A 71,277-nucleotide genomic window follows, 5' to 3' on the forward strand; every position below is an offset into this window, starting at 1 on the left:
CTGACCAAAATAGTAAGTTCCAGGACAGCCAGGGCTATAGAGAGAGACCCTGTCTCAAAAACAAAACAAAACAAAAACCAAACAAGCCAATTAGGGGCTGCCCTGATTGACCCGTCTGTTTCCAGTCAGCCCGTGTTAATCAGACCTTGTGCCTCAGTTCCCTCACAGGTGATCTTGCTTTCTACTAGCCGAAATATATAAAGCCAGCAATGCAGATAGGGCTTGCGTCTGTGCTCACCCAGGGTACTTCACGACAGCTGCCCCCTTCCAGAACTGCAGGAGGTAGACCTAGCTGCATTTTGTGGCAGAGAGCAGCCTCCAGCTGGCCATTCTTTTAAAGAGAGTACTCAGCTGAAGGGCCTGGTCTTGGGCAAGGTCCTACCTCCCTCCCATGCCCTCAGCTTCCAGCAATTAGTTGGTGGTGAACTTAAGGACCCTGGTCTCTCAGACTCAAACACCTGACAGTGTTGAAGCCTGCTTTGCTTCTCTTTGCCTGTCAGGGTTTCTCTTCCATCCCCCCCTTTTCAGGTTTGGGGCTTCAGATTTCCCTGGTAAGTTTCCTGAGGGTTTCAGGCTACTTCCTTTGAAACCCCAACGGTGGCTCTGGAACAAACCACACAAGACTACAGTAAGATGGTAAGATGGGACTCTGGGCTTGCACGACTGACTGCCTATGGCTCCAGAAGCCCTCACTTTTTGTGGGGGAAGTGTTGGTAGCCCGGGTTTAAGGTGGCAGTGAGTTCATCAGATCTTTCTGTTGCCGAATCAGGTTTAATTTTGTTTGCTTTGTTTTTGAGACAGGGTCTCCGCTGTAGAACTCAGAATGGCTTCCTGCCCCAGCCCCTAGAGTGCTAGGATTGATTACAGGCATGGACCAGTATGCCCAGTGAAGCCAGCCCGCTGGTGGAATAGAACTCATGAGCGGGTTTTACACATCAGGAGTTTGAGAAATAGCGGGGAGGAAGTTACTAGGAGGATAGAGGAATTGTGTGGCTGTTGCTAAAGGTACAGAAAGGCTTTGGAAAAGGGCAAGAAGCCGCGTAGCGTAATTAACTGACGATTTGAAATGAAAGTGGGGCTGGAGATGGAGCAGAGGTTAAGAACATCTGTTGCTCTTACAGAGAACCCAGGGTCAAATTCCTGGGGCCTACATACATGTCAGCTTTCAACCATCGGTAACTTCAGTTCCAGGGGCTCTGATACCCTCTTCTGACCCGAAAAGGTGCTTCATGCAAATGGGGCACAGACTTACATGCAGTCAAAACACCCACACACATAAAATTCTTAAAAATTAGGGGTGAAGGGCGAGGGTGGGTGAGAGAGAGCATAGACATGTTTGCAGGGGCCTGACGACCTGAATTTGATCTCAGGATTGCACACAGTCATAGGAGAGGGTAAATTTCCTGAGTGGTCTTCCCTCTGAATGCTTAGATAGCCTACTACGCCCAAGACAGGATCCTGACTCGTGTGGTATAGACTTCTGGGTTGACGTAGCCTGAAGCCTCAAACCTTCAGAGTTCTTGAGTTCAGAGTAGTTGGAAGTGGACCCCTTTCCCCTATCAGAGGCTACACCCCTTCCCCAGACACCCAAGGACATACACACCAGCTCTGCGTCTGTGTACATTTAGTTCCAAGCTGTCAGGGTGTCTAGGTCTGGAAGGCAAGGAGACAAACTATATCTCAAGGGAGCTGAACCAGCACTGGGAGCCTGACACCACCTGAGCGAGTTTATCCATTGGGGACTGCTATTCCAGGCCATGCAATTTCACACTCTGGTCAGGCCCTAGGAGATGCTGCCAGATGGTTCCTGGGATTGAATTATTGCCTTCGATGGAGGAGGGGGCTGGAGGCTCCGAGGGGGCTATGTGTCCTCGACAGACGCCATGAAGACGCATGCAGCCACCAAACCACTAACGAGTATGCTCGTGAGAGGCACTCTCATGGCTAACAGGCTCCTCACTGGATGTCCTTCATAGACCAGGCTGACGGTGGGAGCTGCTGCAGTCCAAGAAGTGGCTGCTGCTGAGACTACACGTGGCCTGAGCCAACCCACCAACGTATATTGTCACTATAATCAGCACCATAGCAGGAGAGGTGGAGTTACGGGGATGTTATAAGAGCCCAGAGACATTGTGGTTATGGCGGGATGCCGTGTAAGCCTGATGACCTGATTTTGATTCCAGAAGCCCAGGCAGGGCAGAGAGAGAGAACAGACTGTATAGAGTTCCCCTCTGACCTTCACGTGTGTACCACGCCCTCCCCCACCCCACTAATTACAAAATATATCTATTTTTTTAAATTGGTGAGATGATGGACTGCAGAATTGGCTCAGAGGTTAAGAGCACTGACTGCCCTTCCAGAGGTCCCGAGTTCAATTCCCAGCAACCACATGGTGGCTCACAACCATCTGTAATGGGATCCGATGCCCTCTTCTGGTGTGTCTGAAGACAGTGACAGTGTACTCATATACATTAAATAATATTAAACAATAATAAAGTAAAAAATAAATGAGAGAGATTATCAGCAGGCAAAGTTCCTTTAAGAAATGTGAACTTGGGTCAGGCTTTTTTGTTTTGTTTGTTTGAAGTAAGGTTTCTCTATGTAGCCCTGGCTGCCCTGGAACTCACTCTGTAGACCAGGCTGGCCTTAAACTCAAAGACCTGCCTGTTTCTGCCTGCTGAATGCTAAGATTAAAGGTGTGCACCACCAAACCCAGACATTTTTGTTTCTTTTTATTAATGGTCCATTTTCAGTAGGAAGTACCCTTAGAGTTCATCAGAGTCATAGACAAACGGGAGGCACTGGGCGCCTCTCTTCCCTGGCTGGCAGCTGATGCCTGCTTGTCTCAGTTGGAAAGTTACAGGTAGTCTGATGAATGAGCCTAGAACTGAACACGAGGTAGTTACAAGCCTCAAATTATTCACTAGATAAAACTGCATCCTAAACCAATAAGACAGGGACTTGAGGAAGAAGTCCTAACCTATGGGAAGAGAGGACAAGAATTTCTAGAAATCGGGGGATTTTAAAAGCCACTGTCTGGCTCCAAATCAGCAGGCAGGCATCCCACACACAGGGTGGTATTAAAGTAAAATAAGAAAAGGCCAATGATTAGAGAATGATTTAGAGAGTTGCTTACAGCACTGGCTGAACTGCCTGTGGCCAAGCATGACTTCACTTGCTGCCTGGAACACAGTGCCTAGGGAAGGAGCTGAAACCTTAGCCACCTGACCAACCTCACTTGCTAGCTTGCCCCGCCATACAGTCTGAAAAGATAAAGTGGACTGGACCGGACACCAAGGCCTTTCAGGAGCTGTCCTGGCTTTGGTCTACCAGTGACACCTGTCTACCACATTTACTGATGCCAGAGGGCTTATTCCAGAAAGACCCCAACAACAGTATAGGAAAACCAGGTTCGTTTCCCCAGTCACCAGGCTGTGTTACAGAGCAGAGGATCTTAACTTCTCACAGGACATGATGCTGCAGGATATTCGATCACACTGAGTGCCTTTAATCCCACCAGCACTTGGGAGGTAGAAACAGGTGGATCTCTGTGAGTTCAAGGCCAGCCAGGGCTGCACAGTCAGACCCTGACTCTTAAAACCAAGCAATAACAAAAGTGCACTTGGGAAATACATGCAGAGCTATGGTGACTTCAAGGTCAGTCTCAATGACACAGGAAGACCTTGTTTCAACAGAACTCTGTGGCACCTCCCATTTGTCCCTGGTGGCCTTCACTTTAGCCAGTCCTGGACACTCCCTCTTGTAATGGCAAGGACAGTGGACTGTCCTCCCTCCATTGCAATCTCCTGCCTATAAACCCCACTCCCAACTAGTGTCCTGGAGAGCAGCGGGCTTGATTACAGGTGGGGGCCCTGCAGAGACAGTGAGGCGCAGCAGCTGGGGCTCATTAGCAAGCAAGCACTCCAGGCTCCCAGGCCTGGCCCTGGCCTACAGACTCAGGGACATTGGGGACGGGGCTAAGCATTACATCTCAAGTCCTTTCTGTTATTATCTTTTTTTTTTTTTTGGTTTTTCGAGACAGGGTTTCTCAGTGTAGTCCTGGCTGTCCTGGAACTCACTCTGTAGACCAGGCTGGCCTCGAACTCAGAAATCCGCCTGCCTCTGCCTCCCAAGTGCTGGGATTAAAGGCGCTGTTATTATTTTTTAAATTGTATGTGTGCATGCGCAAGGGAGTGCAGGAGCTCTCAGAGTCCAGAAGAAGGAATCAAAGCCCTTGGAGCTGCAGTTACACATGCTTGTGAGCCACCCGACATGCGTGCTGAGAACCAGACTCCTCTGGGAGAGCAGCAAACATTCTTACAGTCATCACTCCAGCCCTGACTTAGTCTTTTAGGTGCGTCTCATACATGCTTAGGGTTGAAAACCGCTGACCTTTATAAAAACGGGGTTTCTATTTTCCTCAGTGAGTTTTTGTTTAATTGTATCAGTTTTTGGAAGAGTGTTACACTTTCCTGTTGTACTTGGGATTTGCTGCCTCTGAGTCTGCTTTCTTCTTGTTGAACTCTGCAGGATTGTTAAAATGTCTTCTGAGTGACCCCTCAACCTGCCAGTCTTCTGACATCACCATCTTGAAGTGTACTTTAGATGACTCTGCTTTCCCAGCCACCGGCTGTGTGGAATATTCTCATCCACTTATTTGACATTCATCTTTTTTTTGCTTGTTTTTGTTTTTGTTTGTTTTTTTTTGCGACAGGGTTTCTCTGTATAGCCCTGGCTGTCCCAGAACTCACTCTGTAGACCAGGCTGGCCTCGAACTCAGAAATCTGCCTGCCTCTGCCTCCCAAGTGCTGGGATTAAAGGCGTGCGCCACCACTGCCCAGCTGACATTCATCTTTATATTTAAAAAGACTTGTGTTGTGCAGATAGTTTAGTATTTGAAAACAAACAAACAAAGAAACAAACAAACCCCAGGGCTGGAGAGATGGCTAAGTGGTTAAGAGCACTAACTGCTCTTCCAGAGGTCCTGAGTTCAATTCCCAGCAACCACATGGTGGCTCACAACCATCTGTAATGGGATCTGATGCCCTCTTCTGGTGTGTCTGAAGACAGTGATGGTGTACTCACATAAATAAATCTTAAAGAAAAAATTGATGATTTAATACGGTTCAATTAGATGTATGTATCTCATTTATAGGATACATACATCCTATTTTTGAGGCAAGTTTTTAAAACTTGACCAGTACAGTGAACTAACATGAGTTTATCTGGATTACCTGTATACTGAAGGAGGCTACTGGGGGTGCGGTGTAAAGGGAAGACAGGTCTGTCTAAAAGGTAGGTGCAGGCAGCCGTGCAGTAACATGGCCCAGGTAAGCTGCTGAGTAATTGGATAGCCGAGTTCTTCCCTAAGAGGCAAACAGGTACTGAGAGTTTGCATGGATGGGAACCCAAAGGAAAGCATGTAAAGATGTCTGGGATGGGTCAGGACCACAGCTTCCTCTATGGCCCTCAGGCCCTGGACCATCTTATGAGATCTACCCAACTATTGTGTTGTATGAAACAGCCCAGCAGGCAAGACTTTGGTACTTCAGGCTTTAAAGAATAATGGGGCCTTCAAAGAAAATTTTAGGGTCCTTCAGGGCAGTGTGACTGGTGATTTCAGTCAGTATCCAGAAACGGAGGTATTCCAGTCTTTGGGCAAGAACTTACTGAGTAAAGTAGGGGGTCTACCAGAGAGGTGACAGGAAGGGCCTTTGAGGACCTAGGGCGCTGTGGGCCATTTCAGGACAGAGCCGGTATTGGAATGTCATGAGAGACTCTGGAGTTTCAGAGAGCCTCAACTCTTTAAGTTGTCTTTGGAAGAGGCAGCAAGGTAGGACCAGAAATAAATGGAAGAAAAGATGTTTATCATAGAGATCACATAGGCTAAGAGGAGTGTAAAGGGGGGTTCTTGGATCTTTCCATCAATACCAGTGAGGTAGTCTGGGGACTGGGCCAGACTGGAATGGTGGAAAAGTCATTATCAATAAAGGGTGTAATTCTGGCCCCTGTCATATCTGGAGTCACTTGAGGTTCATCCACAGAAACGGAGGACGGGGGCCTGTATGACCTCAAGGCCCTGTCTGTCTTCAGATGTTGGACCTCTTTCCTCATCCAGCTCTTTACAGATGAAGAAAATGGGTTTGCTGAGTGACTGAGTGTGATGTCCTTGGGTGGGGCTGGCCTGTTCTCACAATGTACTTTCAATGTACCTCTACTTTGTAGACTGGACATGGCCCCAGGGGAGGATTGTAGCCCAGTGGTTTTGGACACTCCTGGTTGGCAAGGCTGACTTAGTCCTTTTGGATAGGACTGGGTGACTGTTAGAGCACTGGGATTTCTGGGGAAGCGCTGGCACAGGCAATTGCTGCAGCCACCTATAAACGGGACTGGCCAGTCATCTTTCCTCTTGCGGTTGGAACCTTGTTGATTTGCTAGGTCTCCTCTTGGATATTAAAGACTTTGAATGCTGTGTCTAACAATCGAGGAGAGCCTTGGGTCCTGAGTCTATATACTTTGTCTAACATTTGGAGACGGAGCTTCCTTGGTTTATAAAAGGTATAGCTGGGACAGCTTGTTCCTGGTCTCTGGACACAGATTCATGCACTTGTGCATGGTTTTAACTAGCTAGATTTAAGGAGTATAGGCTTCTTGGAAACCCTGTTCTTTGTGGTTTTCTCCTCTAACAAGTAGGTCATCATATGGTCTCAACAGGTCCTTTCCCCTACTGTTTATGCCAGTAGTCTGACAGGACCAGTGGGACTCCATAGTAGACACAGCAATAGAGGCTGGCCTGACTGTTCATGAAGAGAACACTATCGAGCAGACGTGTGCATGCGTGTGCGTCTTGTATGGTTAGGTCAAAAGCCACAGTGAAGCGAAGGTCCTCTGGTTAGATGGTCGTAGTTTAGACTATATATTTGGGACAGGTCAGATACAGGGAAGAGGATGTGTACCCAGATGGTGTCCAAGTCCTCATTAGCTACTTGTAAGGGGAAGGGTGTTTTCAGAGAAAGGGTGTGGCTTCTTAATGCTCTCTGGGTTCTCTGGGTGAAGTTCTGGAGCGAGTGGGTGAGGGAGACTCCATATCAAGATGATGCTTTGATAAATACAATGACCAAAAGTACCTTGAGGAGGTTTATCTGGCTTCTACTGCCTGTTCACAACCCACCATTGAGGGAAGTCAGAGCAGGAGCTTACGCAGGACCTGGAGGTAGGAAAAGCAGCAGAAACTACAAGCCTAGTGGCTTGTTCTCCCTTTGGCTTGCTGCCTCTTTCTACATCTCCGACTCTAGGGACCTAGGGATGGTGCCACCCACAGTGGACTGACACTCTTCCTGAGATTAGAAATTAAGAAAATACCCCACAGACATGGCCACAGGACAATCTGAGCTGGACAGTCCTTCAGCTGAGGTTCCCTCTTCCCAGGTGACTCTAGGTTTGTGTCAAGTTGGCAGCTAAGCTCTGACACCATGACACCAGGTAAGGAAGAAGAGCTGGAGAGGAAGTCATTCAAGGAAGGGGAGGGAGCAGGTGGAGGATGGCAGCAGAGAAACCAGATTGAACAGGGGCTTGAGTGTGCAGTTATCAGGATGTCAGCTGGGGCTGAGTTGGGGAGACGGGAGTGTGAGAGAATCTAGTTAGGCATATGACATCCTTCTCACAGCAGTCTGGAAGGCCTCAGCCACTTCCTGTAACATGGCCATGAAGGCTTGGGCTAAGAGGTCGGAGTCCTTTCCTCAGTATGACAAGCCTCATCATAGAGTCAGTGATACAGTGGTGTGCCATGAGGTGGCAGCATTCTTGACCCGAGTTTTAAATTTTCCTTAACTTTGTTATAAGGGAAAATAAGTGCCCCCCCCTTTCCCTTTTTAGAATCTAGGGGTCAAACTGAGGCCAACTCTTTTCATTTATATGAGCACACTGTCGCTGTCTTCAGTCACACCAGAAGAGGGCATCAGATCCCGGTACAGACAGTTGTAAGCCACCGTGTGGTTGCTGGGAATTGAACTCAGGACCTCTGGAAGAGCAAATAGTGCTCTAAACTGCTCCTTGAGGCCAATTGTTGAGAAGACATTCCAGGAATGAGTCAGATTAAACAGTAGAGGTCATGAGACTCTGAGGTGGGCCCTACCAGACTGCAACATTCAGTTGGGAGGCAGTGCACCTCCTGTTTCACCACAAACCTTGACTGAGGCATGCTCTAAGCTGGAGTGTTCTGGAAATGGACGCCATCTTCATTTGTGGAGATGAAGCTGGCTCACTCCAGAGCCAAACCATTTAGTTTGGTCATGCTGACCTAACTCAAGGGACCCACTTACAAAGGGAAACTAGTCTTGAACTGGCCCTGAGGGAGGGTGGGGCTGGACATCCTGGAAAAAAACAAAGGCCTCTTCTTTCCTTCTTTAAGATTGGGTTTTTGTGTAGCTCTAGCTGTCCTGGAACTTGCTCTGTAGATCAGGCTGATCTTGGGGACCTCCGAGATGTGCCTGCCTCTGTCTCTGCCTCCCGGAAGTGCTGGGATTAAAGGGGTGCGCCACCACCTCCTGTCTTTGCTATTTTGTTTCCCCACATCCCACCCTCACTCCACTCCCAGTTGAGGACAGAACCCAGGCCTACCACTGAGCTAAATCCCCAACTTGTGGCAGTCTTTTTCTGTAGGACTCTTAGAACAGGAAGACCAGCTAGGAAAGAGTATGCGCAGACAGCTCTAGCCACTGGCGCTGCATCTGAAGGACGGTTGAAAAGGTGGGGTTGGGGAAAAGGAGAGGGGAGGAGGGGAGAGAATCTTCGAAGTGCATGCAGCTTTGCCTCAGGGGCTGCTTTGGCTAGCTACACACCTTGTTGAGATGAGAGGCTTTTAGAAGAGTCATTGTCCTCAACCTTACAGAACACACAGGCTGTTCTGGTCTTTATGTGTCACCTACGTGTAAACAGGAAGTAAGGCTTTCCACAAGGCTCCAAATGAATACCTCAGATTGTACCTTGGTAGACAATAGTCTAGACTCACAGCATAAAGGACTGCCAGTGCCAATGGATTATAATATCTCTTAAGAGACTGGTACTTTTCTGGGCAGTGGTGGTGCACGCCTTTAATCCCAGCACTTGGGAGGCAGAGGCAGGTGGATTTCTGAGTTCCAGGCCAGCCTGGTCTACAGAGTGAGTTCCAGGACAGCCAGGGCTACACAGAGAAACCCTGTCTCGAAAAACAAACAAACAGAAAAGAATGAAGACTGGTATCCTACTGTGTACTCAGCCTTTAAGAGAAGGATACCGTCCAACCTTCCTGGCATTGGACTTCTGCTTACATTCCCTCTACAACCTGTAATCTTAAATTGGATTCCACACCCGTGACCCCAGTAATGACTTCCCAAAAGTAATCAAGCAGAGGTTGAGGCGATCCTGTGGAATGGCCATCCACCATGAATACCACACACATACAGTGACTGCTGCATAAAGAATGATGTTGTCGGGGTTAGCTGGAGTCCGTGGCTTGATCCCGTGTGAAGTATCCCTCACTCCTTCCCATGTGATGCTTCCTGTGATGTCCACAAATACAGAGAAAAACCATTTGTAAGGGACACAGATGGACAGACACAGCTACAGGGACAGATTCAGTCTCCTACAACAGTCAGGGGAGGATGGAAGACACAGGACTTGAAGTCGAGAACGCAGACCTGGACCTTGCTCTTGGTTAAATGAGAGCTGAACGCCTATATTGCGGACAAGGCCTTGCCCGAGTTAGGGTAGATGCAGCCTCTGAGAGCGAAAGACTGGAAACCATGGTTTTCCGTGGCTGTGCTGTATTCTGCCTAGGCCACCAAATGTGCCAGGACTGACGAGTCAGAGGTGCAGGGTTCAAAGATCAAGACAGATATAAAAATGTCATAAAGAAAACATGCTGGACTGGGGGTATAGTTTTGTGAGGTGCTATCCTTTTGTGAGGTGCAGCCACATAAAAAGCTGGCTCCTTCCTCTAACTCCAGAGCCAAGGAGGGGAGACAGAGATTCCCAAGCATACGGATGTAAGGTCCCTGGATCTTTATTTGAAAAAAAAACAGAAAATGTCATACGCTTGTATGCTCTCATCTGATCTGGGAGTTCCCTCCTACACTGTTCAGTGAAAACGCATCCAGCCAGAGTTCATTCTGGCTTTTAGTCACTTTTTCCCCTCAAGACAGTCCTGCTGTACTGGAACTCTTTGTAAGACCAGGCTGGCCTCAAACTCAGCTGTCTGCCTCCGCCTCCCCAGTGCTGTGGCATAAGGAGTGCATCGTCATGCCCAGCCTAGTCACTCATTTCTAAATGGTAAATTTTTCTAAACCAAAACTGTGCTATAACTCAGTTAACATAAAATCTTAGTAGTGGCACTTTTTTTTTTTTTTTAAATCGGATCGCTACGAATGAACTTTGTGGTATGATGAGAATGTGAGTGTGTATTTTTTTTTTAATTTTAAGAGACAATCAACTATTTTCAAAAATAAAAATCCAAGGGGCTGGAGAGATGGTTCAATTGTTAAGAGCGCTGGCTGCTCTTCCGGAGAACCCAGGGTTCAGGTCCCAGTACCCACAGGTTGGCTCACAACTGTCTCTAACTCCAGTCTCAGGGGCTCTAGCGCCCTCTTCTGACCTCTATAGGCACTGCATGTACATGTCCACAGACAAACATGCAGGCAAAACACCCATGAATATAAAATATTAAAATCTAGTGTGGTTTCCATTTATAATTCTAATGGATAATAAAAAAGTTCAACTTATGATGTGAAACCAAGCTTCAAATTACCATCTTTCAGTTATGGACAAACATTGTTTATTTTCCAACAGGGTCTTACTATGTAGACCAGACTGCTCTAAAACTCAGATCTGCCTGCCTCTACCTCCTAAGTGTTGGGATTAAAGGTGTGCGCCAACACATAGAGACCACTGAAGTCTAATGTATCACGGCAGTTTGAATGAGAATGGGCCTTATCCTCTCATGGTCATGGACTCTAATCCTATGGAACCATAAGCCTCAAATCTTGTGAACGTCAAAAGATAAGGCGACGGCTAATTCTGTGGCAGGTTCCAAAGGGCAGTGCTATATGGGGAGAAAGCAGAAACAATTTCTAAAGTGGATCATGCACATGGAAACTATAAAAAGCAGTGAAGCACAGCTCTTCAGGTTTTTTCTTTAAAGTCTGTGAAATATAACATTTGAGAGTTACATGGGCACCCCGATCATTTTTTTTTTTTTGGAAGGACAATTCATAAGAGGAAGACAGAAACATACAAAAATAGTTTTCTGGGGTACACATTATTTTGGAAATAGACATGCACGTGTATGTAAACACCTCAGAGAAAGAAGAGGAGCATGAGAGACGAGGACACTCTCTGCACAGTATAGCACAGGTCTATTCTGTAGTGCACACAGTCAGAGCACAGGTCCATTCTGTAGTGCACACAGTCAGAGCACAGGTCTATTCTGTAGTGCACACAGTCAGAGCACAGGTCTATTCTGTAGTGCACACAGAGCACAGGTCCATTCTGTAGTGCACACAGTCAGAGCACAGGTCTATTCTGTAGTGCACACCGAGTCAGAGCCATCTCTCTATTCTGTAGTGTACACAGTCAGAGCACACCTGCCTCCTTTCTCTCTAGATCTGAATTATCTAAGACCTTTGCACATTTATATAAATACTTTAGAAAATCTTCAGACCCAGAAGCAGGTTAGAACTCCAACAATACTGCCTTTGCTTTAGTGACCAGGCAGCTCAGTAACAATGGTCACATCAGCCTGTATGAGGCAGCTGTAGAGGAAGATGGGCTCCGTGCTACTTTAAGGTCCATCACATTTTTCCTTTGGATGCATGCTGGATGGGAAAGATACTGAGACACACATGATGTTGAGTTTGGAAACCTTTTGCTGCGATGCAATTATCATAGGTGAGAATTTCAAATTTATAGTAGCTATTAAACTTATGTAAACAGATTTAAAACAATTTGTATTTTGTGGCATATCCTTACATAAAAATTTCTAAGGTACCGTCTATATATGCTTTATATTTCCTCTTAAAATATTCAAGTCATTCAAGATTCTTAAAAAATCACTGTGGACTGCAGATAAAGATCAGTGTTTTTAAAAAAAAGAAAGAGAAGAATCTTGCCTAGCACAGACGAGACCCTAGATGTGATTCCCAGGAGCACAAAAAGCCAAAAAAGCTCAGGGAAGCAGAGCTGGGTGTGTCTATTTACAACTGGATCTGGACTGTATGTACTGAAATACATTAATATATTTGGATATGTGCTCTTTAGCTGGATATTATAACTTTCAGTATGATCTTTAAAAAAAAAAAAAGAATATTTTATTTATGAGTAAACTATAGCTGTCAGACACACCAGAAGGCAGCATCGGATCCCATTACAGATGGTTGTGAACCACCATGTGGTTGTTGGGAATTGAATTCAGGACCTCTGGAAGAGCAGTCAGTGCTCTTAACCTCTGAGCCATCTCTCCAGCCCTCAGTATAATATTCTTAGGTATCCTTTTTTCTAAAGTTTTTTTAGATAAATTACATCTCAATAGAATTTCCAAAGCTCCTTCAGTATCTTCATGAGGGAGTCCCCGTCACGGGAAGAATTCTGGTCTGCCAGGTTTCTGCAGCAGTCTACCTGTAGCCTCAGGACTATCCCGTGTGAACCCTCTGGTGGACACTGAGTCGAGACTTCCTGCTGAAGGCTTTCCCACACTCCGCACACTCGTAGGGTTTCTCTCCCGTGTGGATCCTCAGGTGTAACCTGAGCGTTGACCTCTGGCTGAAGGTCTTGCCACACTCTGTGCACTCATAGGGCTTCTCCCCAGTGTGAGTCCTCCTGTGGATGATGAGCTGCGAGTTCTGGATGAAGGACTTCCCGCACTCGCTGCATTCGTAGCGTTTCTCCCCGGTGTGAATTTTCTGATGGATGATGAGGTTTGACTTCTTAAAGAAGGTTTTTGCGCATTCGCTACACTCGTAGGGCCGCTCTCCTGTGTGGATTCTCTGGTGTGTGGTAAGTTCAAACTTCTGAGCGAACGTCTTTCCACAGTCACTGCATCCATAGGGCTTCTTCTCCATGTGTGCTCTCTGGTGCACGATGAGGTTGGACTGGTGGGTAAATGCTTTCCCACACTCAGGACATTCAAAGGGCTTCTCCCCGGTGTGAATTCTCTGATGTTTGATGAGGTTGGCCTTATGGGAGAAGGTTTTCTGGCACACATTACACTCATAGGGCTTTTCTCCTGTGTGGATCCTCTTGTGACTAACAAGTAGTGACTTGAAGGAGAAGGCCTTGTCACAGTAATTACAGACGAAGGGCTGAACCAAGCTCTTGATTTTCTGATGTTTAAAGATGGCGTCCTTATGGCTGAGAGCCCTCCCGTTTCCGTTATATTCTGAGTACTCGAGCCCAGCGTGAGGCTTGTCTTGCTTCAGGTACAGAAGTGGTTCTCCAAACCCACCACACCCGTCTCCTTTCTTTCTTACACAGCTTCTACTGCTAAGTAAGTCTGAACTGAACTTCAAAGTTTTTTCATATAAATCATATTTATAGGGAACTTGTCTTAACGAAACAAAGTCTGTGTTCAGATTTAATGTCTTTCCAAAGAGACTGCCTCTTTCTTCAGTTGGTGGTTGGTTCTTGAGGGGTGTAAGTGACCTCGCCTGCTTATGCGGGTCTCTGGGGGCCTTCTCCACATGGTCATCAGCCTTCCACACTTCTAGGACAAAGCACAATGAAAGGCTCTTAGTCTCTCTCTGTTAGAGTGGGAAATCCCCACAAGTGCTCCCACCACAGCGCTGACTCGGCTGTCCAACAAAAATCCCCACTGCAAGCCTTTCTCATCTCTAAAGCTCTGTTCTCTCAATCTGTGTGTGTGTGTGTGTGTGAGTGAGTGTGTTTTCCTGAGGACAAAATAACCTTAAAGTGGGAGAAAAAAGCTAGGTAGTGGTAGCATATACCTTTAATCCCAGTATCCAGGAGGCAGAGGCAGGTGGATCTCTGTGAGTTCAAGGCCAGCTTGGTCTTCACATCATGTCAGCCAGGGCTTCATAGTGAAACCCTATCTGGAAAACACTAGCCAACCAAACAAAAAACTGGGCAGAAAAAAAAAAAAACCAAAAACCAAAAAACAATGGTGAAAGCTGGGATACTGTGGCTTGCTCCTATAATTCTAACACTCAGGATGCTGAGTTGAGAAGACCAGCCTGAGTTTGAGGCCAGTCTGGACTACCCACAGTCTGGACTATGCAGAAAGCCTCTCAACAACTTTCTTCATCCATGTGGTCACAATCAAAAATAAAGGTGAGGGTAAGATGACATAGGAAAGCTAGCAGTTGAGGGATGAAGATTTCCCAGTGCTCTCAAGGACAACCAACAGCTAGCCTAGAAACCAAGAACCTATGTAGGTGAGGTGACACTGAGTGACCAGGCCTGGGGAGAACAGAGGTTAGAGACTGACGCCTCCGCTCCAGCTGACAGTGACCCTGGCATCAGTCTTCTCTGCACATCTATATTATTCTCCCCCTTTTTGAGACTGGGTTTCATTATGCAGACCAGGCTAGCCTAAAACTGTCAGCAATCCTCTTTATTACAGGCATTTGTTTTAACAACGGACCCCAAATAACCTTTCTGTTAATATATGTGGGTATTTTGCTTGTATGTATGTATGTATGTATGTACGTACGTATGTATGATGTATGTATGTATGTATGATGTATGTATGTACGTACGTATGTATGATGTATGTATGTACATATGTATGATGTATGTACGTATGTATGATGTATGTATGTATGTATGATGTATGTATGGCTGTGTACCATGTGTTTGCCTAGGATCCACGGAGGCCAGGAAGAAGGTGCCAGAGTCCCTGGAGCTGAAGTTACAAATGGCTGTGAATCATGATATGGGTGCTGGAAACTGAACCCAGGTCCTCTGGAAGAGCAGCAAGTAAGTACTCTTTTTTTCTTTTTCTTCGAGACAAGATTTTTCTATAGCTTTGGCTGTCCTGGAACTCACTCTGTAGACCACGGAAGTCTCAAACTCACAGAGATCTGCCTGCTTCAGATTAAAGACAAACACCACCACTTCCCAGCTACAAGTAAGTACACTTAACTACTGAGCCATTTCTCCTGTTCTGACTTTTAAAATCTTTTTGGGAATGGGTCTCATGTATCTTAAGCTGGGTTCCTCTTCATATGTAACGAAGGATACTCTGAACTATAGATCCCCCTGCCTCTGTATCACAAGTACCTGAATCACAAGTGTGTAGCCCCATGCCTGGCTTATTATGGACTGCTAGGAATCCAACCTAGGACTTCATGCATGCTCGGCCAGCATTCTACCACCTGAACTACACCTCTTACATCAAAAGAACTTAAACCAACAATGGGCAGGCATTTGTCCACACCTGTGATCCCAGCACAGCTTGAATCCAGGCAGGTAGATCTCTATGAGTCTGAGGCTAGGACAGTCTGCACAGTGAGTCCAGGCCAAACCCTGTCTACAGAAAGAAACAAAACATATGGGGAGGGAGTAGAGCTCAGAGGACTCTACAGTCGGGTCTCTTTGACTTTCCCAGGGTTCTGGTGATAACTCAAGTCATGATGATTTTATAGAAGGGCCTTTTATACTCTGTGCCATCTCACCAGCCCCCAAATAACTCAAAACCTTTTCTCATGTTCACATATGTATATGTGATGTGTAGGTACACATGTTTACATGTATGTGGGTGGGTGCACGTGCAGGTGGAGACTCATGGCTCACATCAGCAGCCATCCTTTACTGTTCTTCTACCTTATTCAATAAGGCAGGGTCCTCAGTCAAACCCAGAGCTCACTGATGTGCTGCTTAGTCTTACTATCCTTCCAAAGATGGAACTACACGGAGACGGCAATCCAGCATTTCTGTGGGCAATTGTATACTCTCCTAGCCCTGCAAATAACTTATTTTAAAAAAACTATGGGACTGGAGAGATAGTTCAGAACTTAAGAGCACCAACTGTTCTTCCAGAGGATCTAGGTTCAATCCCCACACCCACATAGTGGCTTACAAGCCCTGTCACACCAGTTCCAGGGGATTCCAATGGTCTCTTCTAGCTTCTGAGGGTATCCAGGCACACACATGGCACACAGACATATAGGCAGGCAAAACACCCATACATAATTTTTAAAAGAATTATTTAGCCGGGCAGTGGTGGCGCACGCCTTTAATCCCAGCACTTGGGAGGCAGAGGCAGGCGGATTTCTGAGTTCGAGGCTAGCCTGGTCTACAGAGTGAGTTCCAGGACAGCCAGGGCTACACAGAGAAACCCTGTCTCAAAAAACCAAAAAAAAAAAAAAGAATTATTTACTTTTAAGATTTATTTATTTATTTTATATATATGAGTACACTGTAGGTGTCTTCAGACACACCAGAAGAGGGCACTGGATCCCATTACAAATGGTTGTGAGCCACCATGTGCTTGCTGTGAATTGAGCTCAGGACCTCTGGAAGAGCAGTTGGTGCTCTTAACCACTGAGCCATCTCTCCAGCCTGAATTATTTACTTTTATGTATATGTATGGGTGTTTTACCTGCGTGCTATGTCTGAGTACATGTCTGCAGTGCCCACACAGACCAGAAGAGGGCACCAGATCCTCTGGAACAGGAGTTTCAGAAGGCTGTTAGCTAGGAATAATTCCTATGTTCTCTGGAAGAATAGCCAGTACTCTTAATCATTAAATTATAGCTGCAGCTCACCACCATCCCTTTTTTTGGAGATTGCCATGGCTGTTCTGGAACTCTCCATGTAGACCAGGCTGGCCTTGAACTCAGAGATCCACCTGCCTCTCCTCCTCAGTGCTGGGATTAAAGTGTGCAACACTACCTACACCCAATGGCATGTGAGGGAGGTCAGAGACAAGGGCCTGGAGTTCTCTCCCTCCACAATATAGGCCCTAGGGATCAAACCCGGGACATCAGATGTGGAAGCAAGCACCCACCCACTGAGCCACCTCACTGGTCCAAAAAATATTAAAAAAAAATGTTTGTGTACAGTATAGGTGACACCAGAGTCAGAGGTTCAGGTGGTTGTGAGCTGTCACACATGGAAAATGGGAAGCAAACTCAAGTCCTCTGGCAAAAGCAGAGAGTTATACACTGTTAATCAATAAGTCAACTCTCCAGCTTCACAAAATAACTTTAAAAGTGAGCTTTTCTCACAGGCCTGAAGAGATGATTACACTGCAGTGCTCCAAGTCTCTGGAGACACCTCTCAAGCAGACAGCAAGATCTTGGAGTTAGCTGGACAGAATGGCACATACCTTTAATTCCAGCACTTAGGAAACAGAGGCAGGCAGATCTCTGTGAGTCTGAGGCCAGCCTGGTCTACAGAGTGAGTTCAGGACAGTCATCACTAAGTAGAGAGACCCTGTCTCACATACCAACAGCAAAGATCCCAGAGTTCACTGTATTGAAAATGAAAAGTCTGTGTCCTTACAACACAATCGTATGCTGTGTTTACAGCTTTTCCTACAGCAAAGCTCTGCTGACCGCGGATGTGTTTTCATCCTTCTACTATGACCTTACTTCACCTGAACAGATGTAAAGAGTCCTTACTCTGCCTGGTCTAGACTTTAAAAGCCTTGATGTAGTAATAGCTACTCCTTATGATCCTGCTGCTGTCTAAAACCATGTCATTCTTGTATTGAAAAATCTGTGCCAATTCCCATGGGTTAAATACCAGGTCATCATTCTGGTAAACTGAGAACATAATGCTAACTCCCAGCACTAGTGCCTTAGGCAAGCACTGGTAACTATGGAGAGATGAATATTTGGAAGTGTGCCAGGGATCAGAAGCACAGGTCACTCTGAGTTCTCAGTCATCTCTAAAGGTTTTTGGAATTGAAGAATAGTTCCAAAGAAGACTGGAAATGCATCTCTGTTAGCAGAGTGCCTACCTGCCATACCTAAAGATGCCTGGGCTCCATCCCCAGCACCATGTAAGACCAGGAACAGCAGTGCATGCCTGTGATTGCAGTACCTGAGAGGTACAAGTGGAGGATTGGAAACTCTACACGTGGCTTACATACTGGGTTCAAGACTAGGCTGGGATAGATGCATCCTTTCACAACATGCATCTTTTGCCCCGTACTGGGGCAAGAAGGTTAGAGGCCTGTGATCTCTGAGTTCAAGACTAGCTAGGGCCACACAAGTGAGATCCTGTCTTAAAAACAAACAAAATCCCATAAACCTCAAATGTACTCAAACTGTTCAAAACCTCAGCTATCACTTCCACCAGTTTTTCTTTCTCCTCCTTGTAGCTCCCCTAGAGAGTTCTGACCTGACCATTCTGAGTACACTGCCTCCAACTCCTACCATTCCAGCTTACAGAGCCATTTCCCCCGCTGTGCTTACCCACTGAGAGCAGGTTGCTATAGTTCTCCAGCATCACATCCATGTACAGAATCCTTTGCGAGGGGTCCAGCTGCTCCCACTCCTCCTGGGTGAAGTCCACAGTTACATCAGTGAATGAAACGGATCCCTGAAATGACACATTTCCTTCTAAAGTGATTAACTCTGGGAGACAGAAAGGATACAGGAAAAGTTACTCTTGCCATGCTCACTGCCCCAACTGTGCTGTTTGCCCAGTGTTTGTCACAGCTCTCAACAATGAGGATGTTCTTCAGGACAGGTGTGGTGGTGCACACCCTGAACCCCAGCACTTGGGAGGTAGAGACAGGCGGATCTGACTTTGAGGCCAGCTTGGTCTACATAACAAATTTTGATCTAATCAGGGATCAAAAATAAAACTAGAAAGAGACAAATCCACACTGATTGCAGAGGCCTACGTCAAATGACAAAGGAAAATGAAGACCTTTCAAAAACACAAGGTCTGAAGTGCATTTCTCATGCTTTCTCAGGGAATCCCTGAACAACGCACTGAAGCCTGGTACACAGCTTTAATCCCAGGACTCGGAAGGCAGGGCAGGGCGATCTCTGAGTGAGAGGTCATCCTGGTCCTCATAGAGTTTGCCAGGACTACACAGCAGTGGAACAGTGGTTCTCAACCCTCTTAATGCTGTGGTGACCTCAAATCATAGTTATTTTGTTGCTATTTCATAACTAATCTTGCTATTCTTATGAATTGTATCTAAATACCACAAAAAGGGTTGAGACCTACAGGTTAAGAACCACCGCCATAAAGTGACTCAGCCTCAAAAAAAAAAAAAAAAAAAAAGGAAAAGCAGTGATAAATGAGGAGAGCTGAGGGAAGTGTCCAGGAAGAGTCTGCAGAGCAGCAGTGACTCTAACGACACCAGACTGCTCCTAGTGTAGGTCGGGAGAACTCAAAAGCAGGCATTTTGAGGCCTAGCATCAAGATCCTCCCTGCCACTGCACCAGATTTTAACTAGGCCTACGTACAGGTTCTTACATGCACTTGCTCTGGTTTGTCCTGGACATGTGCTAAGGACATTTCTCTCCTCCCTTCCACACCAAGCTGCCTTGGATCAGGTGAGGACACTCACTCTATCCATCTAACAGATCTGCCTGCTTTAACCAACTCCCGAGAGCTGGCAGTCAAGCGGTAAAGCCAGAAGCAGAAAATACCCGAGCATCCGCTCCATCAATCACAGTCCTGTCAAACACTGAGCACTGGATACACACTTTGACGAAGCCCAACACACCACAGCGTTGAGCCCTGTGTTTCCTACGCTGCTCATGACCTTGTCAATGACTTTCCAAATGAGGGGTCAGTGAGCTTTTGGGAAAGCTACAGCTAGCCTACGAGCCACGGCTAGGTAAGTATTGCTAAAGAGTGCCACATTGCTATCTGCCAGTAAGACTCCCTTATACTGCCACCAGCTAATGTAATCTGAACACAAAGGCTAGTGAGATGGCTGCCTGGGTAAAGGTGCTTACTGTCACGTCTGAAGAGAGTTCCTCACCATGTGGTGGAGAAAACTGACCCTTGCAAGTTGTCCTCTGACTTCTACGTGTACACTATGGCACATGTCCCCAACCCTCACCCATGCACACAAAATTTTAAAATGTAACTTAAGAAAAACAGCTCCCCAAGAAGGGCTCAACTGAGCTGGCATTACAGGGAGCAGGTAGCTCACTTCGTTTTTAGACCTGTGTCTTTTTTTTTTAATAATTTTTTGAAGATTTATTTTATGTGTGTGAGTCCACTGTTGCTATTTTTAGACACACCAGAAGAGGACATCGGATCCCATTACAGATGGTTGTGAGCCACCATGTGGTTGCTGGGAATTGAACTCAGGACCTCTGGAAGAGCAGTCAGTGCTCTTAACCAACGAGCCATCTCCCCAGCCCGGTAGTTCACTTCTTAACCCACCCAGGTCTGCACAGAGCTCACACTACACACCGTTCCTTTTCTGGGGTGGGGAGGGGACCAGGGGTCAAGCTCAAGGATGCAGGACAAGCACAGTATTAGCTGAGCTATGCTCCTCTGTAGCACTTTATTGTGTATATGTTATTACACATGGAGTAAGGAAAGGGGGCTGGCAGTAAGACTCGGTGGTGAACCAGTCATCAACGCTGCCAACCTGAGTTCAGTCCCTGGAACCCATGTGATGGAAGAAGAGAACCAACTCCTGAAAACCAAAACACAGATGCTGTAGCACACACAGGAAAGGGCCTGAGCCTGCCTCATTATGTAGCCCTATCTGTAGCTGAATTTACAGAGGGTACCTGCCTCTGCCTCCCGAGTGCCGCTGGGTTAAGGGTGTGGGCGCCGTGGCCCTCTCAACATTAAGAGGAGATGAAGAGAATGAGGGAGTTTCATGCTCTGATAATTTCAAAAGATGGTATTTGCTATGGTGGTGCACACCTGTAATCCCAGAACATGGGAAGCTGAAGTAGGAGGGCCATGATTTCAAGGTAAGCCTGACCTATATAGTTTCCATGACAACACCAGCTATACAGCAGGATCCTCTCCCCAACCCCCACAAAAAAACTAAACACAAACCCAGCCAGGTGGTGGCGCACACCTTTAATCCCAGCACTAAGGAGGCAGAGGCAGGAGGATCTCTGAGTTTGAGGCCAGCCTGGTCTACAGAGAGTTCCATGATAGCCAGGGCTACACAGAGAAACCCTGTCTAGAAAAAACAAACCCAAGAAAACAAAACCAAAGTTAACCCACTGAGTAATCAAAAACAAAACCAGTACAGACTAAGACCATCTTTGAAAACCACTTATCTGACAGTATAACACACAGGAGCTGCAGAGAAGGCTCAGTGGTTAGGAGCACTGGCTACTCTTCCAGAGGACCTGGGTTTGATTCTCAGAACCCGCTTGGCATCTCATCACTGTAACCCTAGTCCCAGGGGATCAGATACCCTCCTCTGGGCTCCAAGAGCACCAGGCACAGATGTGGTGCACAGACACATGGCAATGCAATATTCTGAAAATATTTTACATTCTAAGAGACAAGCTTTTGTGGGACTTCACAGCAAAGTTAATATATTTTAAGGTCACTTGAAATTTAAGAGTGCCAGCATTACTGTACCCTCAAACTTTATTTAACCTGCCTTTAAGAGAACAACGTAATACCCAACCTTAGATGCCTTGGGTATACTAAGTAACCCGACTTTTACAACCAGAGCTAATGAATAGCTCTAATCTTATGTATTTTTCGATGCCCTTGACTCAGGGTAATGCATGTGTACCATTTACTGAAAGCAAGTACAGAAGTTGAAAACAACTTCCTAAAATCCATATTATTTGGTTGATAATATGTGTTATCTGTATCAGCTAGAATCAGGGATGTAATCCCTTGTAAAACAAAGATTTACCCCATTCCCATGTGGTGCTTTCTATGCTGCTCCGTAAAGACAGAGCAAAGCCCTTCGTTAGGGACAGACACCACTCCCACACATAAGACACATACAGACCCCACGTTACATAACACACACAAGGAGAGACACAAGATTCCCGCGGCAGTCCTCGGGCAGGCACAGATTCAGGCTCACGAGACAGCACTGTGTAGGGAATTCCCATCTGCACTCACTCTTCTTACACGACTCCAAGAGGAAGTGCTTTTACATCTGAGTGTGACACCAACACTACTGGTAACTCAGTTAATCACTAATGCCCTTCACTAATTCTGTGAGCTGCAAAATGGTGAGAGGGCACCAGCACGTCTGACAAGCTTTGCTGTTGCCCTTTCCTGTGCCAGACTTTAGGGTCGGGGATGCTGCTGCTCAAATGGATGAATTAAATAAACGCAAGCTGATCAGGCCTGAGTTTAATCAGGCCCCGAGTAGCAGCGGCAGGTGGCAGCACTGACTCACCAAAGGCAAGGTATCATGGGAAGCAGACAGCAGTGTCCACAATGGTCTAATCTGTGGTGGCCAGCACAGGTAAGGCGACTTTTATAATGGCATGACTCATATGGAGCTTTGGTACTGGCTTATCGTGGTACTTCAGGCACGAAATGGACAAGAAGCCTACTGCATCTTTTTTTAAAGCAGCTGTATAAACAGAAAAAAAAATCTCTCAAATGAAAGAAAATCATGGCAAAAGGAGATCTCGGGCCATGAACTGATTTCCACACTTAAGCCAGTTTGCAGACCCAGATGACCATGGATGAAGGACCTTGATAAAATGCCTAAAAATGTTACTCTTAGCCCTTCTCGTCCTTTCCCAGAGTGACCTGTGGTCTTTTCCAAGGGGAACTGTATGGTAGGGCAAAGGAAGCAATCCGATTAGCTGGGTCTATTGGATACTGGTTCTGCTTCCGGGAACCCCCAGCACATTGTTGTCCTCCAATTAAAGTCGGAGCTTATGGAGGTCAGATGAGTCATGGAGTTTTGGCTGAAGTCCAACTGGGTCCCCAAACTCATCCTCTGGTTATTTCCCCAGTTCCAGAATGTATAAATGGGATAGATATACTTAGACGTTGGCAGGATTCTCACACTAGTTCCCTGGCCTGTGGAGTGAGGGCTGTTATGGCTGGAAAGGCTAACTGGAAGCCTTTAGTTTCCCATCAGAGATGGGAAATAAATCTAAACATAATTCACGGGCCTTCCACCTCAGTGAAATTCTTAGGAGTCTAGTGGTGTGGGACAGGCAGAGACATTTGTTCTAAGGTGAAGGATAAGTTATTGCAGTGGCCCCTCCCACTACCAAGAGAGAAGCACAATGTTCAGTGGATCTATTCGGATCCTGTAGATAGCACATTCCTCACTTGGGTGATTACTCCCACCCATGTATTGGGTGATTCCAAACTACTAGCTTTGTATGGGGCCTGGAACAGAGGGCTCTTCAACAGGTCCAGGCTGCTCTACCACTTGGACCACATGACCCGGCATACCCGATGGTACTTGACGTGTCAATGGCAGACAGGGATGCTGTTTGCAGCCTTTGACAGGCCCCTGTGGGTGACTCACAGAAGAGACCTTTGGGATTTTGGAGCAAGGCTCTACCATTATCTACAGATAACTATTCTTTTGAGAGACAGCTGTTGGTCTGCACTTGGGCCTTAATGAAAACTGCATTTGGGGCTGGAGAGATGGCTCGTCGGTTAAGAGCACTGACTGTTCTTCCAGCGGTCCTGAGTTCAATTCCCAGCAAACACATAGTGGCTCACAACCATCCGTAATGGGATCTGATGCCCTCTTCTGAGGACATGACAGTGTACACACATAAATTAAAAAAAACAAACCAAAACTGAACATTTGACAATGGGCTACCAAGTTACCAGCTGCCCAACATGAGCTGGGTGTTATCTGACACACCATGTCATAGTAGAGCATGCACAGCAGCAACCCATTATCAAGTGGAAGTGGTATATATACAATCAGGCCTGAGCAGGTCCTGAATGCACAAACAAGGGACATGAGATTGTCCAAATGCCTATGGTTTCTACTCTCATTACAATACTCTCTACTGCCAGGCATGTGCCCTATGATTGGCTGACTGAGGAAGAGAAGACTAGGGCCTGATTTCCTGATGGTTCTGCACGTTATGCAGGCACCACCCATAAGTGGACAGGTGCAGCATTACAACCCCTCTGGGACAAATCTGAAAGACAGCAGTGAAGGCAAACCGTCAAAGTAGGCAGAACTTGAGGCAGTGCACATTGTCATACATTTTGTTTGGAAGGAGAAACGGCCAGATGTACAGTTGCTCACTGGTTCATTGGCTGTAGCTAATGGACTAGCTGGATGGTCAGGACTTGGAAAGAGCGTGGTTGAAGAATGGGTGAGAAAGACATCTGGGGAAGAAGCATGGCACAGACCTCTCCAAATGGGTGAAGGATGTGAAGATTGTGTTCCATGTAAATGCCCATCAAAAGGTGACTTCAGCAGAGGCGGCATTCAGTAACCAAGCAGATAGGACGACCTGTCTTGTGGATAGCCAGCCTCTTTCCCCAGCCGTCCCCATCATTCCCCAATGGGCACATGAACAAAGTGGCTATGGTGCATACCTCAACAACATGAACTTCCACTCATCAAGGCTGACCTGGCTACAGCTGCTGCTGAGTACCAGATCTGCCAACAGCAGAGATCAATATACTGATATCAATATACTGAGCCCTAGATATGGTACCAGCCAGTGACCTGGTGACAGACTGACTACACTGAACCACTTCCTCTGTGAAAAGGACAATGTTTTGAATAGATACCTATTCTGGTTATAGATTTACCCTTTCCTGCACATAAAGCTTTGCCAGAACCACCATCTGTGGACTTACAGAATAGAATGCTTCATCCACCATCACGGTATCCCACACGGTATTGTTTCTGACTAAGGAACTCACTTCATAGCCAGAGAAACACGACAGTTGGCCTATGACTTGGAATCCACTGGTCTTACCAGGTTCCCTAGCATTCTGAAGCAGCTCGCCTAATAGAAAGATGGAACAGCCTTTGAAGACACAGTTATAGTGCCAGTTAGGTGGTAACAGCATGGAGGGCTGGGGCAGGGTTCTCCTGAAGACAGTATATGCTTTGGATCAGTGTTCAATATATGCTGTGTTTCCCATAGCCAAGATCTATAGGTTCAGAAATCAAGGAGTAGAAAATGGAATAATTCCACTTAATATCACCCCTAGTCACCCACTAGGAATTTTTTTGCTTCCTGTTCCCATGACCTTAAATTCTGCTGGCATAGAAGTTTTGGTTCCAGATGGGGGAAGTGTTCTGCAATGAGACACAACAGATCTCTCACTCAACTGAAGCTCTGACTTCCCCCTTAAGGCTTCCGATGCCCGAAGCCAACAGACTGTGACAGAAGTAACAGTGTTAGGAGAGGTGACTAATCCAGATTACCAAGAGGAAACCTTGATCCTCCACAAGGGAGGTAAGAAAGATTATGTCTGGAGTGGAGGAGATCCTCTAGGGCCTTTCTTGTTGCCACCATGTCGTGTGATGAAAGTCAATGGGAAACTACAACAACCTAACCCAGGCAGGATGACAAAGCACACATTCCCCTCAGGAATGAAAGTTTGAGTCACTCCTCCAGGAAGAGAGCCACCCTGCTTACTGAGGGTGGAGGAAATACAACTGAATAGTAGAGGAAAGCAGTGGTAAATACCAGCTAAGGCCACATGACTAGTTGCAGGAAGAATTTTGATTGACTTGAGTGTTTCTGTCATATCGTTAAGAATGTGTTTTTGTTGTTTCCTTATTTTCTACACTATGTAATGTAACAGCAATTATCAGTGATTATTTAAGGTAGAGATACTAAAATAATGTCCCTCAGGAGACTCTGTCACCTATACTGAAATTCATAAATGTGTTTGCAGTGAACCAGAGATAGTTATTTCATGTTAGACACAATTATGACCTGGCATTTGTTTTCATTTGGAAATTAAGCATGATATAAGGACAAATGACTGTGTGTCAAGTTGACAAAGAATGGACCACCATGCCTGACTAAAATTTGAAAATTTAAAGTAGCCAAGTATGGTGGCACGCATCTTTAGTCCCATCACTTGGGAGGGGAGGCGGAGGCAGGAGGATCTCTGTTGAGTTTGAGGCCAGTCTGGCCTACATAGTGAGCTCCAGGACAGCTGGGCGATATAATGTCTCAAAAAAAAAAAAGTATTTACCATGTACAAATAATTCTTAAAACTCAAACCTCCTGAATAAACAATAAGCAACAGAGCACACACAGGTCACTTCCACACAGGAAGGTGGGGGAGGATCAGGGGACTGAATATTATAACCAGATACTGCTATATATTCATCAAAGTGAACAAATCTAGAATCCTGGCCGTGCCAAACGCTGGTGAGGTTCTGGAAGCACATTCTCACTAACTGATTCTGGGAATGCAGGTGTTATAGCCACTTGGAAGATAGTTTAATAATGTCTTACAGAATTAGTCATGTTTTTACTGTGTGGTCCAGCAATCCTTGATAGCCACTCAAATGAGTTAAAAACTTATGCTTCCACAAAAACAAAAACAAAAACAAAAACAAAAAAACCCTGCACACTCATTGTCAAAACTTGGAAGCAATTAGAATGTCTTTTCAGAACTGACTAATATACTGTGGACGGGGATGCAGCTCACTTGGTAGAGTGCTTGCCTAGCATATACAAAACCTAGGTTCCATCCCCAGCACAGCATGGACCAGGGACAGTGACACATACCTGTAATCCTCAACCTCGGGAGAGAGGCAGATCAGAGACTCAGGGTCCTCATCTAAATCAGTGGCTGTCAACTGGTGTGTCACAACCCCCATGGATGGTGGATTGAATGACTCCTGGGTTTGCCCAAGACCACAGATATTTACATAATTTTTATACTAAATAACTTACATACAGTAGCAAAATTAATGTGGCAACAAAACTAATTTTATGGTTGTGGGGGTCACCACAAGATTTGGGACTGTATATATTAAAGGGCTGGAGAGATGGGTCAGAGGTTGAGAGCACTGATTGCCCAGAGGTCCTGAGTTCAGTTCCCAGCAACCACTTGGTGGCTCATAACCATCTATAGTAGGATCTGGCGCCCTCCTCTGGTGTGCAAGCATATATGCAAGCAGAACACTGTGTACATAATTAATATTTTTAGGAAGGTCATGAATGACTGCTCTAAACACATAGGAAGTTCGAGAGTTGCCTATACTGCACAAGAACTTTTCTGTCAGCCCCTTAAAACACAAGGGAACCCCAAAATGTCAAGGACAGAAGGGTTCTCACTGACCATGGAGTTAGACTTCTAGAAAGCTTGAACAATCCTCTCATGTCTGCCCTTCATAGCATGGGTACTGGTGTGGGCAAACCCTGTATGATCCACACTAAGGTACAGCAAGGGCCTTCATCCACTGAGCCAGCTTTCCAGTTCACTGTCTATAAGTATAACATGCCAAAAGTGAAATGAAAAACCAAATGAGTACTATGCAAACAACTCACCTGGGACCCCATCATTTTCTGGGTTGGGGTAAAGGCACAGAAGCGCAAAGGCACAACTGGAAGAAAAGAAAAGGAACCTTGTTATTAGAGCTCTGACCTCCTTGATACCCAGAATGATCTGTCCGGACTACACACCCCTGACAAATACTAACCCCTCTTTAGAGGAAGCATGCTGGCAATACCTGCTTTCAACCAAATATGATGAGACGCACACACAAAAAGGCAGGAATAAAATACCCCATCTGCCAGGTGGTAGTAGTGCATGCTCAGGAGGCAGAGGCAGGCTGATCTCTGTGAGTTCAGTCAAGGCCAGCCTGGTCTACAGATTGAGTTTCTAGGACAGCCAGGGCTAAAATAGAACTCAGAACTCCCAACTCCTGAGGCTGTCAGTAATTTAAAGCAACTATGATTCCCACACTAAGTCTTTAATGTAAAAGGCAAATATGAATGAAGAAATAAGGAACTTCAGCAAAGATGGAAATTACAAGGGGGAAAAAAAAGGAAAAATGCTAAGGGCTTGGGAGTATAGCTCTGTGGCTGTCAAGGTCTGGCTATGAGGTAAGCCCCCGAAAGGCTCAGGAATCAAAGGCTTGGCCCGCAGGTCCCCCCCCCCACACACACATCCAATCACTGACAAGTGACTGAATCATGAGGGCTCCCCCTTCATCCATAGATTAATTCCCAGTGGACTTTCATGGTGGCCTTACTGGAAAACAGAGGGTGGGACTTAGAGGAAGCAGGTTGCCAAGGCAAGCCCTAGGAGGTAAACCGTGTCTCCAGCCCCTTTCTGTCTTCCTGCTTCATGGTTGCCAGGAAGTGAGAAGAGACAAGCTGACTCTAACACACTTCCCACAGCCATGATGTTCAATGACACTTTAGATTTAAAAAGATAGGATCAATCAAAGGGCCATTTACTGAAACCAGAAGCCACAATAAATCCTCTTTTGACCTGTTTCTTGCAGGCACTTGCCACTGAAACAGAATTCTTAGCATGCCTGAGGTCTTGATTAGATCCTTAAAACAGCTCGCAGCAAGGAATTAAGTTAACAATGAGAATACCTAAGAAAGAGCAACTAAAGCAGTTAAGAGAGAGTTTCTGTACTAACCTGTTCCTTTTCCTTATCTTTTTGAGACAGGGTGTCATCATCTAGCCTAAGCTAACCTCAAATTCATGATCCTCCTGCCTCAGGCTACTAAGTTCTGGAACTTTGGGAATGAGATACGATACCCGAAGCTAAATATTCTCACCCCAGGTTCCACCCTAACCTTAAGTGCGAGCCCCAGGATGGAAGCCATGAGGTGAGAGCAGAAACCAATCTCAAACAGGAAATGTGGAGAGATGCTGCAGACACAAAGCTGCTCCGAAGAAAACTCAGTCGCACCAACTGGCCAAGAAAAAGGGAAAGCAGCTGGGTGTTGTGGGGTAGTAGTATCTGACAGGCTATGGCAGGATCACAAGTTCCAGGCCAGCCTGGCTACATGGCAAGACCTTGCCCAACCAAACAAAAATCTAAAATGAAGCAATGAAGACACAAATTGCCAATATCTAGACTGATCCAGGACACGTTATTACAGCTGCTGCAGATATTATTTTCCACCCTCATTGGGAACTAGAGAGGTGGCTTAAGAACATTCACTGCTCTTCCAGAGGACCATGGTTCAATTTCCAGCACCCACATGGCACATCACGACTGTCTGTAACTCCAGTTCCACGAGATCCCTCAGGTGCCAGGCACACAAGTGATGCTCAGACACACATGCAGAAAAAACATCCATCACATAAACTTTTCCTTTTAATGATAAAAAAAAAAATGGAGGGTGAAAAGACACTCAAGAATTGAGAGCACTTCCTGCTCCTCCAGAGGACTGGGGTTCAATTCCCATCACCCATGCCAGACATTCACAACCACCCCAATACCATCTCCAGGGGATAGGACGCTCCCTTCTAGCGTCTGCAGCATCAGCACACATGGAGCATACATACAAGACAAACTCATATAAAAACAAAAATTAATATTAAATAAAAGACATGGGCTTCCCAACCACATGGCACACCTGCGTCCCTTGCCCCAGCTCTCTGCTCCCTCAGGCAGGCATCCTCTGCCTCATCACAGGCCACACCTACCAGATGCCTAGGTGGGCTGCCCACTACCCAGCCTGTCTACTCTGCCCTAGGACCACACCTACACTCTTGATTCCCTTGGGCAGACACCCTCACCTCAGTCTACCCACAAGCTATACCTGCCAGAAGACCAGCTAGGCCACCCATACTACCCCTCTCCCCTCTTCCTTGACATATCCCAGCTCTCTAATGCAGACAACTCCCTCCTGGACCAGAAGTCACGCAGAACGCCAGAATTCCTGACCCCAACTCAGGCAGTCCCATTCAACAAGAGATCAGACCAGCCACCAGAAGTCTAGTCCCCAACTTGGGCAGAGACTCTTTCCTCAATCACAGATCACACAGACCAGAAGACCAGAGAGGAAACAGAATCCAGAAAAACTCCAACAATGCTGAAGCACAAGGAAAAAACCTTAAAACCAACTTTATGAAGATGATAGAGGTCCTTAAAGAGGAAATGAGTAAATCCCTTAAAGAAAACTAAGAAAAACAAACAGTTAAAAAGTGTTCAAGACCTGAAAACAGAAATAAAAGCAACAGAGAAAACACAACCTAAGGGAATTCTGGAAAGGAAAAATCTAGGTAAGTGAACATGAATTACAGATGCAAGCATCACCAACAGAATACAAGAGACAGAAGAGAGACTCTCAGGCACTGAAGATACAATAGAAGAAATAGATACATCCATCAAAGAAAATATTAAATCTAAAAAATTCCTAAAACAAAACATCTAGGGAATCTAGGACAAAACCTAAGGATAATAGGTATAGAGGAAGGAGAATAAACCCAGCTCGAAGGCCCAGAAAATATTTTTTGTTTGTTTTTTAGATTTATTTATTATATATATATATGAGTACACTGTAGTTGTCTTCAGACCACACCAGAAGTGGGCATCAGATTCCATTACAGATGGTTGTAAGCTACCATGTGGTTATTGGGAATTGAACTCGGGACCTCTGGAAGAGCAGTCAGTGCTCTTAACCTCTGAGCCATCTCTCCAGCCCTCCCACCCCCAGAAAATATTCCAAAATCATGGAAAATTTTGCTAACCTAAAAAAGGAGATGCAAAGATACAAGAAGCATACAGAACACCAAATAGATGGGTCGGAAAGGAAAGTCTGCTTGCCACATAATAATCAAAACACTAAACATACAGAACAAAGAAAGAATATTCAAAGCTGCAAGGGGACAAGAACAAGTAACATATAAAGGAAGACCTATTAGAATTATACCCAACTTCTTCTCAATCGAGACTCTGAATGCCAGAAGGGCCTGGACAGATGTCCTGCAGACTCTAAGAGAGCAGATGCCAACCCAGGCTACTATGCCCAACAAAACTTTCAACTACCATAATGGAGAAAACATTTCATGATAAAGTCAAATTTAAATAATATCTACCTACAGATCTAACCCTACATAGGATAGTAGAAAGAAAACTCCAACCCAAGGAACTTCACTATATCCATGATAATCTCACACCAGCAAAGGCAAAAGCGGGAAGCACACACATTGCTACTACCACCAACAACAAAATAACAAGAATTAATCATGAGCCAGTGATATTTCTCAATTTCCCAATGAAAAGACATAGACTAACAGAATGGATGCAAAAACAGGATCCATTCTTCTGCTGTATACAAGAAACATACCTCAAAATCAAGCACTGATATCACCCTAGAGTAAAGAGTTGGAAAAAGACTTTCCTAACAAATGAACCCAAGAAGTAAGCTGGTGTAGCCATTCTAATATCTAACAAAATAGACTTCCATCCCAAATGAATCAAAAGAGACAGGGAAGGACACTACATACTCAAAGCAAAAATCCACCAAAACGCTGTGCCAATTCTTAACACTTATGCCCCAAACACAAAGGTGGAGGTGACCAAGCCTCTGCTGGGAAAGGTGAGTGAGTGTAATGCAGACTGCTCTCTGTGGCAAGGCCTGAGCGTTAGGTCCCCACATGGCAAGGACCTGTGGGGATAGTCACAGCATCTCCTGGCCTTTCCTGAGGGATCGCTTGGCTCACCTTTGCCTTGTGTTTGCATTCTTGGCTTTGGTAGTGAAGTCTTCACTTTCACTTTATCTGTGACAGATGTTATCCCAGAATCAGAAAAAGAAAGCTTGTACTGTGAGTTATTCTTGTTTGTCTCTGAGCATCAGGAGAGTGGGACCAATCACTACTCCTCTGTTTGCTAATGATGGTGATGTGGTTGAGTCAACACAAGGCCATGGTCTGGGTACATCAGCTAAAGTTCAGAAATTTTCTTCTGCTGGGAACTTAGTTCTGACAACAATCTGCCCACCAACTTGTCCAAACAACAGGTGATTATTAAAAGGTTAGAAAGATCTTACTGAATCACTGATTCCAAGACTTAATAGGAATCTTCAGAGGTGAGCCACGCAAGGACCAGGAGTTGACTCAGGCTACTCATCTGCTGAAAGCCTTGGGCATTAGAAGAATTAGATCTCCTGGTTAGGATATGGGGAGATACTTGGTGCCAATAATTAAATCAGAATTTCCTGGGTATGTAGTTTATCATCTCTCTATACTATAACTGAAATTACTACTAATCATGGTCACTTGGTTATGTACCAGTGTGCTGGGTTAGAGGGAAATTAACTGCTTGCTGAAGCATGTTTCCTCTTTCTTGGTACAGTCTATGGGTTAGCAGGAAACCACGGAGACTGAGGAGGAGAAGGAAGGGAAAGTACAGTGTGCATATTATTGTTACACATAGGAAGTTCTACAAAGAGATTGTACAAGAGAAAATGAGAGAATGGATGTAAATCAATACAGGTGGCCTGAGGTGTCTCAGTGCCAGGGTGTGTGAGCTGCACTAGTTGGTCCAGGTCTTCTTTCACCCATTCCACACATCCTCCTTCAGGTTCTGAACCCCACTGGGGCTGGGCCATGGCACCATGGCATCCACATTTGTAAAAGAAACAAGACTGAAGCTTAAATCACACACTGCTCCTTACGTATTGAGTGGGAGACTTCAGTACCCCATTCTCACCAAAGGACAGGTTATCCAGACAAAAACTAAACAGAGAACACTGGAGCTAACATGGAGCTTTCTCCAAAACTGACCACATACTCTGTCACAAAGCAAGTCTCAACAGATACAAGAAAATTAAAATAACTGATTGCATCCTATTAGACCACCAGACTAAAGTTAGCTTTCAACAATAACAGAAACAACAGAAAACCTACAAACTCACGGACACTGAACAGCTCTCTACTGAATGACTACTGGGTCAAGGCAGAAATAAAGAAATTAAAGGTTTCCTAGAATTTAATAAAAATAATTGCACAGCATACCCAATCTTATGGGATACAATGAAACCAGTGCTAAGAGGAAAGCTCACAGCACTAAGTGCCTTCATTAAGCAATTAGTGATGTCTCAGACCACAGACTTATCAATAGACAGCAGGAAAGAATTAAACTGAGGGCTGAAATCAATGAAATAGGAACAAAGAAAATACAAAGAATCAATGAAACAAAGAGTTTCTTCTTTAAGGAAATCAAAAAGAGGGACAAACCCTTATCCAAACTAATTAAACGGCATAGCAAGATTATCCAAATTAACAAAATCAGAAATGAAAAGGTAGACATAACAACAGACTGAGGAAATCCAAAGAATCATTAGGTCGTACTTTAAAAACCTGTACTCCACAAAGTTGGAAAATCTTTAAGAAATAAATAATTTTCTTGATAGATACCACTTACCAAAGTTAAACCAAGATCAGATAAACAACTTAAATAGACCCATCACTCTTAAGTAAATAAAAGCAGTCATTAAAAGTCTCCCAAACAAAAGCAGTCCAGGGTCAGACAGCAAATTCTGCCAGATTTTCAAAGAAGAGTTAACAGTAACATGCCTCAAATTATTCCACAAAATAGAAACAGAAGAAATAGAATTGCCAAATTCATTTTATGAGGCCAGTCACCTTGATACCTAAACCACACAAAGATTCACCAAAGAAAGAGAATTACAGACCAATTTCCCTTATGAACACAGATGGAAGGAAAAAAAAAAACTCAACAAAATACTTGCAAATTAAATCAAAGAACATCAAAAAAGTTATCCACCATGATCAAGTAGGCTTTATCCTAGAGATGCAGGAATATGAAAATCAGTCAATATATCCACCATATAAACAAACTGAAAGGAAAAACATATCATTTTATTAGATCCCAAAAAGTCTTTGGGAAATTCAACACCCCTTCATGATAAGTCTTGGAGAGATTAGGGATAGAAGGACATTCCTAAATATAATAAAGGCAATTTACAGAAAGCCTATAGTCAGTATCAAATTAAATGGAGAGAAAACTCAGAGCAATTTCACTAAAATCAGAAACAAGACTGATCAGTCACTACATATCTATCCAATATAGTACCTGAAATTCTAGCTACAACAGTAAGAAAACTGAAAGCAATCAAGGGGATACAGAAAGTCACTGCATCATTATTTGCAGATGACAAATAAACAACCTCAAAAATTCTACCAGGGAATTCTTAAGCTGATAAACACCTTTAGAAATGGCTGAATACAGAATTAAAAAAAAAAATCACTAGCCCTGTTATACACAAATGACAAATAGACTGAGAAAGAAAGCAGGGAAGCAATCACCCTTCACAACAGCCACAGACAATATAAAACATCTTGGGGTAACTCTAACCAAGCAAGTGAAAGACTTCAAGTAAAAAACTTCAAGTCTTTGAAGAAAGAAACTGAAGAAGGTATCAGAAGATGGGAAGATCTCCCATGCTCATGGATTGATAGAATTAACATAGTAAAAATGGCCATCCTACCAAAAAAAATATACAGATTCAAGGCAATCCCCACCAAAATTCCAACATAATTCTTTTTGTTTTGTTTTGTTTTGTTTGAGACAAATTAAGCCTGGCTGTTCTGGAACTAGCTCTGTAAACTAGGCTGGCCTTGAACTCACAGATATACACCTGCCTCTTTAATCTAGGCCCTGATGCCTTCACAGAAGTACAGTACCTTGGTTCTGCACTAACATCAGGAACCTAAATTTTACCATGTAGAGTATTGGTTGCTTTTCTCATTGTTGTGACTACCTGACAAAAGCAACTTAAAGAAGGGTTTATTTGGGCTCACATTTTGGTATAGTCCATCATGATAGAAAAGTCATGGTAGCAGGAGCATGAAGCAACTGATCACCTAGAACCAAAACCCCACCTACCTTTCTTCTGCCCAACTATAAGCATCTTTATTCAACAAACAGTTTTAAGTTAAGGGCCAAGGTTTATTTGGTGTACAGGCATATTTTCTGAAGCAACCAGGGCCAGTACTTAGCATTACAATACACAGCAAAAGACCAAACCTCAACAGTCTAGTTAACAGTATTAAATAGAACAAGTCTACCACTTGTCACCCCACAAACATGTTTTAGGCCACACCTTCCGGCTCTTGTCCCTATAGGCTTGTGGCCATTTCTTGATACAAAATGCATCCATTGAGTCCACCTTCAGGGCTAAATGGCATCAAGTGGACTCTCTGACTGCCGACTTGAAGGGTCCTAATACCGTCTTATCACCTGATCACACCGATGGCTGTCAAGGTTGATGGAATTCACTTCTGGATTCATCATTCCCACCTGAGGGTGGTGCCAGAGGAAGACCCCTTGAAGACCCACTGACAGAGTAGTCAGTGAGACCTACTAAAGCTAAGACTGGCCAAATCTTGATTCTTTTCTGTTGAGTTTTCAAGTCCCTGTCTAGCCCCAATTATTATCACCTTAAGGTTTATGACTGGGAAGTACTGAACACTCATAACCAGGGTGCTCAGCGTACCCTAATGAGTCATCTAGCTTCTAAGCCCATCTCTGCGCATTATCAGAAACTATAGGGCCAGCCCCAGTGCCTCACTCTCCCGGGCCTCAGGAGCTAGAACTACTTAGTATAGCTATAGAGACTTGGAGTTTGAAAGGTTTCTATGGGATCTCTTTTTATGCATGTCCTGTGAATCACATGTGAGCAAAATGGTATCAGTGTAAAAACTGGGTTGTGAGACTTGGTCTTCCTGGTCCTGAGACAACGGTCCCTACGTCTCCATTACCACAGAGGCCGGTAGAATTTGCAAGGCTCCCAGTTACTGTGAGCCTGTAACCATACCTTAAAAACTTGGGATGTGTTCCCTCCAGGAGACATCTGGGACAAAGGACGGAACTGGGGTGTCAGAAAGTATCAGACAGGCTGAGACCTGGGACTGAGTTTAATATCCAAAGACAGCCCTTTAGGCTGTTCCCTAACCCACATAGGCCAAATAGGGAGCTTTTCATCCACTCACTACCTAGACCAAAACTAGAGTCTGTGCCCCTAGCAACCCCAGAACTGGAGGCTGACAGCCATAAATCAGGGCCTGAAGGTCAGATTCCTGTTTCAGAACTGTCACCCGTTGAAAAAGGACTTAAAGAACCCCTATTTGACACCCTGACTGCTACCTTTGCTTAACCTAAATGTGACTCATCCACAACTTACAAAAGATTGCTGGCTTTGCTTACGTTTAAGGCCCCCTTATTAAATGGGGATAGCAACTTTAGTCACTCTTGGGCCCAATAAAACCAACATCCAGCAGAATTCTTCACAAAAGATGGACAAAAACTGCCCACGGTCCTCATGCTTCCCTCATACTAGAGGATGTGCAAGGAACCAGAACATGCATCATCGATTCTGCACAGGCAAAGCTTGCTAGAACGCCCCGCTACTACTTGGTTGGCATGTACCTCTGGTATCACCGCTTGCCTATCTGCTGTTGGAGATTGGTTCTAATGCTTTGATTCAACTGGGAATTTGCATGTCCAGAGGCTGAAGGTCATTGTCCCCAACTGGTTCAATCAATCAATCAATCAATCAAGATCAATAAAGATGGCAACAGCCAATGGCTGGGCACTAGATGGGACACTTAGAGTTGCACAGGTAGGACACGGAGAGGAACAGAAAGAATCACCATGACTCAGGGTAGAAGGATGGGACACAGGATCGGCAGGAGATAAAGCCAACCAGCCATGTGAGATTTCAGGTAAGTGGCCACTGGCCACTTCCCCATTGGGCCTGGGATAGCAAGGGAAAGTTTATTGAGTGCCCAGCCTTTGAGACAGTCAAGGCATTTTAAAAATAAACTAATGTCTGTGTGTCTTTCATTCACAGATCCAAAGATAGCTTCTGGGCACAAAGTGGTGTAGCAAACACTCCTGCTACAATCTGCTCATCATTTTTCTTACCTCAGCCAAAAGGATAAAGACCTGGGACGCCTGCATTTCACAATCCAACGACAAGAGAACCAGACAGACTCTACAGCTGAAGTAACCCTACAGAACAGAAGATTAGAGTTGCCATTCAACAGAAAAGGGGACTCTGAAAGCGGGACTCTGCAGGGCTGTGGGAGAGGCTCGTTGTTTCTACATTAATCACTCTGGAGTCATCAGGGATGCTTGAGCCAAGGTCAAACAAAATCTAATATAGAGACAGCAAGAAAGACAATGGTCCTTTGAACTGTTTCAGAACGTGTTTAATTGGTCTCCCAGGCTAAAAAACTCTATTTATGGTCCTCGGTGGTCCTCTGACTCTTCTGTTTTCACTGCTCCTCATAGGCGTAGACTCAACACCCAGATTAACCTCATTCAAGAATGAAGAGAACACACTATAACCTTCTGCACTCAGAAGATGATCAACAATCTGACTGATTACTTACATAAAAACGGCTGTGGGGGGATGAGAGCTGACACCTGGCTGAGTGCTGCCCTCTTATGCCAGCCACCCATTTGCTAGGGCTTGAATATCATTTAAGGTCAAGCCGAGAACACAGATGTGTTCTGTTTCTTTTTTCCCCCCCAATTCCTTCCATGTTCCAACCACAGAAACCATGACTCATTTCTTACTCCCTGTTCCCAGAAACCTATTATTAAGAAGCCAACCTGCTATCGTTCCCTTTCCTGTAATATTAGATGGCCCACCGGCTTATGGTTTTGATCTGTCTTACACATGCTGAATGTGGATTTTGAGCTTAAAACCTGTTCAGTCAGAAGAGTCAGGTAGCAATATCAGCTCCCAAGTCCGTGCTGCATCCCTGGATGGTTTGTTGTTCAAATCAATAAAGTTGCTCTGGTTAAGAAAACTTGGTGTGTCCTGGAGTTTTTGCCAGACCCCACAACATATCCAGCATCTGAGACTTGTGATGACATCACCCAGGCTCCAAACTCACTCCTGCCCCTGCAGCTTTGCCACCTGCAGCTCACTCACGTAGTTCCTCTCTCGGACCAGCTCAACTCCATGCATACAACTTTTTCCAGCTGGACTCCCTCAGTCCTGCCATCTCCACCATCCTGGGATCTTCACTGCAGCTTAGACTTCCCCTCTGTGTGCCAGGGGGTGCAATAAACAAGCTGCCAACATGACTGCACCGTTATCAGGGGGAAAGTTTTTATTGTGCATAAGAGAGAAAATATACAGAGGCATCTGGAGGAGTCCAGAGCAGAGAGAAAGAGAAACAGACTGGACACGGACAGGGCTATCTGTGGGAGAAGAAGAAACAGCAAGGGATAGAGAACAGAGAGAATATAATGAGAAAAGCAGGGGTAGGGGGAATCCTGCCATCATAAAGTGAAGAAAGAGCTGAGGTTGCAGAGGTAGAACTGACAAACCATGGAGGGCTGGTTGCACATACCCATTCACAAGTAAAACTCAGCCTGGGCACCTAGACATGCCCCAGTGCCTCAGCTGAGCACTAAAACCACTCCCAGCACTGTGTCTGGGTGGAGGGGAACCTGGGACAGTGAGAAGGGTGAGGAGAACCTGGGATGGTGAGAAGGGTGAGAATACTAACATGGACTGTGCAGCATATAACAGGAACTTGTTATAGATTCTGAGGGGGCCTGGAGGCCACCAAGGGCTTTGATAAGCTGACAGGTGCCACAGGTAGCCATATGTCCCTTTTGCCATAGGGAGGAGAAATTACTTTTGGCAGATGGGAACTAGTTTCACAAGTTTCTGAGAAATATTGACTTTTATCTAACTGGACTATAGAAATCCTCCTATAGTCCAGGCTGAGCTCATTTTTGGCTATTTGGACGATCTTATAGAGTCTGAGGAGTTGGGAGTTTCCTTTGGACCCAACAACCTTCACCGCTCCCCAGAGTGGCCACTCTGCTTGGCCTCAGCAGCTTTCTACAAACTTGGCATGAGCCTCCTTGAACCCTTGCATCTACTACCTATACCATGATGCCAAAACTCGCTTCCATCTGGAGATGTAACTTGGTCCCCTTGGGCCATTCTTGCGTTAGCCTGTCTGCTCTCCAAGCTTACCTGGAGGAAACACCTCCCCAGGTGGCGGTTTTCAAACAGAGGACACCTTTAAGGGCCTCTTCAATTTAGGCTTTCTCCTTTTAAGTGAATGTGCTTTGTTACAAATTTAGGGAGGGACTTTGTCCCAGAGCATCTTTCCTTTTGTCTGAGTGCAGAGCAGCTCTCCTTTAGAGGATGCTAGTCTGTAACAATTGCAGCTGTCTTCTCACATCTGCCTCGCAGCCTATAACTTTTAACTCCCTCCCTTCCCCACCAAACCACACAGCTTTATGCGCTCTCTCTTGCCCTCCCCCCCCTCTCCCTCTCCTGTCTCTCACAGTACTCTAGAATAAGAGCAGTGAGCAGTAACCTTTAGAAGACAGTATTATTGAACCCAGGTCCCCTGGAAGAGCAGCGTGTCTTCATCACTAATCCCCCTTTTCTGCCCCCATCTTGTCTTCGATGTCCACCACACAGATCAGTCCATCATTGTTGAATTCAGCCTCACTCAAATTCTTAGGAGATCGACAGAAAGCAGCCCAGTTCTCCACCAGAATAGGATATGAATGGCCTCTAGCCCCAGTTCAGAGAAGTTCTTGGCTCTCTCTCTGAAACCTCAGTAGCTAGCTGCCTTCACAATCTGTGTTTCTCTCCCTCTCTCTCTAAGATTTATTTTTATTTTTGTATATGTGTGTGAGTGTCTATGCCATCTATGTGTGGGTGCCTGAAGAGGCCAGAAGAGAGTGCTGGACTCCCTGGAGCTGGGGCCATAGGTGGTTGTGAGTCACCCAACATGGTTGCTAGTAACTGAACTGTATCCTCAGCAAAGGCTGGAAACACTCTGAACAGCTGAGCCATCTCTCCAGCTCCTTACATTTTTCTTGGTGTTATGGTCTTAACTCCCACCAAAATGGCCCACTATGTTCTAGTTACAGCATCTTAGGGGTTTTCTAACCCAATGTTCCAAACTCTTCCACATCCCTCCCAGAAACCAACTCCAAAGACCTAAGAACCACCTGATCCAGTTTTTCTTGCTTAAGGGTGAAGATTCAAAGCGTATGCCCGACAGTCCCCCAAAGATAAAGGAATACTGCTGGCTAAGCAACAGAAGACTAACAGCATCACACCCAGCTATGACACTCCTGACCTCACCCTAAAAACCTGCCAATCTTAAGTTATGCTACCTTTCTCCTTGGGACAGAAAAAGCAGAATGTGGAAGGAGGAACTGAGAAGACCACGACACAGGAAGTGCCACTGCAACCACCTGATCTCACAGGCCCTGGGGCACGTCTATCTCACCTGCCCTGATTGAATGTCTACAACTTGAGCAAGTAAGTATTTACCAAGTGTGGGTCTTTGCTGCTACACACCCATGTGTAGATCTGGAAAGAAAGGTTACTAATGGCCAAAAGCTCCCCCATAAAACTAAGAATCTGACATTTTCAGGCTACAAGCACTGATGCTATTAAGTTACTTGTTAAGATCACTAAAAAGACAGCTCTTTCACTAGCAAGGGAAAATACCTGGGCAGAGAAGGCCACCAAGTGGGCAACTTGGACAGCTGAACTGGATAGAATACTGAAAATATTATCTGTCATGACAGACCAGTCTCTGAGGCAAGATCCCTGCTTCCCACCATAACTCTGACCAAAACAAGTGGTTCTTAAAAGATAAAATACAAACGGCCAATGGAAAAATGTTCAACCTCACAGGCCATCATAGATACACAAATCAAAACTACACTGAGATGTCACTCCACCCTAGTGAGAACAGCAGTCGTTAAAAACAAACAAACAAAACTAGGAAATACTGGCAAGAACGTAGACAAGTGGAACCACCCGCTGCCGGTGGGAATGCACTAGTCCAGCCACTATGGAAGGCAGTATAGAGGTTTCTCCAGAGACTAGTGATAGATCTTCCATACGATTTGGTTACACTACTCCTAGATTTTTTACCTAAAGGTTCCTCGTATCACAGAGACACTTACACATGAATGGTTTTTTGGTTGTTTTTTTTTTTCTCCCCAGCATTATTTACAAACAGCTAAACTATGGAACCAAGGTGTGTAACATCGGAAGAGTGGATAAAGAAAACATGGCAGACACAATGGAATTCTTAACTTCTTCATGTGCATGTGTGCACATGTACACATGGAGGTCAGAGAACAACTTTCAGGAGTCAGTCCTCCAGTTCTCTCCTCCTACTTATAAAGGGCTCAAACTCAGATTTTCAATATTGGCTGGACATGCCTTTACACACGGAGCCTTCTTGCTAACCCCACAATGGATTTTTTTTCCAGCTATAAAGAAGAATGAAGTTATGTCATTTGCAGGAAAAGGGATGCAACTGGATATCATCATATTAAACAAATTACTCTCAAAAAGAAACATGTTTTCTCTGGCTTGTGGTTCCTAGATTTCTATATAGATGCATAAAATCATGTATAGAAGTGAAACTAGGAAGACAAAGGGACTAGCAGGAGGAGAGGGTTAGGCAGAGGCAACAGTATGATATATATTGTGTAAGGGACAGCGTGACAGAGTTCCTGCCTCTGGGTCATCACCAGGTTTTGGATCCCGTGTGCTGATGCTTGTGGTGGTTGCCCTGAAGCTGACTGCTGCTGTCTCTTTATTTTACTTTCAATTTCTTTCTGGGGAATATACCTCCCCCATTACTCAGAGCTAATCACTCCATAATAAATGAAACAGTTATGGTTTGTAGAGATGGGAGTGGCCATGGGGCTGTGGGAGATGAGGGACAAACAGGCCTTCTGCTTGAACCTTAGGGCCATGGGAAAGGATCTAGACAACATAACTACAGAGGCCATAAAAACCTAGATGGTCCTTTGTAAAAGCCACTCATTACGTGACTTGGCCTTAAACTTGGAATTATATGAGGAGACACATGTACCCTCTGGTCCAATGACTGCTGCATTAATTAGCCAGGGTGAACTTGGGGACATCACGGATAGAGAGTTAAAGTGTCTCAAGAAAAAAAGGTATGGATAGAAAAAGGAGGGATCTGTAAAAAAAAAACCAAGCAAATGACAGATGGGTTTATCTTATAGTAGAAGGCTTGTGTACGATTCAGAAGCAAATAGTATTAGAGTGAGAGTTTGACTTAATGGAGAAGGCTAGTGAATTAACTGTTTATGGAGAGATTGTCAAGCTTGAACATGAGGCCATGGAATTGCTAGCTAGGATAAGGAAAGAAAGATTAGAGAATTAAAAGATGATATGCAAGCATATAAGAAGTTGAGTGCCTCATTCTCCTTGCTACTTGAAGGATTGGAGAGGACAAGGCCTCGAGAGAGAGACTGGAGAGGGCTAGCTACTTTACTTGCAGAAAAATTTAAAACTTTGTAAGAAGTCATTTTAACCTCAGTAGTTTGTCTTCTTTCTGGTATCATATGAAAACAGCCACTGTAGTGACTGTCCACTGTACCAGGAAACTGCAAAAGCTATGCCCAGCTGCTCGTGAGTGAAGAACAGACTGTGTTCAAGCAATAAGGAAATATAAGAAATCTAAGAGCTGTGTGCCCTGCTGCCCGTGAAAAGCACACTGTGTTTAAGTGATAAGGAAATGTACTTTTTTTTGCTCTGTGTTTAGTTTTTATTTCAAAGAATCGGGGCTTGGGGGTAATGATTCGGGGATTATTGAAATTTATGTAACCACGGATATATATATTTTTTTTTAGAAATTGATTAACAGTGGTAAAAAGATCTAATGAATGTAACTTTGTAACTTTAGTAAATAAAAGGCTGGGTTGAGTTTCTTTGACCAGATCGAGCAACGAGAGAACACATGAACTGACAGCTTGCATCCACTACTGACTCAGATATTATTGAATCTACCACTCACCCCTTTCTGAGGACCATCCTCACACTGAGGCTGGACCTCGGCAATATACTTGTATGAAAACTTTAAGAAATAAATAAAAAGCACAACTCTAATCAGGAAAATAAGAGGTAAAGCTGGGCATGTACAGATTTCGAATTCGAGGCCAGCCTAGGCTACATGGCAAGCTCCAGGTGTACCCAAGCTACCTAGAAAAGCCAGTATTAGAAAAAAATGAAAATCTGTTCATACTGATGCTCAAATCGAAGTAACGGGATAGACGTGACATTTCCGTGACAGTACATCTGGAAACAACAGACACCGTGAACCAAGGAGGTCCCAGGAGCCCACTAAGCCGTCGTGGGGGCGTGGCTAGCCGACTGGGCCCCGCCCTCACACTCTCGTGGAGGGTCAAGCGCGCGGCCGCCAGGCTTCCGGACTCGCTCTCCCGCGGCCTGACCCCCGCGACGGCCAGCAGTGGCGCGTCTCCTGACAAAGGGAGGCTGGAACCCGGGAGCTGCCCGTCCTCCACCGACCCGACACGCGCCGACCGGGAGCACCCTATAGGAACTGACTCTCAGAAGAGCTCGAGGCCCGACTCTACGCCCAGGGGGTCGTCGCGGTCCGCAGGGCGCCGAAGTTGGGGCTCCCACCCCGGCGCAGACGCGACCCTCCTCCGGGGCCCGCGCATCCGGGCCTTGCAGACATACCTGGAGGGGTTTAGCCTCCACTCGCGGTTCCGGGTCACGAGGCTCGCGGAGAAGGGGGCTCTGTCACCCACTCGCGACTGCAGGTGGGGGAAGGGCGACCGCTAGCGCTTTTGCGCAAGCGTGCAGCTTGTGGAGAGGGCGGCAGTTCCCAGAGTCCTCGGAGCAGTGACGCGAGTTTTAGGACTACAATTCCCATAAGCCTCTGAGCCGCGCTGCTAGGAACTCTGGGAAGCCTACGCATTGTTAGTTGGGTAGGGACCGTTTTTTTTCCTGGGTTGTGGTGTCGTCTCAGATATGGTTGTGAGCTTTCATCTTTCTGTGCTGTTAAAAACTTGGACTTGGAAATTTGACGAGTAACTGATTAAAACTTTCAACAACAAAATATGTACGTTAAAGCAAATATCAACCTTAATCTCAACCACGTTGGAAACACACACGTTTCTGGGCGTGGTAGTGCACTCCTTTAATCCAAGCTAGTCGGGAAGTAGAAGTAGGCAGATCCCTGGGAATTGGAGGACATAATGACAGCCCAGCCAAGGCTACAAAGTGAGACCCTGTATTACACCCACCCAGACACACAAACCACTCCACCACCATTTTCCTTAACCTCTCGGCTCTACAGTTGTTTTTGGAAGCACTGGCACAAATAAGCCCACGTTGTTGGTTTTGAGACAGGGTCTTGTCACCAAGCCTAAGCTGGCTTCAACGAATGATTTTCGTGTTTCAGTGTTCGTTTCGGGGGAAGGGGAGGAAGCTAAGCAAACTCAACTTCAGATACAGAAGCGTAAAAATGAAAGCTTTATTTTCTGTATGGGGCAGCTAGTTCTGAACCTCGTCCCCGAGGGGAGACTGTACAGCGTTTTTTGTAGGATGGGCCCACAAAAGTGTGTGTGTGTGTGTGTGTGTGTAAGGGGTGGGGAGAGGCATTGACCAATCATATTTTGACACAAGGAGTTAAGGAAGTTAACATTAGTGACTGGGCCTTATCCTGGTCACCTGGTTTCAAGGTCCTGAGTCAGCTTTTGCAGTCAGGTCCCCTCCTGGACTCTGACCTGGAATTTAGAATGATAAGGGAACAAGGGAGTGGGCAAACAGCACGTAGTCACTTTAAATCATGACAGGAAATACACTTATTATTTGTGTGCCTTAGTTAGATAACAGAATAATGGCAACCTACCTTTTTTACATCCTTTACTGGTTAACACACAGACATGAAACACGAAGACGCAGGATAAGAGTTGGTTCTGGGGCCTGGGAACAAGATGGAACTTGTTCCTGAGATGGCTGGACTCATGAAATGTCCCCTAACAGGCGAACGGTACCATGCTCAGTATGATTTTATTTCAGTTTTGACCACGTCTATGAACACTGCATGTATATGGTGCATAGCCGTACATATAGGCGTAACACTGGAGCACATAAAATCTTAAGAACTTGTCGCTGATGATAATTTTAACACTGCATAAAGTATACACAAAACTTCTGGGGCATGGGGGCTAGGAAGGAAAGGGACAGGAGTTATCCCAGCACTCAGAAGTAGAACAACAGGATTAGGTGAAGGCCAATCTGGGCGATGGGAGACTGCCCCTCGCATAGAAAAGAAATGATTCCAGTTTGAGTGCAATAACCCTGTCATCGCAGCACTTGGGAGGCCGAGGCAGGGTTATTATTGCTGTGTGATACCAACCTGAGCTGCTATGCAGTGAGTTCCAGGCTAGCCTGGGATATGGAGTTGAAGACCAATCTCAAAGCCAGGGCTGGGGCCTGCTGTGGTGTGCCTGGCTTTACTCCCAGCTCTCAGGAGCAGACACAGTTGAATCTCTGTGGATTTGATGCCATCCTGGATGACACAGTGAGTTCCAGGACAGCCAGGGCCATGTAGACTCTGTCTCAAAAAATAAAGCACCACCAACAACAAAAACAGGATGGAAAGGTGGGTCAGAGGGTGAAGATATTTGCCAATAAGTCTGACGACTTGAATTACATCCCTGGTCCACATAGTGGAAGAAGAGAATCAACTCCCATGAATGGTCCCTGACTTCTACATGTACACTGGCACATTTGTGAATGCATGCATGCACGTATTTCATGAATATCATATTCATGTTTTATGAATACCATACAATTCTTTTTAAAAGAGAATTTAAATCATATTTCCATTCGTATTTGTAAAACATTGGAAACAATCTAGATCTTTTGATAATTGTGAATAAAATAAATTGTAGTTATATACAAATAGTATTGGAAGAGATACTGGAAAGGATCTGTGCTCAGATGATGAAGGTGTCTAGTTCACTGAGAAATGAAAAAAGTAGGAATTACAAGAGAATCTGTCAAGTGTGGTCCTATTTAGACTGGGGATGTAGTTCAATAGAAGAACATTTGCTATCTTATAAAAGACCCTTGGCTTAATTCCCAGCAAAACATACGCACTTAAACAAAAATAGACTGTGTCCCTATTTTTGTAAAAACTATGCATATTTTGGGACGAACCTAGAAGATACAAAAAGAAGAGTTCTCAGCTCTCTCTCTTCTTCGTTTCCCTCTTCCTCTCTTCTCTATGATAACACCACCAAGAATTTGCAAAATTCAAAGCATTTTTAAAAATCATTTTTGCCAGGCGGTGGTGGCGCACGCCTTTAATCCCAGCACTTGGGAGGCAGAGGCAGGCAGATTTCTGAGTTCGAGGCCAGCCTGGTCTACAGAGTGAGTTCCAGGACAGCCAGGGCTACACAGGGAAATCCTGTCTCAAAAAACAAAACAACAACAGAAAAAATAATTTTCTCCCTTAGGAAGAAAGAGTATAAAGGAAAGTTCTGAAAACACAGTGAATGTTTTGCAGAAATGCATTTTTTTCTCTCTTTTTTCTTTTCTTTGTTTTTGGGACAGGGTCTTAAATATTGAAGACAGATGTGGAAGTTGGTACCCAGGAGTTGGGTACTTACTATGTAGCTCAGAACAGCCTTGGACTTCTGATTCTCCTGTCTCTGCCTCTTGGATGCTGGGATTAAAGGTGTTCACCACCATACTGCTTAAAGTGGGGCTGAGGCTAGAACACAGAGCTTTGTGTGAGCATGCTACCGATTGAACGACATCCAGTACCTGAAATATGACTTTTAATTTCATTTATTTCCCACTGGGCTCTCAGGACTCTCTCGTCAGGCACCTCCACTGGACACTAGCGGTTGGGTAGTGTCCTCAGCATGTCACCATATGCTCCTTAAATCCAAAACACCCACTCCCCTGCTAGTTTGTAATGTGCTTGGATGTACACAGTGGCAGGGGCAGCTCCTGTGCAGACATTTTAATTGCAAAAACAGTGACGATTGAAAGTGGAACAAATGCCCCAAGGTGTCAACAATACTGTGGGTGGCTCGTGGATTAGTGCCAAAAATTTAATTTTTATGTACCCCCTCAATCACATCTCTAAACACTAGTTAATGTTGGACGGCTCACAACAACCTTGTAACTCCACCTCCGGGATCTGATGCTCTCCTCTGACGTCTGTGATCATCTGAATTTATGTGCACATACACACAGACAGAAATGATTAAACCTAAATCTACTGGGGCTGGAGAGATGCGTTAACAATCTAGAGCACCTGCTGATTTCCCAGAGGCCCCAGAGGACCTGAGTTCAGTTCCCAGCTCCCACACAGTAGCTAACAGCTGTCTGTAACTCCAGTTCCAGAAGATCTGACACCTTAAACTGGCCTCCTTGAGCACTGTGCCCACATGGTACACAGACATACATGAAGGCAAAGCATTCATATATGTCAAATAAAAACATCTAAATGTTCATTAAGTGTTTTAAAAAAATTAAATATTTATTTAAAGTCTTTGGTCTTACGCTTTGATCCTTAAATCCAGGTGTGGATTTGTACCGTCACAGTTTGGTCATTTAAAAATGGCTCATCAAATCATTCTATGTGCCTGCACATTTTATTATACGGCATCAAATGCCATGCCGATTCCACCAGTGTTCTCATCAACACTGCCTAGGTATCCAGAAGCAGGACAGGCTTTTGCCAAAATTCTGTTTAATGTAAAAGCTCATTTTATCATTAAGCAACAGATAAAATCAGCTGTTTTCCTGGAAGTGACAGTTCCCTTCATTTATTGATAAGAAAAACGTCAACTTCACCAAAAACACAGGATCGGCAATGTTTCCTCACTAATCATTCTTTAAGTCAGGATGGTGTTTCTGGGTTAGAGATATGGCTCAATGGTTTGTAAAAAGCATTTACCGTGTAAGCACCAGGATATGAATTTGTATCCCAGAACCCATGTAATCCTGGACATTGTCAGGCACATCTGTGACCCCAGTGTCCCAACAATGAGTGGGAGGTAGAGAAACAAGAATCCTCACAAGCATTCAGGTTACCAAGCCTGGTATATGGAGCAGCAAGTAACAGGAGGCCCTATCTCAACAAGGTGGGAACTGAGGACCAACACCCACAATTGCCCTCTGACCACCGTATGCTTGCCAGAACAGGTATCCACCCACACTCTACACACGCTCCCATATTTGAATGCTTAGTCATCAGGCATTGAGACTCTTTGATAGGATTAGAAGGCATGGCCTTGTTAGAGGAAAGTGTGTCACTGCGGAGTGGGGTTTCATTAAGCCCAGAGAGAGTCTCTCTCTCTCTCTCTCTCTCTCTCTCTCTCTCTCTCTCTCTCTCTCTCTCTCTCTCCTATAGATCTCAGCTACTTCTCCAGCACCACACCTACTTGTTTCCATGCTTCCTGCCAGGATGATAATGGACTAAGCCTCTGAAACTATAAACAAGTCCCCAATTAAACGCTTTCTCTTATAATAGTTGCCTTGATCATGGTGTCTCCTCATAGCAACAAAACAGTGACCAAAACACTCATACACACACACACACACACACACACACACACACACACACACACACGAGCATACACAGAATGTGTTCTGAAAGAAAAGTAGAGCATTTATATCTTCCTTCCTGAATGTGGATGTCCCATCAGCTGCCTCATGCTCTTGCGGTCATGCCTTCCCTGCCATGATGTACTGTACCCTCAAACTGTGAGCCAAAAGAAACCTTTCTTTCCATAAGTTGCTTTTGTCATAAGGATACCAAAATTAAATAATACAGAAACTTTGTACCAGGAGTGGGGTTATCATTGTAGTAAATCTAACCATGTGGTCCTTTGGAACTGGTTTGTGTGAGGAGTACGGAAGCTGCAGGCTAGAGAAGCTCTGGATCAGTAAGCAGGGGTTAGGTCATTCTGGTGGGATTTCAGAAGACTACAATGCCAAAGGGAATGTGACTAGTGGAGTCCTGGCTCCTGAGCTTTCATAGGGCACAGGGCTCAGTCAGGAACTTGGATGAAGCCATTTGCATTGTATTCTGGCAAAGAGTCAGGCAGCATGTTGCCCATGAGCTTGGGTGAAATTGAATTTTAAAGTGATGGACTAATTTGTTTGGCAGAGGAAATTTAAGACAGGACAGCATTCGGACTGCGGCGATTGGCTCACTGTTCTTGCTCAGATTCACAGAGACCAGAAAGAGGGAAAATGTATACTGTCTGATGAGAAAGGACTGTAAGCAAATTTAAAGTCACAGACAAAGAGGTTATAGACAAAGCCTCTGAAATTGCTAAAGACATTAGTGCCATCAGGGGTAAACCTCTTGCTGGGTACTGGGATAATAGGTAAGGTGCCCTAAAGGCATGACCCCACCCATCTAAGGCTCCAACTTGTGAAGACACAGAGCCTAAACTGAGAGTGCTACTACAGAGTCGCTCTGCTCCAAGATGGCTGTCTAGGGAAGTGCTTTTTACTAGGTCAGCCTGGAAGGCACATAGAGGCTGATGGAACTGTGCTCCCAGAGGGACAAGACACATCTCAAGCTGGAAACAGAACTTAGAACTGTCTTCCACTTGGTACTACTGGTTTTTAAAGACGAGTAAGAGGACCATAGAGGCTTGTATCAAAGTTCAAGAAAGCTGCCTGGGCCATCTGATCGTGGTAGAGTCAGGTTCTCTGTAGGGAGGCCTGGAGAGACCGACCACCTTGTGAAGATCTAAAGGTGAACGCTACAGTGTAGTGGAGGCTCCAGGATGCTGGAGATCATAGGACCTTGGGATGTCTGCTGAGAAAAATCTACAGGCATGGAGTAGAGTCTTCCAAAGATAGAGGGAATGTATCCTTCAGGCAGTAGAGCTATGTGTGCGTGCAGAGCTCCCTAAGACTGTGGGAGTCCAGATGATTCCATCATGAGTCCAAGATGTCAGATATAGAGTTGCAGGGTTTGGTGTTTGCTCTGCTGGGTTTCGATCTTGCTTTAGTAAACATTTCCTTGCTATCATTCCATTCTTTCACTATGGACTGGAAATGTTTACTGCATATCATCGTTCATTGGAAGTACGGAGCTTGTTTTATTTCATATGGACTCCTAGTTAAGCTAAGAGTGCCTCGACTTCAGAGAAGACGATAGTGCTCTTGAACAATTCTGGAACTGCTAAGACTTTGGGGACTTCAAGGATGGGCTAAGTGAATTTTGCATTGTGAGATGAACACGAGCCTTTAGTGACTATAAGACTGAAATTCATTATTTAAAAGTGTGTAACCATCCTTACAGGAATGAAGATACTATAAACAGATACTGTGTCCCTTCCTTCGGCTCTCTGGCTATTGAGACCATGGACCTCAAGCTGGAAAGAGGAAAAGACTAGGATTCTGGCACCAGTCGGAGGCAGAGCTTGTCTCTGAGAATTTTCACAAAATATTGACTTGTCAGACCACTTTGCAGGAGAGACTGAGTTGAGACAATGAAGGTGGGTGGGACCACACTTCAACTAGGAGTAACTTATTCACACCCCATAGCCTCTACTAGGATTGAGTAGCTCATTCAAACCCCTTAGCCTCTGCTTAAACCTCATGTTAGAACCTAAAGACAGACTGGAAGTGGGTGGGTCACTGGGGTTCTTGGCTCCTCTTCCTAGTGTGGTCACATTTCATAAATCTGCTTTTCAGTATTCTTTGTTTGCTTAAGTGTCCCGTTGGCAATGGGTGGCCAAGCCTGGCTTGTTAGGTGCGGCCAGGGTTCAGGCTCTGATCCTAAAAACTCCAAGTCACAATTTAAGTGACCGAACCAAGAAGATAGACACTTTTGATTTGTTTGTTTCAGCCACTTGGAACAAACTGACCTCAGATGAAGAAGACTGAAGGGTCCTGCACAGCTATTGGAGGCATTTCATTCCTCAGACTTTCTCTTTCCTTCCCATGTCTGGAGGCCATCAGTTGTTTTTATAGGGTAAACTGGAGAAATGAGTATTTGGACTTGGTTTGGATTTCAAAAAATGCTGACCCTTAGTGAGCTTCTTGTCAGGGTTTCCAGGCTTTGCTTTCCTGTTGGTTTGGGGCTACTTTGAGCTATTTGGGTTCATTTTAAACCGTTTTGGTAATTACTGTTTGGTAACTGGCTTTGCCTGTTAGAACTCTGAGCTGATTGAGTTGTGCTGAATCATTTGGAATGTTATGATGTTCGTATGACAGGACTGGCATGTTATGATGTTCGTATGACAGGACTCGTCCCATTTGGAAATTTGGGGGGTCTCTCTTGAGGCAATCATGGTTCTGTTCAACCAGAGAGAGAGAGAAGTGAGGTGTTAAGGAGATCTTTTCTGTGATTTGTATAACCATAGAGACTGCTAATATCTTTTATTATGTTGGTGCCCCCTAGGGAGAATTTTGATTAGAGTTTTGTATGTTCATGATGGTTTTAAGGCAGTGTGAGGCAAGACAATCTGTTCCTAGAATTCCTGGAAATAACTGAGTTGTAAATCTCTGGCTACTTCATCTCTGCATTTCTTTTTTTTTTTTTTAAAGATTTATATTTTCTGCGTACGAGTGTTTTGCTTGCAGGTATGTTCGTGCACCATGTGTCTGTAGTGTCTGTAGAGGTCATAAGAGGGTGCTGGGTCCCCTGGAACTGGAGTTAGAGATGGTTGTGAACCATTATATGGGTGCTGGGAAATACGCCTGGGTCCTGTGCAAGAGCAGCAAGTGTTCTTAACTGCTGAGCCATCTCTCCAGCTCTTCATCTTTGTGTTTCTGTCTTCAAGTCATTTGTGCTAAAATTGTGATTCTCATCATGACTAATTTAAACTGCACGTGGGCTTGGTGCCAGCATCTGACGGGCAGAGCCATTTCTCTGGTCCCCCTAGCTATTCTCTTTATGCAAAGACGTTCTCTAATACTGTGTACTCTAGGCAGTGCTTCCTAACAATTTTAAACGTATTAGACACTGGTCACCTAAGGAGTACATCTTTAAATAAGTACTTCATTTTTAGCTCTCATTGGCCGTATTAAAAAAAAATGTATATTACTCTTCCCTCCTCCACTTTTTGAGACATGATCCCTTTACATAGACTTGGCTGTCCTGGAACTCACTATGTAGGTCACACTAGCCTTGAACTCACAGAGATTCTCCTGCTTCTGCCACCCGAGGGCTGGTATTAAAGGTTTGTGCCACTACACTTGAACTATGTTTTTGAGATATGAAGATATTACTCACAGAACAAATAGGGTGGGTTCTAGGGATGTCTGATGTAAAAATCATTCCTTCCATACCTCTCAGTTCCTTAAAATTGACTATCAAGGGTATTATTGGCATTAATACTTTGACATCTATCTTAGTTTCTTTTCTATTGCTATGCTGAGACACCATAACCAAGGCAATTTATAACAAAAAGAGTTTATTGGGGGCTTATAGTTCAGAGGGTAAGCCCATGGCTATCATAGCGGAGAGCATGGCAGTTAGCAGGCAGGCATGTCACCTCCTTCAACAAGGCCACACCCCCTAATCCTTCCCAAACAGTTCCATCAACTAGGAAATCAAGCATTCAAATATATGAGCCTGAGAGACCATTCTCATTCAAATGACCACAACCTCTGACCACCCCTGCCTTTTTCTCTAACCATGGGATCAGATTAGACCAAGCAGAATGGATCTCATCTTTGTGTTGAGACCAAGCCATCAGTCAATCAGTAAAGTCTTCAGAGAAACACTGCTCAGAGACGAGGGAGGAAAAGTCAAAACTGAGATGAAGTCACATTGGGCATAGTAGTACTTGCCTGTGATCTCAATGCTTGGGAGCCTGAGGCAGGAGGATTGTGCTTTTTGAGGCCAGCCTGGTTTTGTAGCAAGACTCTGTCAAAGCCAACAACAACAAAAAAATGAAACCACTGTGCCCGCCCTTCTAGAGTAACTAAAGCCAAGAGAGGAGAAATGACTCACCTACTGAGCTACCTGACATTAACTGATTAACTGAATGTCTTTGGACCTTGATCTCTGCTTATATTCTGTTTGTGATGCTTGTTTCAGGCACAGGCATATTATACCTCAGAACTGAGGTATAAAAACAGTGAGAACGTAGCCATCCTGGTAGCGATGAAGATGTTCTAAAGGGAGACCCGGGCCCCAGTCTTTGTTTATCGGAGTATTCCAGTAGGCTTGGTGCTGCTCTGGGAGGTTCCTTCCACATGACCTCTGACCTCCACATGTCCCTGATGATGGACCCCAAGAAATCGGAATTTCCCTGGGAATCTCATAACGGGAGAAGGAAAAGCCTGCTACTATCAGTCAGATGGTGTGCTTGCTTTCTTTCTTTTTGTTTTTTTTTTTTTCTGTCACAGTACAAGAAAAGAAACTAATATACAGGCCAAAATGGAGTCACTTGTGCTCAGTGCCACACAATCCAAACAAAACTGTAAGGAAATGTAGATCCCATCAGGTTAAGTTTCCTGAAAACTAGAAATTCCAGCCTGAGTTACTTCGAGGAGAAAATCCCTGAAAAGGTGGTGGTGGGAAGTGAACGTGGGGATCAGTTCATAAGAACAACATGTAACAGTACACAGACTGTGACGCCGCCAGTGCTTGTGTGTACCACGACATCAACAGTGTCCCGTCTGCTTTAACCTTTAGAAGGCTGGACGGATGTCAATCCATCACCTCCCCTCCTGCTCTTTCTTTGTCCCAGTTTTATAAAACACATTGTCCACTGGGGGCTTTCTTTCAATTTTGTAGACTTGGAAAATGCCCCAATCTAAGAAGAGAGAATAAAGGACAATTAGATCTACCACTAAATTTGTTGTTTTGAAGATTTACTTTTAGTTTATGTGTATGAGTGTTTTGCCTGTGCATTTGTGTACCCACAGAGGCCAGAAGAGGGTGCTTGATTCCCCCTTGGGATTTGAGTTACAGATGGTTGAGTCACCATGTGGGTGCTAGGAATTGAACCTGGGTCCTTTGCAAGAGCAATCAGTGCCCTTAACCCTGATGCCATCTCTCCACCCCCACCCCCATACCCTATGACTAAATTTGTAATTTTGTCTTGTTTTGTTTTTATGGCTCAGGCTGGCTTCAACTCCTCTTCCTCCTAACTCAGCCTCCCTGTGTGGGATTATAGGTGCATACCACAAGGCCTGGCATGACTTTCTCCTTTGACATATCCATCTAAGTGTGGTTGGGTGAATTAAGAGAGAACCAACTCCACAAAGTTGATTTCTGATCTCTGCGTGTGCACGGTGTCACACATGCTCCTCCGTCATGCACACATACACAATAAAAATGAATGAAAACTAAATAAATTAAGGTGTTTGTATTCCTGACTCAAAGGAAGGGAGTCATCGAGAGGTAGTTGATCTCAATGGCGGTACAAAGGCTCTTCTGGAATTGCTGTGGGGGTTGCTTGGAACCAGCCACCCTGCTCCAGGATGGTCTTGGAAGTAATCTTCTCCCTCACTGCTTCTCCTAAGCGCTCCTCTGCAAGGAAGCCGTTCTGGGGCACTGCACTAAGCTCGGAGTTTCCCTCCTTGTGGCCATAGTGGCAGCCTACTCTGTGACATGACGCTGAGACTTGCAGGGTGAGGAAGTGTCAGCCTGACAGGGAGTCAGGAGATGGTTCCGGGTGTAGGACACAGTGTATGTGTGAAGGTTGCGAGTGTGCCCTGAACTCTGGAATGGAAAGGAAAACTGCAGCTTAAGCTCAAAGAGGAGGCTGGAAGGAAGTGTAGTTGACGGAGGAGTCCGAGGGCTCAGTGGGACTTTAAAGTCTCCGTACAAAATGTTTGTTTGAAGGGCTTCAGGGAGCAGTTGACTTTGAAGATGTGAAGTAGCTGCCTGCTGTCCTTGTTTTCCAGATCTGCAGAGGCCACCTTAAACCGGCTCCACCTTAAGCAGGCTCCACCCAGTGCAGCCATTGGGTCCCGCTAGAGGCAGGTCGGCAAGGCCTCTTCCCCGCCTAGTTACTCTCACCTTAGCTGCGGTCTAGTTATGGCCATGCTCCTTCGGGTGGCAACCCAGAGGCTGTCTCCCTGGAGGGGCTACTGCTCCAGGGGGTCGCAGGTATAAGTCTATGTGTGGATGGGGTCCTGGAGGGTGGAGAGAGCCTGGCCTGAAGTGCTCGAGGCTCTGTGACGTCACCTTGCAGGCTGAGCAGCCCCCCCCCCTTCCCTCCTGCCACAGGGCAGGTTTGTGCTCCTACTGTCTCTCCCATGACCCTTGCACACTGTTTGTCCCCTGCAGGGTGGACTCAGCCAGGACTTTGTGGAGGCTCTGAAGGCAGTTGTAGGGAACCCCCATGTGTCCACTGCGTCCGCGGTCAGAGAGCATCATGGGCATGATGAATCAATGCACAGGTATCAGAAGGGACCGAGGGTCCTGGGCTGTCCCTGTCTCTCTGACCACCTGTTTGGAGTGCTCTCGCATTCTCCTTACAGAGAGAGGGTGCTCTCTGCCCTGGTCCACTGAGGTCCCTGTCCTCAGGTCCTTAAACCATTCCAGGTTCCTGGAAAAGAGAGGGTGAGAGGCTTCCACACCTTTTCAAACCTCTGAGGCCTGCCTGCTTCTAGGTGTCAACCTCCTGATGCCGTGGTGTGGCCTCAGAATGTGGACCAGGTCAGCCGACTGGCAACCCTGTGCTACAATCAAGGTGTTCCCATCATCCCATTTGGCACAGGCACCGGTGTTGAGGGGGGAGTCTGTGCTGTGCAGGTATAGTGGGGTGCCCTGGGTCTGGTCCTATCACACAGGACACATTTACAGCTATCTTTACCTGCCATCCCAGAGCTCTGGTATGGCTGCTGGGGATCTTGGCCATAAAACGGGGTTCTAGGGGCTGCTTCTGGCCTAGAGACCTAGGTTAAGCAGGGTTTTTGTTGTTGTTGTTGTTGTTGTTGTTTTGGCAATCTTGCTACCAGGGTGGAGTGTGCATCAACCTGACCCATATGGACCAGATCATGGAGCTGAATACAGAAGACTTCTCGGTGGTGGTGGAGCCTGGCGTCACCCGTAAAGCTCTCAATACCCACCTGCGTGACAGTGGCCTTTGGTTTCCTGTTGGTAGGCCTTGAACTAACTACTGTGTCAGAGTACCGAGGGCTTGGGGGCGTGGTTTGAGGGATTTCACAGGACCTCTGTCTTTCCCACAAGGGGGAAAGGACCTCCCCAGGTGCCTTCTCCAGCATTTCATTATCTAGACCCAGGTGCAGATGCTTCTCTGTGTGGCATGGCAGCCACTGGGGCGTCGGGCACCAATGCTGTGCGCTATGGAACCATGCGGGACAATGTGATCAACCTGGAGGTGGTGCTGCCTGACGGCAGGCTGCTTCACACCGCAGGCCGGGGCCGCCATTATAGGTGAGCACTGCCTGACTTAGTGCAGGGCCTCCGGGATAGGATAGGTAAGTGACACTCAGGAGGGCCCTGGAACTTTCTGGAGGGCCAATGCGAGTGCTGGAGTTGGTTTTCCCTGTGCAAGCCCTCTCTGGGTCATTAAACCACCAACACTGTGATGACAATCGGGGCTGCAGGAGACCAGACCAAACCTGTCTTCTAGCTTTAGTGAGTTCTGGACAGTAGTCACGGCCTGGGTACTCACCTACCTTATATGTCCCTGGGCTCAGGAAGAGTGCAGCTGGCTACAATCTCACAGGACTCTTTGTGGGCTCTGAGGGGACTCTGGGCATCATTACATCTGCCACCCTGCGCCTGCACCCTGCGCCCGAAGCCACAGTGGCTGCCACCTGTGCGTTCCCCAGTGTTCAAGCGGCTGTGGATAGCACAGTGCAGATCCTCCAGGCTGCAGTGCCTGTGGCCCGCATTGGTGAGCCAGGGGAGGGTGACAGAAAAGGCCCCCTTAGAAGGTCAGGCCTCACCTGATCAGCCCTCTCCCTGGCTCCAGAGTTCCTGGATGAGGTCATGATGGATGCCTGCAACAGACACAGCAAACTTAACTGCCCTGTGGCACCCACACTTTTCCTGGAGTTCCACGGTTCCCAGCAGGCACTGGCGGAACAGCTAGAGCGCACAGGTGCGCTGGGAACATGGCTCTGTGAGGTCTGGGCTGTCCCGGCAGAGGGCTAAGGATCAGCCTTTCTGTGCTTACTATAGAGGCCATCACTCAGGATAATGGTGGTTCTCACTTCTCCTGGGCCAAGGAGGCCGAAAAGCGCAATGAACTTTGGGCAGCGCGGCACAATGCTTGGTATGCAGCCTTGGCCCTGTGTCCAGGAAGTAAGGTGAGCTGGGGCCGGGGTGGAGGTGGGATCTACCCACTACTTTACTGCATAGAGTAGGCTGAGGCCCACTGAGGGCTGGCTGAGTGGGGTGTGAGGACCAGGGGCAATAGACCACTGCACCCAGCTACTCCAGTCTAAGAGGGAGAACTGTTAATATGCCCACAACATGGGAGTTCATGAGTCAGCCTCAGGTGCAGTGTTGAGCATTAGGAATTCTAAACACAGAGGAAAGGTCAACTGGGGAAGAAATGGAGAGGAAGGAGGCAGTTTAGCCAGAAGGGAAGGCTGGACAGATTATGCAGAAGCTGGGGAGGGTGAGGGCTGCCAGGGACCTGCATGTGGTCCAGGCTTGGATCCAGGGGAGTAGTGAAGACCTGGGCTAGTGAATACACCAAGGCCAGTGGGCTTGAGGACAGATGTTTCATTCTATGACATCGAAGATCTCTGGATTGGTCCTAAGCCTGAGCCACAGCGATTCCTTACCTTTGGGTAGGCGGTGGGTGATGGCGGGGAAACACGCAAGCTTGCCTTCCGATTCAGGCCTATTCCACGGATGTGTGTGTGCCCATCTCCCGATTGCCAGAGATCTTGGTGGAGACCAAGGAGGAGCTGAAGGCCTCAAAACTCACAGGTTTTGCCCGACTTCATTGCTGTGTGGGAGGCACTGGGGTTAGCCAAGGCCTGGGCAAGAAGGGTAGCGGTGACAGTTACTGTTCTCTGGGACCCTAGGAGCCATTGTTGGACATGTGGGTGATGGCAACTTTCACTGCATCCTGCTGGTCGACCCAGATGATGTGGAGGAGCAGAAGAGGGTCAAGGCCTTTGCAGAAAATCTGGGCAGGTGAGGAGGATGGAGCCAGGGAGGGGTGGGGTTTGGGGAGGGCAGAGGCTGAGGGGGAAAGCTGCTAAGAACTTCAATGGTCCTCCTAGGCGTGCCCTGGCACTCCATGGGACATGCACCGGAGAACATGGCATCGGGCTGGGCAAGCGGCAGCTGCTCCAAGAGGAAGTGGGTCCTGTGGGTGTGGAGACTATGCGGCAGCTGAAAGACACACTGGATCCCCGAGGTCTCATGAACCCAGGCAAAGTGCTATGAGGAACGTGTAACACTTGGCCCACCTGCAATCCCTAGAATGCAAAGCCCCTGTTCTGGACTTTTCCTTCATGCCAATGATCGTGCAAGAAATGGAATGGCTGATGCTGTCTGTGCCTGCCAGGTAGCCCTCTGTAGCTGGGGCTCAAGATGAAGGTGAAGAAGATGGACACACTCACAGAAAGCTACCACCGTTGTTCTTAGAAGCCTTTTACTCCAGTAGGAAAACCCAGGGTGTTTCCCAGCGGAGTTTCTTCCTGGCTGGCAGAGATGGTGTGGGCCTACTCCAAGCTAAGATTCCTCTGTGGAGGCCTCTCCTCTGCTGGTGCCCAGCATCATATGATTCACCCTATATATAGTGACAAGAGCATCCATTCCACATTGTTAGGCCTCCTCCTTGCCCCCCCCCAATGAATGTGAACCCCATTTGCAGTTGCATCCTTTCCTCCTCTCTAGGTCTCTAACCTTGGGCTAACGAGCCATTTGTTTTTGGGCCTGGCCCCAGACTAATAGTAGCCTGGGGTGGGGGATGGAGTAAGCCAGTCCCAGCCCCTCTATTTTTGCATACTTGAGGCAGAAGACCTGCCTGTAGTGGTGGGGTCACCGGACAGTTTCCCCACCAGGAAACTGAAGTACCTTCTTCAAGCTGTTATGGAGGACATTAGAAATACAGATGAGATAATTCGTGGTGTCCCTCCCCTCTCCATGGTACAACGCACTATCCACCAGCGTTTACGTTCAAAGTTGGGGGCTTGCCCACTCTGAGGCCTGGCAGTTTTGAGATTCCCTGGCCAGAGCTCTTGTCTGGAAGTGCTTGGCAGTTGTTCCCCAAGAAGTCCACGAGAGGGCGGGCAACACCAGACACTTTCAGGGTGGCCAGTCTCTCTCTAAACATTTTACCCCTTGTGGGTCCCAGTCAACTGTAGTACCACCTTCTCTACTCCGAGGTCTTTGGGTTGGAAAAACAGAAGGAAGGGGAAGCTTCTTGCCGCCACCCTGCCACTTTCTCTGTCCAACTTTTGGTCTTGGGATTTCTTCTCCGGAATGTCTGTCTCATGATTCTTTGCCTTGCTCCCAAACTACTTCAGGATGAAGAAACCCAAACATCAGTCCTGCACTTACCAGGGAGAAAGATCACTAGTGAAACCCCCCCCCCCCCACTTCGAGCCCTCTCAAGTCGAGTTCCAGTGGGCAGGGCTCCTACATACACCTTCCAATAACTGGCAACTCAACAGACAGCCATTTCCCCACAATTTCTTTTATTAAAGAAAATCCCAAACATACAGAAAAGTTGAAAGAACAAATACACTATTCACTGAAATATCAGTCGTTGAAGATTCAACAATGGACATTTTTGCCTTATTTGCTTTGTATATTTTGGGGGAGGGGAGAACATATGGGATTAGATTATACATTTTTTGAAATCATTCAACTATGTATTTCAGCCACTGTCTAAGAAGGACATTCTCCTATGAGTTTCAATACTATCAAATGGCTTAGATGGGTGGTTTTCAAAAGGGGCTCCTGGAGCTCTCAGAAGGCTTTCTGGGCTCCTCAGAGCAAAGGGGAAGAACCCATCTCTTGGCTCTTCCATGTTTTCTTCCTTCTCAGAAAGGCAGAGTAGGAACAACACAGGATTCTAGAGGGATGTCTGGATGGAAGGTGACATATACAAGTGCCACCTGGGAAGCCCAGACAAGCCTTGTCCTACCCTCACACCAGGCACTGGCAATCTGGGTCCAAATTCAGAGGACATGACAGCCAACAGAGGGCTTTGGTGTGCCAGGTGGGGGCGGAAGTCACTGGGGATGGGATGAGCACCAGCCTAGAGAGCCTAGAATAGCACCCGGTGTGGGGCTCAGTGCTGCCCCAACTAACTCAACCACGGGACTCAGCCACAGCACTGCCAAAGCAGCTGGGCTCACACAGCCAAGGTGGGTACACAAAGCCTGTCTCCAGGCCCAGGGGTCAGACAAGGAGATCTCTTTGAGGGCTGGGCCCTGCCCTGCCAGCTCTGCTGGTAGGATTATATATAGAACGGGGAGACACAGTTGCCAGGCAGAAGCTGGAGGTGCTGGGGATAGAACAGTGCCCTTTGCAGTGACAAAGCTACAAGGAAGCCTGCTGCGCATGTGCCAGGCCTTTGGGGCAGATCCCCGACATTCACTGAACTGAGCTGCATGACCGTGTCCCCACTTCGCATGCAAGGAATCAAGTTCAGATGAATGCAGTTACTTGCTCACGATTCTGCCAAGAAGGAAAGTGCCCCAGGACAGACAAGAGCCCAGTTTCTAGCCATTGATAGTGCTCACAGTTAAGGTCCCGAGGCTAAATAAAGCACTCTTAGTTCTCTGAACTTGCCTACCTGCCTTGGTTCATGTGTGTCCACTGGCCCCTGACAAATGTCCTTGCACAGAACAGATGCTTCAGAAAGCATCTGAGGGCAAGGGTGGTAGCATAGTCCAAACTTGTGGGCCTGTTGGGACTGGGCCCCGAGACAGCAGGACAAGGGGCAGGTCTGGAAATAGTCATGGTAGAGAGATGGCGCCATCTCCCTCCAGAGCTCTCCTTAGCTGGCTCTGCAGGAGGCCCTGAAATGCAGCTCCTGGAACCCTGCTAATAGACAGGCAGGCAGGTATGTACTGTTGCCCCCTGCCCCGAGTTTCCTGCCCAGCCTGCAATTTGCCAACTTTTATGAGGCTGAGCGGCTGGTTCTGGTTCAAGGACTGTGAGCTGGAACAGGCCCAGATCAGGGCCTCTTCCTGAGCCTCAGTGAAGCATGCCCGTGAGTCAGCACTCGGCTGCGAACGGAGCAACAGGCAGGCAGAGTGCAGGATGGGGAGCAGAGGCTCTGAAGAACGGGCTTGGGCTGACAGTTCGAGGTGCCTATATCCTTGCAGCCTCTGATGGCTGTAAGATCTTTGCCCCTGAATATCTTTCCAGTAACATCCTATCACAACCAGAGATGACAAAAGACTGACAATCACTCCATGATGCTTAAGAATTTATAAATTTCAAAGACACAGCCAAGCCACCATGTCAAGCCTCTGGCTAGGAGTGGCTAAGCCATTACAGGTGCTGAGGGGGTGTGAGATGGGAGGTGGACAGAGGGAACTGGCATTTGCCTTCCAATTTGACTGTGTAACAACACTTCACTAAAATAAAACCACACGGTGCATCTTTTATTACACACTATTTTAATACCATATCAAAACACCTTGACTGATGAAGATAAGCTTTTCTCCTAGGTTTTGAACAGTTTTAAAACATTTTTGTAAGGTTTTTTTTTTTTTTTGGATTTTAATATATAAATACAGAAACCTATCCTGCATGGGCTGATGTCATGTGTGAATATCAATGGCTAAAATAGTTCCGTGTGCCTGGAAACCGGGGTTGCAGTACATAGAGTCCTGTAGTAAGTCTAAGTTTTCTCAGAAAAAAATTCACAAGGGCCTAGGAAAAATGTCCAGGCATTTTTTCAGTGTATTTGTGATTGTTAAATCCTCTGATGGGATCAGATCTGGAAAGAAAGGCAGGGTGGAGGTGGGGACGGAAGGGGAAGTGTCTGGGATGGGCTCTTCATCTTCCTCTTTTTTTTGGCAAGGAAATCAAGATATCAGAAATTTAAGGGGAGAAAAGTGCAAAACCACGCCAGAAAAATGGGACAGAAGAACAAGAAAACAAAAAATGAATCCCCCAAGGTAGAAAGTTTAGTGATGCAGAGAGCCAACTGGGGTGCTGGGCAAAGTAAGTGACGTGTGCCCGCTTGTCCACCCGCCCGTCCGCCCGCCCTCAGAGTGCTAGAGGTGAGGCCATGGCTATGCTTGCTTTTGTCACTGAGTGGGTTTTAGCTAGGCAGCAAACAGCAGTCTGTAAACATCACAAGGGAAAACACCAGTCGACACGAGACTTTTTTTTATAGAATTTTTTGTTGTTTGTAAACACTTTTTAAAGACAGACCCACACGCCTTTCAAAGGTGAAAAAGAAAATGCCCTTTCCCTCCTGGGTCGAGGGTGAGGGGAAGGATAGAGGTCAATTCATTCTTCTCTCAGACTCACTCTCATCCACTGGGTGTCCTCAGCGAGGACCATTTTCTGGAAGTCAGTGCAGAAGGGTGCCCTGTTCTCTCTGGTGTCCCAAGCTCAGCTCTGTCCAGTGTCCGAGGAACCTCCTCCCAGGAACAGGGGCTGGCTGTCCCTGTGTGGGTCGGAAGAAGTCAGTCCCGCTCCATCTTGCTGAGAGTTGCCGCTCCATCGCACGGTGGCAGCAGCGTGTGTCCCCCTGAGGGCAGGCTGTCGGCTGGGGCATCTGGTTCAGTCCAGGCAGGCCCATCGAAGCCAAACATCATGCCGGCACTTTGGACCTGCACTCTGGAGCTGGGATCCAATCCCTCTGCCTCACTCTCCCTTGCTTGTCATCAGATTTTGAGGTGAGGGTAAAAAGAGCCAATGTCCCTGATTTGCCTGACACCGTCAGCTGTTCTGGGCATTTACTTGGAATAAATAAAATAAACCTAACAAAAGAAAACACAACAAAGAAGAGAGAGAGAAGAAAAGGGATCCCCCAAATCTTTGGGTGTGAGATCAAATGAGAATGGACTATAGGTTTTTCTGGGGCTTATGCTCTATTTGCCAGGGCAAAAACAAACCAAACAAAAGAGAGAGAATCCCCACCACAGTCCTCAAAGGCACAGGTAGAGTGAGGGACAGGATGGGGGGGGTAGTTAAACAAGGTACCCTGGGGGAAGAAATGGAGGTCAGATCCAATGGTTACACAGAAACACAAATGCATGTGTGGGAGGGAGCTGCCTGCTGCTGTGACATTGTGCCATGGACAGACAAATGGACCAAGTGTGGCCTGGAACCCTCAGATTTCAGATTCCCCAAGAAGTGGGGTGAGGCAGCCAGCAGGTGGAAGAACCAGCAATTTCTTTGCAGTGAACCGTGCCTGTTCTACAAGTCATCTATTCAGTGACTGCCCTTTCAAACCCAGTCTCTGAGGGCTGAGGGAGGGTGAGGCAGCTGCAGAGCCTGGCCTGGGGGTGGGGGCTCATCCACTTCAGCCCATGCACCCTGCAGGGAATATCTCTGCCTCTCCTGAGAGAAAGGAGCCTGATTCTACCTTTGCATGGAGGTTTTCATGAGAATATTACTACCGCTCTTTTATGTTCCCTCAACTCCCAGGAACATCTCTCTACTTCCTGGGGACTGCTCCCTGAGGAAAGGCTTCTGTCTTTTTGCTTCTGCTTTCTCCCTGGTGGGGTGTGTATCAAGCAGACCAGTTCCTCTCCCCCAGCTCCCAGAAACTTGACTCTTAGCCCAGAGTCCCCTGCCAAGTATGGGCTCACCTTTGAGAGGAGTCCGTAAGCAGGCCCAGCAGGGTCAATCAGCAGGGTGTTCTGGACAAGATCTGTTCACTTCAAACCATGAATCTATGCAGCTGGAGTGGGGGCATCAAGGAGAAACACATTAGCTGCTGACACACTGTTCTTGCCAAGGGAGCCTTTCAAGGGGTTGGACTCTCAGGAAGGACTTTCTAAATTTCTCCTGAAAGGACCCCAAGGAAACAAGATTATGCCCCCAACTTCATTGAAGCGGGAAAAGGAAGATTACCAACAACAATATCCTAAGGGTGGGAGGGCAGATAGGAGCTTGAAAGATGGGTCAGTGGTTGAGAGTGGTACTGCTTTCCAGAGGACCCAAGTTTGGTTCACACCACCCATCTGCTGGTTCATAGCCATCCCATAAATCCAGCTGCAGAGATCTCACCCTCTGCCCTTTGTAGGCTCCTGCATTCTGATGCACATATACACAGATGCACACGTACCCATACTTTGAAATTAATAAAAATAATAGTTGTAAAAAAGAACAATCCTGAGGGCTTGGGATCACTCCTAGGGCTCAGCAGTTAAGAGCCAGGTTCAGTTCTTAGCACCCAAACAGTGGCTCACAAACATCTGTAACTCGAGGTCCTGGGGACTCAATGCTCTGGTCTCAGTGGGTACACATGTAGCGCATGTGAATACACACAAGCAAAATACCCATGCACATAAACTAAAAAAGTAAGCTGGGTGTGCTGGTGGTGGGTGGCACAGGCCTGTGATCTCAGAATTAGAGAGGCAGAGGCAGGAGCAGCTCTGGAAATTCAAGGACAGACTAGTCTACATAGCGAGCTCCAGGACAACCAAAGCTACACAGTGAGACCACGCCTCAATACACTAAGTAGTTAATAAATATAAAGATTAATAAAATAAAAATAAATGAGCTAAAAAGGAAACGTAGAACAATGACCCTGGCTCAGCAGGAGGCAGGAGCTCAGGAGACTGGGCCTTGCAGAAAAGGCAAAAGTTGCCTTTCGAAGCTCAAAGCAGGGGTTCAGGGAGCCAGGACAGCAACAGATAATATTAGGAAGGTGACAGCAGGTGGACTAGATAGGGCAGTGGGTTCACTGTCTCTAAGGTCTGAGAGGCAAGAAGTAGGACCAGATACAAGGGGCTGGCCAGTGATGAGGATGGCTAGATCCCTCTCTCAGGAGCCCCAAGTCTACCTAGCTTAGATATAACAGTAGGAAGGGGAGCTAGACTCTTGGGCTCTTTGACAAGTGAGCCTGAGACAGGGTGAGGGGCAGGGGGGCGGGGGGCAGGGGGGGCAGGGTATAGTAAGGCCTCCATCTCCAGTGTTCATAGTGGAGTGTCTTGAGCAAAGAAGAAACAGCAAGCACCCCATGACACTGTCCCAACTGTAAAGCTACATCTGGGCATTTTCAAAGAGTAACTAAACATAATCTGCCTAGGTCTTCTCAGGGACAGGGCTTTCCTTTCCTGGCTCTGGTTAGCGCCTTCCTGAGATGTTGCAGGGATCTGTGCCAGACCAAGAACCACAGTTCTCCCAAGGCCAGTCACACACCAGGCACAGCCATGTGTCAGGAAACAGTGTGGGCTGGAGGAACAGAGAGCAGGTGCTGGCCCCAAAACACAGGGTGTCCTCCTGTCCCAGACAAGGAGGTGTCTTCTTTCCAGCTAGAAAAAAAGGCGAAGGGTACTGCTGGAGGCAGAGGACAAAGCTTGGCCTGGCTAATTATAACAGCTCTTGGTACTTACAGGTAGTGGCTTTTCCTGCCTCCTAGCCCTTGGGAGAAGAGGGTGCCACACAGACCAGCAAGGACACCACCTCTACCCTTGATATGTCTCTCTGTATGACAGGGCTCAGAGAGGAGGGTGTCAAGCTCCAGGTGGGATCTTATACACCCCACGTCAGGTCTACCCACTGGCTCTTGTCATTGGAACTGCTGACACAGAGTTGAACCTTGAACGAGTCACTTCTGCTCTGCCCTGGCTATGACTGAACCTTCCGATCAGCATGGTAGATGCTTGATCCCTTTCAGAGAGCAGAGCGTATGCAGGCCATCCCATAACCCAAGAGGACTGGATGACTGGTGAAGGGGATCTATCCATTAGATGTGGGATTTGGCAGAGTTGTTCCTGCCAGGCCCATGTACCTTTTGTGATAGATGCACAGGCAAGGCAGCCTGGCTATCGTGTCCCCCTGAAGCAGCTCCTCCAGGCAGATCACACACTCACCCGCATCTTTAGTCAGCACATCATCTGCAAGAGAGATGGGGATACCATAGGGTTAATCACTAGCAGGTGCGTGGTAGCACAGAGCACACATAGGTCTGTGAGCTACTTACGGACCTAAATCACTATGTGTTTGGAACACACAGTACATGTGGAACACAGCAATGGGAGAAACATGCAAATAACTAGAAGAGCCTTCTGACTGACTTAGAAGCCCGGAACGAGAGGCATGGAAAAAGTACTTGTTCAGACTGCTCAAGAGAGGCTTTGGCGAGCTTCACAATGACATGAGCCATAGGCTGGAGCAGGAGGGATGAGAATCTAGGCAAAGGAAACAGCCTCAGACACCTGGGAACTTGAGGAAGTCTGCTAAGACAAGTTGCAAAGAGACTTGACGAGTCACAGGCAGGGGTGAAACCAAGTCCCCAGGAGCAGATTCATGCTGTGCTATGGAACCTCGGTCTCCTTCGCTTAGCTCAGAGGCAGCAGAGGTAGAGTACGGCGCTTACTTGGAGGCCAACTCTGACCATGCAGCAACAACACACATGCTAATAAGGGCGGGGCATTAGCATGTTAATGCTATAAGACACTCCACAGGAAAAGGCAACGCTCCATTGATGACTCCCAGAGGTGTCTATTAGGTTTCTCCATAGGGACATACCAGTGGCAACTTCCAGATGTGGGGACAACATGTACAGACAGTAGAATAAAAAGACTGGTCAAGGACAAAGTTTAGACTAAACTCCAATAAAGCCACAGGCAGGCACAGTAACGCCCTCACATGGAGTCACCATGAAGTTCCCTGACCACAGCAGAACATCCAGTGAGCATAAGGAGATTCTGTGTGTATGGTTTTCTTTGAGCTGAAGGATCTTACAAGCTAGCAGGGTGCATGGTATCATGTATGAATGACGAAAGGGAAGCCCAGAGAAGTCACATGGTTTGCCCTTGTCAGGGACTTGAGAAGAGTTGCACAAGACTGGGGCCTTTGTTCTGGTGACCTCTCTTCCCACTGCTTCTTTGTGTCCTGATTATTTTGGTGGTAGAACTCTTAAGTACTCATAAAATATGGATTATTCAGAGGCTAGAAGGGCCTAGTGACTCAAATTTCCCTATCAAGAATCCTGGAGAAAAAGGAATAAAAGGAATAAAATTTGATATTGAAGTTCCTGTTTGTAGGAGTTGTAAGAGAAGTCACTGGTTTCCAGGACACTGAGACAACTTGTGGTCACCATTTTCTCCTTTAACATTTAGCTAAGTAAGCCAAGGGTAGAGTAAAAAGGGCAGCATGAACTTAAATAGCAGAAGAGCACCCTAAAGTCGCCAATCCCATCCTTTTAAAGCACTAGATACCATATATAACTGTTTGTGCACACAAGGTAAGAAATTTGTAAAAACACACCTTTCAAGTGAAAGAGAGGGTCAGAAGCAGAGCACATTCGTGTTCTTTTGTCTTGTTGTGAATGTTTGAACACATACTACTCTATATTTAAAATCCTTAACAAAGTGCATAAGGAAGCCAGGCATGGCAATGCAAGCCTCCAATCCCAAGACTCAGGAGGCAGAGGCAGAAGGATCACTGTGAGCAGGCCAGCCTGGTCTACAGAGTGAGTTCCAGGACAACCTAGGCTACAAAGTAAGACCCTGTTTCAAAAAACCCTAATAAATGACATGAAAGAAATGCATTGGTGTGGTGGTTTGAATAGGCCCCTCATAGGCTCATACATGTAGATGTTTAATTCTTAGGGAGTGGTGTCCTTGACAGGGATTAGGTGGTGTACAGCCTTATTGGAGGATTTGTGTCACTGGGGGTGGGCTCTGGGGTTTCAAATGCTCAAGTGAGGCCCAATGTCTCTCTTTTCCTGCTGCTGCCCATCCAGATGTAGAATTCTCAGCTACCTCTCTAGCTCCATGTCTGTCTGTGTGCTCTCATGCTTCCTGCCATGGACTAAATGGTCTCTGAAACTAAAAGCCATCCCGAATTAAATGTTTCCTTTTACAAAAGTTGCTGTATCACAGTGTTTCTTTACAGCATGAGACCACTGACTAAGACAAATGGAATTTGCATTTTACTTGGGAATGTATTCAAAGAGTAAGATGGATTGTGACGAGATAAAGGAGATGAACTCATAATATACAATGCAGGGCCCAGGGGACAGGTGCTTGCTGTTAGTGAGCAGGGTTTCAGCTTTGATGTGCCTTCATGGTAACACATCAGAGATGGGAAGAACACTTGGTTAGTCTAGAGATGGTGGAGCTATCCTGAAGACATCCTTGGCCATTTCTTCCCCATTCTCTGGGGCATCTCACCCCTAACATGGACTTTCAGACTATAGCCTTTCATTGTTTTTGTTTCCTAGATTCCAAACCACCAGCGCATATACACAAACCATTCACACACACACACACACACACACACACACACACAGAGTAAATCTAAAAAAAAAATTTAAGGAGAAAAGTGAGGAAGACACCTGAGGCTGAACTCTAGCCTCTCCATGTCCCCACGTGTCCCACCCCACTCAAGAAAGCACATTGAGCTGGCAAGATGGCATAGTGCATAACTTGCCTCAGAGCCTAACACTTTGACTCCAAGCTGGAATTCACCTACTCCACCCTACACTGTCTTCTGGCTTCCACTTGTGTACAGCGGTACATACCCCCATGTGGGCATGTGCTTGAGCATATGTGTGCACACACACATGAAGGAGCACATACAAGTAGAGGCACTCACACTAAATAAAAGAAAAGAAGGAAGGGAAGGAAGGAGCTCACACAAGGCACTTCCAGAGCTCTGAACAAAGAGTTGTACCACTTGGCAAAGGAGGGAAGAGCATCACAAAACAAAAAGCCCTGCACCCCAGTACAGAGCTCTGGGAATCTACTGAAGCAGTGCACTGGTCACCATGTCCTGGATGCCGTAGTGAAATTTCTGCCTTACCAAAACATCCCTGCAGTGAGGAATCCTGGCAAGTCCTGGAACAACACCCTTGAGCTTTTAGTCAATGCTATGGTATCAGAACAATCTTTTCTGTTTTTTTGTTTTGTTTTGTTTTGTTTTTTGAGACAGGGTTTCTTTATGTAGCTCTAGTTGTCCTAGAACTCACTCTGTAGGCCAGGATGGCCCTGAACTCAGAGACCTACCTGCCTCTGCCTCCAGGGGGCTGGGACTAAAGGTGTGTGCCACCACCGCCTGGCCACAGAGCTCTTTTGTTAAGAGAAAGTCAGTCATACCTCCATCTCAGGGCGATACGATGGCCAAAGATTTTACAGAGAGAGATGCTCCCTCAGCTTCTGGTATGCCTCAGTTCAGGGCCCAAGGCAGGCTGAGGAGGCTAGGCGCTGGAGCTCTGCTGGACACTGGTCTCCCCGGCGGAGCCCTTGCCCTCGATGCACCAAGGTGCCCGCTCTCTTTGTTTCTGAGCACTGGCTGGACCAGTAAAACTGGTCTTGCTTTCCCTAAATTTTAAAAAAATAATCTGGCAAGCAACTACTGGAGGCTTTCCAGCCCTCCCCTTAGGCCAACCCTCAGATTAAGAAAGATTCTACTTTCTATCTGCCTCACTCTGAGCTTTCTACTTTTTTTCTTTCTAATTTAACTAAATTTCATCTTACATAACCATCATAAATTTTATACATATTTCCACTGGTGCCAGCAACCAAGGAAGGTGAGCATGTGAATGGGTGTGTGATGTGTATGTCCGTGCAGAGGCCTGCAGGGCCAAGACCAGGAGGTTCCAGAGCTTGTGTGTCCCGTCAGCTCACCACCCCTCTCCCACTACACGCTCCTTTCTCTACCTCTAGAAAGAGAGCAGAACCTCACACAGACAGAGTTGCTCTGCCCTCCAGTCACTGAAAAACATTTTTTTTTTAGATTCATTTTATTACTTTGTGTGTAAGAGTGTTTTGCCCATGTGTATCTGTTCACTACATGTGTACCTGCTCTCTGAGGAGGTGGTGACCCTTCTTGTGAGTGCTGAGAATCAAACCAGGGCCTTGGGCAAAGAACAAATGACTCTTAACCACTGAGCTGGTTTTCCAGACCCTCAAGTTACTTACCATGAGAAACAGAACTTCACCAGCACTGAAGAAAACCTCCCATTGCCCCTTCCTACAAAGACTCAGACAGCTCATGTCCTATTGCCAGGTATCTCCTCCTTACAGTTTTCTTTTAAAGATTTATTCATGTGTATAGGTGTTTTACATATGTATGTCTGTGAACCATAGGTGTTTCTGGTGCTTGTGGAAGCAAGAAGGCATTAGATCCCTTTGAAACTAGAGTTAAAGATGCCTGTGAGCTGGTGTGTGGGTGCTGGGGATCTAATCCAGGCCCCCTGGAAGGACAGCCAAACTCCTAACTTCTGAGCTGTCTTTTTAGGCTCACATTTTTTTCTAAGTAGATAAGGTAAAGTCTGTGAGACTGGGGTGATGAGAAACTAGGCAGAGCATGTTACCAAGGTTTCAGTGTAAGGACCCAAGAATACACATTTTGTTTGAATTCAAGACATGTTCTAAGGACTCCAGGCCACACACAAACCTAGGTAACAAACACTGTCCTCTTACCTCTAGTGTCTTCAGAGAAAAGGAGAAGAAGAGGAGGAGAAAGGAAGAAGAGGAGGAGGAGAAGAGGGGGAAGAAGAGGAAGAGAAGAGGAGGAGGAGGAGGACCCCCATGCTGCCACAGCCCCCTTTCTGTACTAGTCATGTGGACAGAGGATGCAGACAGACTCTGGAGCCCCTTCATCTCCTTAGGATAAGCTCTACTCACAGGACTAAAGGTGAAGTCTATGGCTCACACACAGGGAGCAGTGGCTTTTCCTGTAAAGGATGAAGAAAGAGCAAGGAGCGGAGGGAAGGAGGGAGGGCGGGCGGGCCGCAGTGCTTCTGCCTTAGCTGCCCAGCCTGCCTTTCCTCTACCCTATCGGTTGAGACCCTTGGGGTCAAACGACCCTTTCACAGAGGTTGTCTAAGACCATCTTGCATACCCAGTGTTTACATTGTAATTAGCAGGTTAGGAGCTATGAAGTAACAACAAAGATAATTTTAAGACTGGGGTCACCACAACATGGGCTGTATTAAAAGGTGTCAGCATTAGGAAGGAGGAGAACCACTGCTCAGGGGACTTTCTCCAGGTTGCTGGTGAGAGAGACATCAACTCAAGTGAGGATATAAAGGAAGACCTGGGTTCTCCGGGAAAGGACTAGAGATTCTCACTTTCCATTTCCTACATTAGTGTGTATGGTGCTTTGAATAAAAATGGCCCCCAATAGGTCCCTAGGGGGTGGCGCTATTAGGAGGTATGGCCTTGTTGGAAGAAGTCCCTTCCTATGGCCTGCAGATCCAGCTGAAGAACTTTCTTTTTTTTTTTTTTTAAAGATTTATTTATTTATTATATATATGAATACACTGTAGCTGTCTTCAGACACACCAGAAGAGGGCATCAGATCTCATTACAGATGGTTGTGAGCCACTATGTGGTTGCTGGGATTTGAACTCAGGACCTCTGGAAGTGCAGTCAGTGCTCTTAACCACTAAGCCATCTCTCCAGCCCAAGAACTTTCAACTTCTCCAGCACCATGTCTGCCTGGATGCTACCATGCTTCCCACCATGATGATAATGGACTGAACCTCCAAACCTGTAAGCCAGCCCCAATTAAACATATTCCTTTATAGGACTTCACAGCAACAGA

The 71,277-nt window shown here is 46.2% G+C and overlaps 3 protein-coding genes across 6 annotated transcripts in view; 1 reads left to right on the top strand and 2 right to left on the bottom strand.

Annotated features, from left to right (window-relative positions):
• Positions 1-11,152: 11,152 nt before the first annotated feature.
• Positions 11,153-43,530, bottom strand: Zfp1 (ZFP1 zinc finger protein). 3 transcript variants are annotated; one of them, XM_028768657.1, is made up of 4 exons: positions 43,362-43,530; positions 27,381-27,436; positions 18,411-18,537; positions 11,153-13,732 (listed from the first exon to the last, which is right to left on the bottom strand). In XM_028768657.1, exons 2-4 carry the CDS (start codon positions 27,393-27,395, stop codon positions 12,663-12,665), a joined length of 1,212 nt encoding a protein of 403 aa, XP_028624490.1. In that variant the 5' UTR covers positions 27,396-27,436; positions 43,362-43,530; the 3' UTR covers positions 11,153-12,662. The 3 variants fall into 3 exon arrangements, with proteins under 3 accessions (XP_028624490.1, XP_028624492.1, XP_028624491.1); XM_028768659.1 differs by having other exon boundaries at positions 12,436-13,729; XM_028768658.1 differs by lacking the exon at positions 43,362-43,530 and adding an exon at positions 36,755-36,778 and having other exon boundaries at positions 12,436-13,732.
• Positions 43,531-54,655: 11,125 nt separating this feature from the next.
• Positions 54,656-59,360, top strand: Ldhd (lactate dehydrogenase D). Its single transcript, XM_028768502.1, has 11 exons — positions 54,656-54,744; positions 54,925-55,037; positions 55,251-55,392; positions 55,599-55,740; positions 55,878-56,037; positions 56,304-56,503; positions 56,582-56,710; positions 56,791-56,918; positions 57,459-57,549; positions 57,648-57,759; positions 57,849-59,360. Exons 1-11 carry the CDS (start codon positions 54,673-54,675, stop codon positions 58,012-58,014), a joined length of 1,455 nt encoding a protein of 484 aa, XP_028624335.1. The 5' UTR covers positions 54,656-54,672; the 3' UTR covers positions 58,015-59,360.
• A 1,642-nt stretch (positions 59,361-61,002) lies between these two features.
• Positions 61,003-71,277, bottom strand: part of Znrf1 (zinc and ring finger 1) — an 84,786-nt gene continuing 74,511 nt past the window's right edge. The window contains exons 3-5 of one of the 2 annotated variants that reach the window (XM_028768503.1): positions 65,510-65,615; positions 63,360-63,451; positions 61,003-62,209 (exon numbers count right to left, since the gene is read on the bottom strand). In XM_028768503.1, coding sequence (XP_028624336.1) covers positions 63,394-63,451; positions 65,510-65,615 — 164 coding nt within the window. In that variant the 3' untranslated portion in view covers positions 61,003-62,209; positions 63,360-63,393. Of the gene's footprint in view, positions 62,526-63,359; positions 63,452-65,509; positions 65,616-71,277 lie in introns of both variants that reach the window. The other variant, XM_028768504.1, reaches the window with a different exon arrangement.

Source organism: Grammomys surdaster, unplaced genomic scaffold (genome assembly GCF_004785775.1).
Source record: "Grammomys surdaster isolate TR1022 unplaced genomic scaffold, NIH_TR_1.0 187, whole genome shotgun sequence".
NCBI lineage: Eukaryota > Metazoa > Chordata > Mammalia > Rodentia > Muridae > Grammomys > Grammomys surdaster.

Excerpts from the sequence above, each read along its gene's own strand:
- Zfp1 (XM_028768657.1), bottom strand. Across the intron at positions 13,733-18,410 it reads TAGCAACCTGCTCTCAGTGG|AAGTGTGGAAGGCTGATGAC; the intron begins GTAAGCACAGCG and ends GCTTTGTCCTAG.
- Ldhd (XM_028768502.1), top strand. The coding sequence starts at position 54,673 with ATGGCCATGCTCCTTCGGGTGGCAACCCAGAGGCTGTCTCCCTGGAGG. Across the intron at positions 56,504-56,581 it reads AGTGCCTGTGGCCCGCATTG|AGTTCCTGGATGAGGTCATG; the intron begins GTGAGCCAGGGG and ends CCCTGGCTCCAG. Across the intron at positions 57,550-57,647 it reads GAAGGCCTCAAAACTCACAG|GAGCCATTGTTGGACATGTG; the intron begins GTTTTGCCCGAC and ends CTGGGACCCTAG.